Source organism: Platalea leucorodia (genome assembly GCF_965183815.1).
Source record: "Platalea leucorodia genome assembly, chromosome: 9".
Classification (NCBI taxonomy): Eukaryota; Metazoa; Chordata; class Aves; order Pelecaniformes; family Threskiornithidae; genus Platalea; species Platalea leucorodia.
In genome coordinates, this window is record NC_138831.1 from 14299160 (window position 1) to 14369803 (window position 70644).

Sequence of the window (70644 nt, forward strand, 5' to 3'; positions counted from 1 at the left end):
ATGGAGCATGAGCGTGGCCTGCCAAGCCATGCCTGCAGCCCGCGAGCCTTGCACAAGGCCCCTCGCCCAGCATATGGCCCCCAAGAGATGCTCGCCGGGCAGCCAGGGTAGCTCATCCCTGGCGGCAGGCAGGGCAGCGGGCAGGGCAGCGGGCACGCTGCCTCCACCACGAGGCGTTTCCGGGCCAGCGTAACCACAACTGCGTGTAAAGCTCTGAGTCGTCAGCCTCGCAGATTGGGAAAAGATATGAAGGAGCTGGGTGTCGCAAGGGGTGGGCAGCCACAGAGCCGGGCAGGGGGCAGGGAGGCAGGGCAGCTTATGGCACCCCAGTGATCCCGGCTGCCACCCTTGGAGCAAAGCTGCTGGGGATTTTTCTGCATTTATTCCTGTCGTCCCCACGGTGCTCGTCCCCATAGTAACAGAGCAGCCCGGCACTGCGGTGCTCGGTGACATCCCTGGTCCCCAGGCAGGAACTGAGGCCTCCGAGGCCATACCCTGGCACATACCGTACCCCGGCGCATGCCGTACCCCAACACCTCGGTGGATGGCTTTCCTGCACTTCAGAGCACGTCAAGTTTTCAGTCTCTCTGCAGCCCTGGAAAAGCAAACGAGCTGCCAGCCGAGGGGATGGCACAGCCAAGCAGGCATGGAGCTGGCCAGGACCTGGTAGAAGCTTGCCCAGGGCAGAGGGATGGCTGGTGGCAGATGCTCGTCCCCAGTGCCCACAGCAAGTGGTGGCACACTGGGGCTCACTGGTTCACTGGTGTGAACGCCATGCCAGCGGTCAGCCGGGCACCTGCTCCGGCAGAGCAGGCGCTGCCACGCGTGTGATGAGCATGAGCCCCGGCTGCTGAGCACTGGTGAGGCATTAACCACAGAGGGGTTTTCCAGCTGCAGCCGGGCTCCGGCAAACACCTGGGCACTTGAGGTCAGGAGGTATTTGGAACATGAGCTTTTTGAACCGAGGAGTGAGGCAAAGGTGTTTTTTAAGGAGACCGGCAAGACCGAGATCTCCATGCAGATCCTGGAGCCACTCGGAAGATGAGTCAAAGGATTCCTGAAACAATTACAGCTGTGAGGTGCAGCAGCACCGACACATCCACCGTCAGCAGCACTGCCAGGCTCCCTCGGCCAGCTGCTCACGCTTTCTGTTTAATAAGACATATTAGGCAATTTCCCATTAAAAATGTTTATGGGAATATATAAATTCACTTATACAGAACTTGCCTGGCCCTTTGTGCACAGAGTGGTAGTGAGAGTGACTTGAATTGTTATAAATCTATCAAGAAAGCTTGAGATGGAGCCCGCTGCACAGTGAGGGGGTGGATGACTGGGAGCCGCGGTGGGGGCTGAGGTCCTCCAGGCGCCGGGACGGGAGCTGGTGTGGGTGCGTACGCCTGGAAGACCTTGCTTAGTGGGATGTAGCACCCCACTGAGCAGGACAGGGCCATGACGGGACCTGTACCACGTCCCTCAGCGCTCAGCCGCAGGCAGCGTGGGCCGGGTTTTCCCTTGTGTGATTTCCCGATGGCCGCGGGAAGAGCATGCACAGACCCGATCTGGATTAAATCAAAGGAATTTTTTTTTTTTTTCATTTGCTGTCTTACGTGCTGACCACCAAACCACATCCTTCGAGCCTGAGCCCAGCACAGTGAAACAAAAACTAGGCCAGGGTTTTTTGCTCTTTTTTTTTTTCTTTCTTTTCCCTTAGTGCATCAGTTGGGTGCAAAGCTGGCACACGCCCCTCCTCCAGCCCCTCCGCTCCCCACAGAGCCCAGCACATCCTCACGGAATTGCCCCCTCCCAGGGCAGCCCGGCGTTTCCCTCAACCTGATTACCCTGAGCGAACCACTTGCAGCTCCACGTGAAATCTGGGAACTATCCAGATTATGTCCACTGAGCACAGCGTCAGTGGGGAGCAAATATAGAGGAATAATAACTAAAGACATCCTGGCAGATCATGTTGTCAGGACCTAATAAGATGCAACACAGGGATTGTACTTAGCTCTCACCCGACTGCATTAAGCAGGCGAGTGTTTTACAGTCTGACCATAAGATCGGAGCAAACTGGAGGGGACCCATCGGCAAAGAGCCCCCAGTTGCTGGCAGGAGCGGTGGCCGCAGTGTGACACCATTCCCCGGGCAGGACTTGAGAGCAGGGCTTGCATCAGTCGCGATCTGCCTGCATGGGGAAGTTCTCACGTTTAAAGAACAGAGAGCAGCTTTATTGTTTTATTTTGCAAACCAAAACCAGCCGGGAGTTTCTGAAGTGTCTGCCATCGCCGCAGAGAGCTGTTTAGTCATGCCTGGTGTGTATGCATGTGAGACAGAGTGTAGGGGAGGGAGTCTCTAGGACTTTGCAAAGATTAAAGATTTATGCTGACCCTTGAATCTGATCCAAGGCTACTAATCTGCCCTGATCCTATCGTCTGCTCAGGGTGGATCTATTTCACTTTCCTTTATGGTACTCCTGACTCACTCCACTCCCACTCCAGGCCAGCCCAGTGGGAATGGGAAGCACTACCACATATTTGTTTGGGTTTGCATTTAAAGCTCTGGACCTGTAGTGGGTGCAGCTCATAAAGGAAACCAGTGTGGATAAGATATGGGTGAGCTGAATGCTTGGAAACCACTCCCAAACACAAGCTAAAGTGGTTTGAAATCAAGGTGGAGTGATGTACAGAAGGCACAATACTTGGCAGCTACGCCCAACGTGTGAGAAAGGCATTTAAATCCAAGGTGGTAAGGTAGGCAGGGCATCCAACCTGCTTCCGAGGGAGACAGCTCATTGCCTTGCGGGGTCTGTAACGCCAGGTGTAACCTCTCCAGCAGAGAACTGGGTATCGACCCCCTCCATCTGCCCACCCGCCCTCTCTGACTCTGCACTTTGCACCCCTGTGAGACCTCCGCGGGCCTGCGGGAAGCCGTGCCGGGGGTACCGCTCATGCCCTGGCACCGCTCCGCCTGGGAAATGGCTTGCTCGCGTTCCATCACCCTGTACTGAAACGCTCCTGATGGCTGCTGGGGATTTAGTAAGACAAACAAAGTGTAGAGGAAAATACAGACCTGATTTTGTTGAGGGCAGAATAAATCTCCTCTGCCCTTGCAAAAAAAGGTGTGGCAGAAAGAGAAATAGGAGCTTTCCATGCCCCCCTGCCCCCGGCTCTCCTCTGCCTCAGCCACGCGTGTCAGACTTGGTCTGGAGGAAGGCTGGGGATGCCAGAGCCGCTTGGCCTGCATGCCAGCCAGGCTGGGGATGGATAACACCCACCCGGGCACCGCCGGCGGTACTGGAGCCACAGGCAGACAAGCAAATGGTATCAGTCATAGGGACCTGGCCCGTGGCTGAACTGACCAAGAGATGAAGAGTGCGGTGTATCCTATTTCAGATCCCCTGGGACATCCTGTTCTCCTGATAACTGACGATATGTAAATATAGCAAATGCAAAGCGAGGCACTTTCCTACCATGCCTTGCTCAGGCTGCATATAGAAAGGGGCTGAAACCTAGCAACGCAGTTGGAAACACCCATCTGCAACTGTGAAATAGGCATCATGCTTTATTTTTAGTTTAAAATGAAGTTCCTGTTTGTAAGGCCAGACGGGTTACAGGAAAAAAAATGATGAAGCGGGATCATTTACTGCGACTTTTCTTTTCACGTGTCCTTCCTTCCTTCCTCCCTTCCTCCCTCCTGAGAAATAGGATGTAGCGCATCGCTATTCCAGGCTGCAGTACTCGCTCACAAGAACGCTGGTTTCTGCTCCCTCCGAAGAGGCCCATTACGCCTTGTGTAACAAAAGACACCAGTCTCCCAACCACGCCAATTACCCTTGATTTCTAGTTGCTACATGAAGGTGCTTATCTCATGTAAATGAAACGCTGTCTTCACGCTGACTCGCACTTCCTTTCTCTTTCATCAGAGTTTTGGGCTGCCCCTGCCAGGTGGGGGTGAAGGGCAGGTCAGGCAGCGGGACTGGGGATCCCTCCCCATCTGATCAGCCGAATCCCCCTCCTCCCCAGGCAGCTGATCAGACCCAGCAGCGGCGGGGTGGACCGAAAGATTGGGCCAGGTCAGCCAAACGAGCCTTTTTAACTAGCAAAGCCAAGCACTAATTAGTCTGGTGTCTAATTCCTTGATCCAGCACCCAGGCCGTGTATTTCTCCTTCAGGCGGGGGTCACCCAGACACCGCGGAAGGAGAACTGCCGGGATGAGTTTTGGCAGGCGCCCACGCGTTTTTCTCCTTCCCGTGCCCCAGAAGGGAAAGGTAATTGCGAGCTGACAGGAGGGAAACTGCGAGCTGCTGATGGGAATTCCCAGCTGAGGGGTTTCAAGAGCGGTGGGAGCTTTGGTGTATGGATTAGGTTGCTTATATATACTATAGTGTGAAGGAAACAGGCAGTTTTGCTAATTCCCTTGCACTTTAGTTTAATAAAGTAGGATTTGTCTGGTGGGAAAGTGTAACAGTGGGATTTAAGCTGTGCGAGTCTCATGACTGGTGCTTGCCTAGCAGGGTGGGAAGAAGCAATGCATCGTTTGCATTCTGTCTCTTCTGTGCTCCTGTGGTTTTAAACATGATTTCTGAGTGCCCACAGCTTTGGATGAGCTTTATTTGGGATTAAGTTTATTAAAAAAATCTGTATGCAGATACCCGCACTAAATTCTGTAGCCCAGTTTTTCAGAAACCAGAGTGCCCTATGTCTAGGGAGAACCAAGACCGCTCGGTTTTTTAAGTGCCGTATGTCAAGACTCACATAAATTGAAAAAGGATAAAGAGGGGGATGGACAGAAGGAGAAGGGGCAAATTAATATTCTGTTACAGCCTCTGTAGGGAAACGAGATCCTTCTGCTTCTGGTTTTAATGAGAAAAGCCCCAATGGAAATTTTAAATCTGGATCTGCATCAAATCCTCAAAGTTCAGGGAGTTTAGAATGAGGAGTTCGGTCCAGTCCATCATGCATCAGAGCTATCTGCAAAATTCACATCCTAATGTTTTTTTCCAGCAACGAATTTTGCCAAAGATGCATGCTTGGATGTGAGGTATTCTTCTTCTTTTTCATCCCTTTTGCTAATTTAATTCCCAGATCTAAATAAAATTTTTCCATCTCAGAGTTCCATGCGCTGGGATGCATTGTTTGCAGTTATGAAGCCGTTACAGCTTTGTTATGCCCTGTATTGCATGTTGAGTTGTCAGAGGTGTTTGCCTGCCTGCAATAGTAACGACCGAGTGAAGGGGAGGCCTGAAGGTTAGGCACTGGGTTGGTTTATTGCCAAATTGAGTCAAAGCTTTCTGATGTGATAGTGAGCAAATCATTACATTGCTCCTGCACTTTGTTTCCTCAGTATTAAAAGAGGATAAAACCCAACCACTTATTGGGATATGCAGAAATATGCCATTGATGAGGGCCCTGAGCAACTGGGCAGATTTCCTGAGGAGCCTTGAAACAGCAAGGCACAGAAGCCACATGCTGGGCTCTCCCTTATTTTTATTCTTTCTTGTTTTCTTGGTTGTAGAATAAGAGCTAATCAGAGTGATGCTCTCCAGCAGGCTTTTGTGTATGGCATTACAGTAAAATCCTAAATTCCCTTTCCTGCTCATGCATATAAAGCAGGAAGAACTAGGATGGCTGCAGACTATTTCTATTCTCTGATGATTTAGCCAAGGAGAAAATAACCGTATAGCAGGAAGAATGAGCATTTGATAGGAAATAATCTTGCAGCGCAGCTCTCTGACATGATGGCATGTGAGGTGCCCAGCTTCCTGAGACGACTGTGGTCCACAAAATGCCAATGGGGAATGTAACTTCCAGTGGAGACGACAAAGGACAATAAAGACAACCAGAGAACACAGAATCCAATGCAAAAGAGACTGTAGACCGGCTGGGTGCTCCCTTCTGCTCCTCAAAAAGAAATGGTTCCAGCATCAACATATGTAAAGTTTCTCCTGTTCAGTTTAGGACTCCTACTAGGTGCTGAGGCAATGAGTCGAGTATTTGGCTGGTGTAAAACAGTGCAGCTCAACTGACTTGGTTCATGTGAGGATGTTTGTACCTGTAGATGTGTTGCTTCTTCCCCCACTAAGGGCAAAGACATCGCCTGGGACTTGCCCCTCGCACTTGAAGCAAGTCGGACACTCCCTCACCGCAAGGCAAGAGCGCAGGCAGCTTCTCCGTGCTGATGTTGTAGGACCGCAAGCAGAGGGTGATACCTGAGCAAAAACTCACGCTTCCTTGCGCATCGCTTCATAGCAGCCTGCAAGTGAAGCTACAGCTCCCAACACCCGGCATCTGTGCCTGACTCTGGCCGCCCGCTACCTTTGGGCACATCGCTTCTCCCGTCTCTGCCTCAGCTTCCCCGACCATACAACACTTCATGAAGCACTTTGAATTTCACCGATTAAAATGCATTAAATGAGATTGTCTTGTCCTTCTGGCTTGATGGACATTATACAGCCACTGTGGCTGGGAATAAACATCCCTCTCTTTCCCTCATTTCAAAGTGACACCCAGTTCCCAGGATTATCTGCCCCCTTGTCAGTGACAACACTGGGGGAAAAAACCAAAGAGGTTCACGCCATGGAGGCCGGGGCTGACACGTGGACATCTCGTTGCTGTTTGTGTTCGTTTGTCTCTCGTTAACAGCTTATCGCGTGTCAAATCCCTTGCTTTGGATTTATTACGTGCAATAAAAAAGAAGATTTGCTGGACCCCATGGTGCCCATGTGCCCGGGGAGCACTGGGGTGCGGGTGCCGCACTGCCAGGCCGGGGGGCCATGCGGTGCAGGGAGCCCACTCCTGCCTGAGGGTGAGGATGCGGGTGAGGGTGAAGGTGAGGGCATGTTTGAAGGCTTTGGGCGAAGAGGACAGTTTTGGTGAGGTTGCATCCCCCTCTGCTGGAAAAGCCAAGCAAAGACAGAAGAGCACCCGCTGAACAGGGAGAAAAGTGGGGTGAGAATAAGAGGAATTAAATGTGCAAAGAAAGCAAGTGAGCCCTGGGCCCCGGGGTCCGCAGGGGACATCGCCGGCAGCCAGCCCAGTCTGTGACTGGGGTTTCATCCGCTGCCAGGCGTGATGAGAGGGCTCTTGCCGGGAACCAACAGGCCCTCTGTGGAAATGGGGACTGCGTCATCCCACTCCCCGTCATGGGAATGGGCAAGTGGGGCAGGGGCGGCGAAGCTGGCTGCCGGCAAATACACGCAGCCACTGGTCAGCAAGAGGAGAGATGGACGGAAAGGAGCTGGGCACTGGGTGTCCCCCCAGGGGTGACCTGCTCTGGGGTCTGGGACACCACGCTGGGTGACACCATGGGTCAGGCAGGTCCTGAGTACTTGGTGGGCTCTGACAGCAGCCAGAAAATCGGGAGCACAACTAAGCAGAACTGCATGGATAAGGTCGGTGTGTTGCTGCTGGATTCAAAGCTGCTTCATAGCCCAGGTGGTGCTGAGGTGCCAAGGCTGATGGGTACTGAGGTGCAAAACACCTTGATGGGTCTTAAATATGTAAGGAAATCTGAACCATCGGCAGCTAAATTTGTCAGGAAGGGTGCTGCAGAGCTGTCTATGGTTTCTTGCCAAGCAGCTGGTAGGGAGCCCTACTTCAAACCAGAGGCTGGAGAAAATGCCTCCCGTGGCCTGTCCCGGTGGGTCACCTGTTGTCCTCTGTGTCGGGAAGGCAGATGCCAGCGGCTGTCAGGCACAGAGCAGCGTGTCAGCGGCGAAGGCAGCCAGCACTCTGGGGAAACAGGCAGCAGCAAGAGATGTGGCGAGCAGTGGCAGGGAGCGGGGAGGGGGTTTCATTTCTAGGCACGGCTGTATGGAGGCACTTTGGCATACGGGCAGCTCCCCGGGGCCTGGCACCCTGTCCCACCGGGCTGTGAGGGCAGGCAGCTCCCCTACCCTGAGCACCGCTGCTGGAGCTCTGTCTTCCTCTCCGCCAGCCCAGGCGGGCTGGGACGCAGGGCTTGTGGTAGCCCCAAGCATGGCGGGTGACTGTGGCAGCAGCAGGGGCTCGTCACCGTGGCCCCATGTGCACGGTGCCACCATGGCTCTGTGTGCACGGTGCCTGGGTGGGCGGCTCATGGCTCAGCCTAACCGAGGACCTCTACGAGGGTGCTGCTGCGGGCTTCCCCTTGGTGCCGGCTTCCTCTAAATTTGGTAGTACACGTGTCTGCACAGAGCCGGAGGCTCAGGGCTCTCTGCCCTTCTTTCGGAGGCTCACTTGAAGACTGTTTGTGCTTAGACTTTAACACTGGAAGAATGGTTTTGTTTCTCTTTGGATTTTAAATCTAAATTACAGAAAGGGTGAAATGCTGTGACTGAGCTGGCAAAGGCCCTGACTGTGTAATAAATCTGCAAGCATGGGTCTGGCTTTTGCGCAGGGGTCTGTGCAAGTGCCAAGGTCTCTGCTAATAAATCTGACTGGAGGACCAGGAGGAACATTTTTTTTAACTCACTGCTAACAGCAGGCTCTTTTTTAACCATCATCTTTTCCCCTCTCCCTTCTGCTGATTCATGCTCCTGCTGCTTCGCCACAGGGAGACGCCAGCATTCCTGAAGGTCATCACTTGCATGCAGCAGCTCACACTGCAAAGTGTTTGCCAGCATCTACCAAATCAAAATGCTAAACCGACTGCGATCATTTATATTTTCGCTGTCAGTGATGGAAAATCTTACAGCTTGCCAGCCTCGTAGCTGCCACGTTTCCAGTCTGCTAGACTACTAGAAGGTAAAGGAGATGCATGAAAGGTAATGCCTCCCAACAAACCCGACACCGGTCATCTCAGTGGCGCGACAGCCTGCGCATTTTCACCTGGGCTCCCACACAGGCAGTCCTCTTACGAGATTTAGAAAACCTAGGGTCCAAGCATGCACCCCTCTGACATACCAGTCTGTCTCTCAGACAAACACGCAAGACATTGGGAAATTAGACACCTCTGCTCACGTCAGGTTTCACGCAGGAGTCACGCTGCTGCCTGCAGCCCCTGGGGTTCCTGGGGAAGTAGGGCTGTGCTTCCTGCACCGGCACCTCCCTCCCCTTCTGTGTCTCTCCTCCCCAGTGTGTTGGAGACTTTATGCTGTCCTGGGCTACAGGAAAGAGGCAGGACTGAAAGGCATGCTAGCAGCATGCAAACATCTCTAAGAACATAAGAGTTATGTTTTAGCTTTCAAGGCGTGTCTCCCTCTCAATGGTAAAGGAATATTTCCGGTTTAGCTCAAGCAATAAGAGCACAATAGACATGTTTCTTTTTCAGGAGAGCTGTGGGGAAGACACAGTGAAATCCTTCCTTTGCTGCTTCAGGTTCCTTAGTGACTATTTATACTGTGGCAGTACCCAAAAGTCTTGCAAGCCCTGAGTAAAACTAGGGGAAGACACAGCATTACAGGCTGTGTGGTAGAATTAGGAACCATCAATTACTTTAATGTCCATCTCTCTAGAGGTGACTGCTAATCTTATCCTCTCCTTTAAGCATCTGTACCATAAGGATGACATATATCTCATATACGCTACGGTACGCCTCTGTTTCTTTTGCCAGTATTTTCAGCGGGACTTGAAAATGCAGAGCTGGAAACGGACCCCACCTGCCGGTGCTGCGGAGCAAGGCTCCCAGCCAGGGCCAGTCGGTAGCACAAGCCCTCCTCAGCTCCCCGGCTCAGGGAGCTCCTTCCTCCCTCGACAGGGCAGGATGCCTGACCTGGATGGCACCCACGGTTTCTAAGACATCTTACAAATGGCCTGCTCAATCCTTCTTGAAAGAAAATCAACATCAAAGTGAACTGACAGCACAAACAGGGCATGTGCGATCGCCTCCTTAAAGTACGAAACATGAACAAGCAGAAATGCAAAATCTCAGAGCAAGAGTGAAACTATTATTTTGCCATGGTTCTTCGCTCAGCAGCAGGGGAAAGTGCCACACAGCAGGCTTCTGTAACTCATCAAATCAATTAGTTTCTTTGTCTGCATCAGCTAGTGGGAGTAGTCTTTAGCTGAAGACAAATTAAAGAAACGTCCAGTAAGATATTCTATTTTGAGAGGAGCTGTCCTGTTTTCTCATACTAATGACAGACTCAGAAATCTGTGCACAATTTAGCTCATTATTAGAACTAATTGGTGCCAGGCATTCCATCCTCTTTGATACAGCTAACCATGGGTATGAAATTTTCTGAGTAAATGAACCATAAAATGGATTAAGAACTTTCAAAGTGCAGTTCATATCACAGCTTAATTGGAAGGAGTATATTAGTTGGCTTTTTATGGATACAAAGGAAAGCCATGTTCTGGGGTGGAAAAGCACATTCACAGACGCCCTCCCTGCCACTGGGGAGCTGGGAAATGTCTAATTTCGGTGCCATGGACTAGCGCCATTTGATGGCAGGCACCTGCCACAAACGCTCCACAGCATGCCGTGCAGCCCATGCAGCCGAGAAGGAGAGAAACAGGTTTTTTTCTCTGCATGCAGTACTTACTATTCCTCCTGCGTAACGTCCTGCGGAGAGAAACCAATTAGCACAGCTCTCCCAGCAAGGTCAGGGGAGCTGCCAAGCAGATAAAGGGACAGTCAGGGTGGCGTGGATCCTCCTGATGTGGCCGGCATAGCCGATGCCAGACTATCGCACACTAGCGTGCGGCCCCAGTGGTTTTACACCAATCTCATTCTAGTTGCTTTTTTGCACCTGTTCGAAACTGGTCTGTAAGAGTAGATTTGTCCCCCCTTTTCTTACCCATTGGCTCAGAAAAATAATGCAGTGTGATTTAGAAAATTTCCTTCTGGCAGTGATGGAGGAGAACCCTTTGCAGGGTCCCAGACATGGCATGTAGCATTGGGTGGCAGGATCCCAATGACAAACGGCTCACTGCGATGACTCAGGACCCTAAGGTTACCAGGTGAAACAGAAAATCCCCATACATACACACAGACACATACACCTCTTACTGGTCAGTGCTGATTTGGCACCGTATAATACTGATTAAATACTCCCTACTACCTTTTGTGATGTCAATATTTTCCTGAGCAGGCATGGAAAAATCTGAAGCTTTTGTCCTTAGTAGCAGTAACAGAGTTTTTTTTCTTTCATTATCCAAACCTTATGAACTTTTATGTTTCATCTGAGGATACAGCAATATACTATTTCATGGTATTACAGAACTTTGGTAAATTAGGTAATTTGTAATTTAAACAAACGCCAAACAAAATGTGCACCCATTCAAAATACATTTAGAAGGACGCAGTGTATGACTGAGTGAATCCAGTGGTTCTCCTCTTGTGTTGTGCAACCTCTAACCTCTAGAGCATTTCCAGGAAATGTCTAGACACAGAAAGTGATGATCTGATCCTGTTTTTATGTGCTCCCTTCTTCTGATACGGCCATCTGCATACTGGTCCTCCTCAGATGCCAGAAACATCCCGCAAGCCACGGCATCAGTAATTGCGTTGCTGTAAGTGCTCTGCACTGCCGCACTAATGAGTGCAAAAATTCCCAGGGTGCTTCTGCAGACGGCTGACGGTGGAAATGGGAAGCAGAGTCAAAATCTAAAGGCCTGAGAAACCCTGTGTGGAACAGTCAACAGAATTATGTACCCAGCTTAGTGCTCAGTGCTGCCTTTCTGATCATAGTGAAAGACGTTTTGGAGCATTCCATAATTTGAGGTGAATGCCAAGAACATACTATTAACTTGATGTAATGAGTTTTATCATTCCTTTGAGTTTAGACACACTTACACAGCTTTTGTTATGCTACATGTTATAGTAGGATTTAATTGGGAGAAATATTCCTGGTGTTGAAACATGGACATATGAGACCCTGAAATACTCTGCGACTTCACCAGGCTTGAGAGAACAGACACAGCATCCCCATTTGCTGGCTCTGGAAGTAGCTGATAGTAAATCACAAGTCTGTTGCCTGAAAACACGCCACAAATGAGAAGAGATTTCCTCTGTGCAGAATTTGCAGCCTGTGTAGAAAGCGTCTGTGATATCTTTGCAATACAGGGAGTGGGGGCATCATGCTGTTGTTTTCAGCGATGAAAGCGCTCAGTACCTCTCGCACTATTTTGTTCTAGTGGGTGAATTAGCAAATTGGATTTGCTCCCAGGAGTAAAATACTCATTTATCATTTCATGGAAAACATGACTGCTGTATAAGATGTGCTGTTGCCTGTTCCACATCTGTTTGCAGTGAGCTACAATGTGTACTTCAGGGAGCTTTTATTTCTGAAATAATGATGGACATACATACAAAAGCAACTGACCACGCAGAGCAGCTCTTAGCTGGCTCTTGTAATCTGAGTGCCTTGGCATAGCTTCTACCTTCCGTGAAATCCTGAACGCATACAAGTGCAAACCACAGTCAGAAAGGGACTTCTGGAGATATTATTCTCCTGTGCAATTGTGTAAGAAAAAATCACTAAAGAATATTTCGGGCTGCCAGGTCCTCAGACGAGAAATGAAATATAAACAACAACCCGTTATTTTGCCTCCTGCAGCAAGCTGATGAGTGCCCTGCACTCCAGTGCGAGCTCAGGGTGCTCAGTGTCTTTTCAGAGGAGACCTGTGTTGATAACGATGATTAGTGATGACTGCACTGGAATATGCCAATATGTTTCTTGTTTTATCTGTCCTCTTATGTATGTCCTTGCTAAAATCCACATTTGTGATGTGCAAGTATCACGGCTGCATTTACCTCATTAATGCTGGCAATGCAGGAGTGCAAACCACAGGAATGCCGGCAAAGGCAAGCGGAGGCAAGCCGCACAGGAACCGCATCTCTGCGACGGACTGATTCTACCTTGAAATACGGTTGGTCTCAGCTATTAATGTGTTCTTCTCGCGTGTTTGGGGCGAACTGTCATCTTGAGGCGCTAGAGGGGAGAGCGGAGCCGCGCTGCTGCAGGGGAGCTCCAGGAGGGCAGTGTGTTCAGCGCTCGGCTGCCCGAAATTCATCAGTTGCATGCCACTGCTCTGTCTTCATCCAGTAGAAAGACTGTCTGCCAGTTGCATTCATTATAGCATAGCCTGCCCGTGTTTAAAAGCAGTTCCTATATGTGATTTTTGTTAGCCAGGGACTAGGCTAGATAAGCTGTAGCATTCATCTGAAAAAAAGGAAAAGGCCTCAGCTTCTGGTGGCACTGGGTGCTGTATTTGTGGCTCTTTGCAAATATGAGCAATGCCAAAAAATGCCAAAATTCCCAGGTATTGATTGTACTGCTTCCTTGTGTGCTTTTCTGCACTATCGAGCTGCTTGGCCGCTCTCTCTTCATTATTCAGCCTCCATAAAACTCCTTAACCTGCTTCCCCTGCTCCCCTCAGAGCCGGGCTGTCCATAACCAGGTAGCTCGGCCAGGGGCGAGGGGCGAATGGAGCCCAGCCTGTGCTGGTCCTTCCTCTCCCAGTGCAGTGGTGGGGAGGACTGGCCTCTCGCCTGCGTTGGGTGAGCCCTTCGGGGTTACAGAGGCTGCAGGCTTGGGGCTGGGGTCCCCAACAGCCATAGAGTCAGTGAGTGTCTGGAGGCAGAAGGTTTCCAGCTTTGCCAGGGCTGCTGTGCACTTCAGCTCTCGCTAGGGAGGAAAGCCGTCCTCCGCCTGATCATGGTGCCCTGAAAAATGCTGCAGAATTAATGAAGCACAGCAAGCTAATAAAGCATGGCAGAGAGCCTTAACTCTGTTTCCTCTCTCCATACAACACTGGGCAGCGGCTTAGGTCCTTAGTAAATATTTTGAAAACCACTGCAGACAAGTGCAAAACAGTAGCTGTTTTCCAACCTACTGACAACCAACAAATCCTGTTTAATATCCATTAATATCTCTTAATGGAGATGATTCATTTGAATCATGAAAGTTTTTCTGCAACATCATATGAAATCCTGAGGAAAAACACTGTACTTCAGGTGAAGAGAAATATTCTTATTCCTTGGGCATCTTGTAGACTCCTCATGATTTTTTTTTCAGCTACATCTTCATTTGCTCAGCTCATGTCCCTCCTGCCTTGGCCTCGCCCTGCAAAAGTCACCATTTAACTACCCGGAGAGCTGGCGGTACATGATTCGTGAACGATACAAACACTGAGATCCTCGGCGGTGTCTCTCTGGAGGACATGTGTTTAGAGAAGGTATGGAATGTATTATGTAAACGAAGATGTCTAGAGTGTGTAAATCTGTATCACCCCAATCACCTTTCCTTTAAAAAAACATACGGACGTGTGCATTGGTTTGCTTTCTCATTCTGCACTTCCTCGGAGTTGGGGGATTTCTGATCTCCACCTGCTATTGGCTTTACTGTACAGAACCAGGCTTAACTCGGCCGGGAATGAAAATAACCAGGTACAGTTACCTGACAAGCACAGCAGCAAGGCCCACAGTAAATCACCTGAAAAAGTCCATGCAAAACGCGTGGATTCCTGGCAAAAACTTCTAGAGAATGGCCAGTTACGTGAGAATCACTGAGAATAACAGGGTCATGTGGGCTGACTCTTAGTTTTTGGAAGTGTTACGAGCACACACAAGGTTTTATGAGATATTTCACCTGCTTAAAAAATACTCTGCATTTGTCACGTGAAAACATTATGGTTAATATTTCTTAATTCCTCGTCCTCTGCAAGCCCGGGATTTGCCTGCAGGCCGGCTCCCAGCTCGGCGGTTCTGGGGACAAAACAGAAGCTCTCACGTGGCCGACGTGAGAACACGAACAAACTCGACGATGCACCAGGAAAAGCCCCCACAATCGATGTCCTTTATAACTGGAGCTCCAACCCGCCAGGCGGTCTTGGTGGGGTCCTGCTTTCCACCCTGCTGGGCGGCAAGGCAGCCAGGGGGGCTCTGAAGGCCTCAGGAGGCGGCTGGGCCACTTTGGTGGGGATGGATGGAGGCGGTGGCCGGGGACGGGTCAGGGGGTGCGGGCTGGGAGCGCAGCACGGCTGCCAGGGGACCAGCGGCAGCGAGAGCGGCGGGCCGCGCAGCCGGGGCGCCCAACGCGGGCCGGGCCCCGGGCCCGGGCAGCCCCGGGGGCCGGACACGGCGGCCCGGCCCCGCCCAAGATGGCGGCGCGGAGGGGGCGTGCGCAGACACCCCCCTCCCCCCGCCCAGGGCGGCGGGGCTGGGGGCTCGCGGCAGAGGCCCCGCCCCACGGGGCGCGGCCCCGCCTCCGCCCCGCCCCCCCGCCTCCGCCGGTCCTCCCCGGGCGCGGCGCGGGCGGCTGCCGGCAGGGGGCGGTGCGGGGCGGCGCCGGGCGCTGGCGGCGGCGCGGCCTCTCTTGGTGTGCCGCGCGCGCCGTGCCGAGGCGTCATATGACCGCGGCGCGGGGGCGAGCCGGGCCGTGTGGGAGCGCGCGGGTGTCCGACAGCCGCCGGAGCAGCCCCGGCCCGAGCCCGACCGTGCCCCGGCCCGCCCGCCGCCGCCGCCGCCATGCTGGCGCTGCTCTCCCGGCTGCTGGACTGGTTCCGCTCGCTCTTCTGGAAGGAGGAGATGGAGCTCACCCTGGTGGGGCTGCAGTACTCGGGCAAGACCACCTTCGTCAACGTCATCGCGGTGAGCGGGCCGCGCCGGGCCGGGGGCAGGCCGCGCCGGGGGGCGGCCGGGCCTGGCGGGGCCCTGGCGGGGCCCTGGCGGCCGCAGCGGCCGCGCGGTGCCGGGGGAGCGCCGCGGCCTGCGCAGGCCCCGCGGGAGGGGGCTGGCGCCGAGGCAGCGGGCGGGCCGGGCCGGGAGCGGCCTGGTGTCCGGCCGCGCTCGCAGCAGCCCGGGGCTGGCGCCGGCCTAGGCTCCCCCTCTTCCACGGTCGTGTCTCGCACGCGTGGTAGGTTGAACTGAGCTGCTGAGCTGAAGCCGTTCCGCTGGGCTGCCTGGGACGGGCAGCAGGCATGCCGGCCCTTGCTGGGTGGGCTGCTAGGGGAGGCGGCAGAGCCGGCCGTGCAGAGCCTGGAGGGCGTGCTGTGCCTCCATAAACCTTTGTGTGCTGACGGGACCCGCAAAGAGACCGATGGCCGTATCAGAGCAGAGCTCCACGGCGTGCTCTGAAGGCTTGCTTCACTCAGCATATTAGTATGCCTGGGCTCACGCTAGCATAATGTGAGGAGTGTCTTCAGCTACCTTCTCCCATTTGACTCTTTTTCTGGGGTCCTCAGTAAATGATTTAAATGTTTCCCACTCGCGGTTCTTCTCTCAGATTTTTGCTTATCCCAATTGCTGAAACCTGTATGAAATAATCTACTTTCTCTTAAGGTATGCGCTAAGAAGTACAACTTCCAAGCCTAACAGCAGCAGACTGCTGAACTTGGGCCTGCTTATCTGATGATCTGCCTGGAGCAGATGAAGGAAGGGTGTGGGAACCCTCCTACATGAAGCTTTTCCATTGTTGAACAAGATAAAGAGTGGCTTGCTTAAACGGCTTATTTGATTTCATCAGTATCTTGTTCTGCAGATGCATATGACAGAAACCATTCAAAGAGACAAGCTGGAATTTGGAAGTCCTTGTAGGGAGACTGAAATGGGAAACTGGGGTACCTTTTGGTTTTGCAAGGAGCATGACTGACTTGACTCCAGTACACCTAGAATGAGAAAGGTGATGTCTTCAACCTCAGACTGAGCAGACCTTCAGATTTTTTTTTTTGAGGCTGTTTCCTTAATATTACTGACTACTGTTATGAACGTATTTATTTGTCAGTTGAATGAGTTACTGGATGGGAAGAGGACTCTCATTCTCTTGCAGTTATACGTAATCCTTGTTACGCTGACTAGTTGTTCAACCGTAACCAAGCTCTTGTGTAATTGAGGACGTTAGCACTCAGTGAGCTTCATAATAATCATGTGAAATGGGTCCGCTCTCATAAAAGGTAACTCTCTTTCTACCTAGTTATGTTAGGTGGAAGTTGCTGGACTAAACCAAGAATGCCAGAAACCTTTTCTTTCTCACACAGTAGTGGCTGCCACTACCTCTGGGCTTGGACTTCTAAAAATGGAACTCTGAAATTGTTGAACAACCTCAGCCTATGGCCGTTGAGCTGACATTGATTGATGTGTTCTTGCAACTTTGAGCACTGAGATTACTCTGCAGGATTTTTGTCTTCTGGAGTCCTGGGTGGTGATGGCACGTGACAAATTACTACTTTGCTGTTCTGTCTGCATAGTACCAGCAGTGCATCTCCTTTGGGGAGTTATCTGTGAAACCGTGCTGCAGACACGTGGAGTAGTACAGAATGGTTGTAGTTGCATGTCAGTTTAGTCCATCTACGTTGTCTCAAATGGTAAAAGTACTCCTAAGTAAAGCTGGTATCTGTATCCAGCACGCTTTGCTAGGGGTTGAATCTTAAAAGGTTTCAACTGCATGTTAGGATTACACCCAGAAATTTATCTGAGTAAGTGTTGTTCGAATAGCCTTGCAAAACCAAGTGAAATAAGGAAGTTGTTATGCGTAATGACACAGCCTGTTTTAGCTGTTTTAGGTTTGGAAGTAGCAAGTCACATTTCTGAAGTTTTTAATTAGGGAATCTAGTGACTCTTTACAAAAAACAAAGTGAGGGGACTTGCTCAGGTTTTTATTATTGGTTTTAAAAAAATAATAGCATGAGCTTCATTTATCAGCACAATATTACTTCTCACAGAAGGAGTAGTGTTGTCCATGGCATGAAGAGCTAACTTTTTGTTAGTTGCTTCATTGACTGACTTTAATTCAGAGTATGCATTTGGAAATGAGTGCCGGAAAAGAATAACTGCTCTCTGCAGGCCAGTTAATGGTTTGGGTGGATGTAGCTGTCAAGCATTGGGATTCCATAAAACTAAAATGAAAGGAATGACACAGCAAGATGCTAGTCCTATAGAATAGCTCTAAAAGCTGGATTACATACCAGGAACTTGGTATGGCTTATAAGGTTGCATTCTGTCTGACAAAGGGCTGTTACCAGTCTCTTGACAACAGTGAGTTTAACCTAATATAAATCTCTAATGTAATCTATGCCAATCAAATCAGGCATATGCAACTAGAGGAAAAACTCAAGCTAATTACACAGAAGGCTTGATACAATGCCTGACTGCCACTGAAGTGGAAGGGCCATGAAAGGCAGACAATCCAGTTCTAGAATAATCTTTTTCTAGGTTGCTAGCTCGTTTGGACCATATTTATTCCTCCAGTATAAACAAGCATTTAAGTTTGTAATCGGACCAGACTTAGTTTGACTAGAAGGTTTAAAAACCAACCTTAGCAGAGAAATCTAGTTATAGCTGGATACAACTAATGCAGCTTCTGCTTTGCTAAGGCTCCGTATTAGTCACTGTCTCTAATTAGATATTAAGCATGTTTTCCGTGTGCGTGAGTAAACTTGCTCACAAGGGAGGATATAATTTCTTCCTGGTCCTGATTTCCATAATGTCGATGGCCTATGGCTCTTGTTCAGAGAAACTGCATGTCATCCTGATATCGCATCTTTAATTGTTAGCTTCTTATCTGAGGGCTTGAAGTGCCCATTATTTAGTGGAGTCTGCAGTATCTTCTGTCGTCTGCATCTCTGCAGCTAGTGTCTGTGAACAGGCTTTCATCAGGCTTGCTGTCAAAGCTGCGAGTCCCAGCCACGATGGTGTGGGGAGGTACGATGGTGTGGGGAGGTACGATGGTGTGGGGAGGTACGATGGTGTGGGGAGGTACGATGGTGTGGGGAGGTACGATGGTGTGGGGAGGTACGATGGTGTGGGGAGGTACGATGGTGTGGGGAGGTACGATGGTGTGGGGAGGTACGATGGTGTGGGGAGGTACGATGGTGTGGGGAGGTACGATGGTGTGGGGAGGTACGATGGTGTGGGGAGGTACGATGGTGTGGGGAGGTACGATGGTGTGGGGAGGTACGATGGTGTGGGGAGGTACGATGGTGTGGGGAGGTACGATGGTGTGGGGAGGTACGATGGTGTGGGGAGGTACGATGGTGTGGGGAGGTACGATGGGTGACCAAGTTCCACAGCCATGTGATGCAACTGAAACGTGACTCAAGTAAACTGACTCTGCTTCCAGGCTGCGGGCAGTGCATGCTGGTGAATAATGGGGCGCTTGTTCAGTTTCAAAAAAGTACTTCATGGAAGAGTGGTGTTTCCTACTGTGGAGTCTTGCTTGAAGCCTGGTAGATTGATCCTTGATCCAGGTGTTTGTCAGTGGAACACTGAAGCTCGATAGCCTGATTGTCAGCAGGCAGGAGAGGAGAACTGCAGGGGTGGGAGGGAGTCAGGCTTTCCTGATAATGGCTGTCAGGTTTAAGAGCTAAACTCAACCTGTTCTGTTTGTGGTGATAAGATCACTTTTTAGGATTTGTGTCAAAGCCTGACTTAGCGTGGTTTGGTTTTTAACTTTGGAATATCTGATAAGCCTTTGAATGAGGCCTTGGTTTTGAGAGGCAATTTTTGAAGTGCCTCTCAACAAAAGATTCCTTTGGCCAGTTGGGAGCTGTGACTTCCTTCTGTCCTCATGACTATTATAAGTAATGTTGACTTAAAGAAGCCACACCAGAGAAGTGCAGAAAAAGATTGCTGTAAAGAGCTTTGCTGCTGCTTTAGTGCCTTCTGAAACACCCAGGTAGGTCATAAATAGTGTATGTTGTCCCTTCATACACATAGTAGTTAAGAGAGAAGGTTGATACATTTTTAAGTGAAGTATTTCTTAATTGCAGAAGTCTCTTGAAATGGGTTGCCTCACTTCATTAGGTAATAAAGCTAATACAAGGTGACTCATACTCCAGTTAATACCCTTTCTTTGACGTTTGCTTGCTGTACCCCAGATGGTCTGAAACAGGTGACTGAAATTGGAATCTACTTTTTCCATTGTGGTCTTAAGTTCCTGTATAGCACTCTTTAGCAATGGAAGAGCTTTACGTGGTAACACCTGGAGAAAGATGCTTTCATGACTATCAGGGGCATGAAATGTCCTAAGCTCTTACATGACTGACTTCTAGAAAGAAATGTGCCTTTTCGGGTCTTGTTTCACTGCTGTGTGGTAGTTACATGATAAGCTGTCCATGCGCTTTTAAATATTCCATTGAAGTCAGGGTTGGGGAAATAAAAATGCATTTTCTTGTGAGGTTAAGCTATTTTGCTTTCTGCAGCAATCATTCATAGAAGTGCTGTTGTAAAGCCTTTCAAGGGACAGTTAGATCACAAGGATTGAAGCTTCTAAACTAGAGTTCAAGCTTCTGAATGTGATCACAACAAGTAGCTGAAAGACTGAAGTATTTCAAGAAGGAAGCTAGACTACAGAAGCTAGAGTTGCTTTGTCCATATGGGATGCACTTGGTGATTGAGGCTATGAATGTTGCAGAGGAAGCTTAGTGTAGGGGTAACTTTATATAATGCTAAAATGACTTTGCCTTTTTTTTTTTTTCCCCAAAGAAGAGATTTTCGAGATGCAGCTTTTTTCTTAGTGTGAAAAGAAAGAAATTTAGTGATGAACAGCAGGGCTTAAGGTAGTATGCTAGTTCAGGTGGATTGGGAGTGTCCTGGCTGGAATCCATATTCCAATGATGGTGCCTCCTAGTCGGCTAAGCTTGTTTGTGATCTCTTCTAGATGGATGAAAAGTATTATGAGTAAAGATAAAAAACTTTGTTGTGTATTAACAAAGCCTATATGAAGAAATTTGTCCTATAACAGTAATGAATCATGTTAGCTTTATGAGATGCAAGCTAAAAGCTGCCCTGACCTTTTCTGTTGATATAACGAATCTCATTGTGCAGGCTGCGGAATCAAAATTTTGTAGCTGTGAATTGGTGGTTGAGGACAATGTGGATGGGCCATTGTAAGCAGCATGCTTTCCAGTGCCAGCAGGAGAGACCTACTGCTCTAGCTGGAAAGACAGAAGAGGGAACACTTGTTCTGCTGCTGCAGTTTGAGTTCTGCCTTTAATGGTTCCTTTAATGTATTGAAATGAATTTTTAAGAAAGAGAGAGGAAGCAGGAATTCCAGTCTTACGCTCAATTACTTGATCAAGCTGCTTAGGGCTTGGTGCTGACAGTCTGGTACACATAACTCCCTGCAGTCTTCTGGCCTGTAGCTTATGGCTACGGAGAGGTAGATGGAGAGTTGTTTGGCTTGGTTCTTTTTGATTTTCAAAACAACTGGAAATGCTGTGTTTAGTAAGCAGCTTGTTTCGGTATTAACTAAGTATTAAAAAAGACTAAACTTGCATCCTTTGTATGCTTCTGGAATGTTAGGTGATGGTAAGTTAAACGCTTGTCCGAAGTCTTCTCATCCTACCCTTCTGGGAAATGAACTGTACCTGTAACTGGCATGCTGCTGGCTCATTCCTGAGGCAGGAATTGGAATCATCAGGAATTCCCGCCCACTTCTGTGGGCGCCGGCTGGCAAAGCTGCCCCTGGCCTGTTGGTGGGCTGAGGGAGAGGGCGAGACCCGGAGAGGCAGCCTGCCAGGGTCACAGGTAAAAAGCAGCGCTTGTGGATGTGATGTGGCTGTGCCTTGGCACGCATGGCGGTGTTTCAGAGCACACACCAAAGCTAGCGTTAGCTGGCGTGTAACAGGTGGGCCAGACTTGGATCTAGTAGTGAGATGGAGAGTGCACTTTAAGTGCTACAGTCTGTGCAAGAGTTAGTGCTAATACTGGGTACGAGGTGACCTGAACCCAAACTGGCTCATGCAGGTAGGTGTTGGCCCTGTACTCCTGCATTACTGGAATATAGTGCAGGGACTCAGTCCAGTCTGGAAGCAGTTTTGCTCCTCTGAATAATCCTTATCACGTTGGATATGCTAGTACTCAGGCAGGTAAATGGGTTCATGTTGCCCTATGATACAATCTTATGTCTCTCACTTGCCAGCTTGTTACAATAACTGGTGGAGTGGCAAGCGTCATGTAGGGCTGGTCTGGTGTTGCCTGCTTAGCTAGCTAGTAATCCCCTTCACCTTAAAGTGCTTTAGGTCTAGTATTGGGGGTGACTCAGTGATTTTGAATATAAGACCTGTTGGACTGAGAAGGCTTTAACTGGGCAGTTCCACACTAAGTCCCAACAACATATGGAAGCTCAAAGTTTTTGTTTTCCTGCACCAGGGCCCAGTTAATAGGGGGATGACGGGAGTCAGTTGTGGTCAGCCATTATCTGTAACATACCAAACATGAAGTCATGATACAGTATCCAGATGTGTGACGAACCTATACTAGGGGGCATTTCTGTACAACTCATCTTGATCACTGCAACAGTGACTGGTACTGTCCTCCATTAAACAGAGGTTAAACTTGAATGCTAATCATCAACTACATTAATATGAACTCTGTGGAACTTCAATGCCTGTGTTGTGCCTGACTTTAGGAATTGGATGGCATTAAACTTCTAGTATATCATGTGCTTAGGTTCTCCAGGAGCTTGGAGTATTAAAAAGGGAGCATCTCTTAAACCAGGAGGCTTAAAGACTAGTCCTGCAGGTTCTTTCTGCATGTGATCTCTGAAGTTTGGTCTGTTTAGTCTCCCTCTTTCTTATCTTTCACATAGAGGCACGAGTTAACTTTGTTTTGTGACCTTCAGCAAGCGGTTTGTATTAATGCTGTATGGTCTGTATGACCTCAGAGCTAATGGCTTAATTCATAATCACTTCTAGTACACAAAGCTGATCTTCCAGGAGGCCTGGATGAGGTACAGTGTCTGCCTCTTGGAATATTCACAGGTGCTGAAAACAGATGTTATCGCTATATTTGTAAGCAACTACTCTTGCTGTCCTTGATGAGTGTTTGAGCAATGCTACTGTGTATGACAACAGCTAAGCACTTTCAGATTGGGAATTGAAAATATTTTTGTGCTTATCAAACTTGTTTTAAAGTTGATGCCTATTTTGGAAGGAGAAAGCATTGTATTGTGAACACACAGTGATAGGGCTGAGTAATCTGCTTGGGGGGGGGCAGAGGGAAGTCTGATTGAAACAGAGCTGCCTACTAATAAAAGCATGTTCTTCTTGTTCTGCTGTGCAAGTAGCTTTTGCATATGAATACTCTAAGATGCAGCTGAATTCCTGGCTTTTTTCCTCTGTAGAGGTAGTAAACAAAAGCCCTCTAAATTTTGGGTTTAGAGAACTATTTCTGGGCCAAGACAGTTGGCTACAATAGCAGAACCTATCAAAGATCACTGCCTGCTAGCAAAATCCATTACAATCATTTTAACCATTTTTTGATCTGTCTTAAAAGATAAGGTGACTGCCAGTAGCTTTCTTTAGGTACACTGACTGCACAGAGTGACACCTACACTTAAATCAGAGTAAGGTCTTTCAAATGAAGATTTAAGTTGATCAATATGCTCAAAACCTGCAGACAGGTGTGCTCCTCAAAGCTATAAAGTGCCCACCTCACCTCAGAATCCACAGCCTCCAGACTGCCTAGAAAGGGCGTGCTTGTGTTTTGGAGGCAGCTCAGTGAAGGCACCTGCTACCTGTTCCTTCTGTTTCTGACAGTTCAAAAAGTGTGTCAGGTAGTGCTGGCTTGTCTCACCTACAAAGCAGAGTACAGAAAGCTGAAACTCAAGTTGTAACTGAGCGACTCCGTAGTGTAGTTTTTAAGCAAGTCAGAACGAGTTTTTATGCCACCTGGATGTGTAGCGCGTGGGTAGAGAGTGCTTGGAAAGTAGTATAAGGTGCAGCAGCTTTTCTGAAGGTTCTGTAAAAGCTTCCTTGTGGTGGATCACAGTAATTTCTTCAACATTACATTAAACATGTGGCAAATGAGGTGCTGCTCCAATCTGAAGGAGTCTGTATCCTAAAAGACCGGTGAGAGAGCATGAACTATGGATGGGAACAGCTCTCGAGTGAAGAATATGGAAGTACGTGAGTGGGAGTAGCTGACGGCATAGGGGGTAATATGAAGTGGCACAAAGTGGTGGAGGTTCAGGGAGTGCTTGGAAGACGTTTGCTTAGTAGATGTGGGTGCAGGGTGTGACCGTAGAGGCAGGAATGCAGTGGCTATTGAGCAACCATGGCAAGCTGACCCTTCAAAGGCAAGACTGGGAGTGCATGCTTTATGAACTGAACTAAACTGCATCATACATGGAAAGCATGGTTAACCATCTGCTGCTGAGCTACACATAATCAATCTGGCTGAAATGGACAGCTCGTACACTGGGCTTTCAGGGCAGGAATGGGAAGCTAATAAACAGGGACTCGGGTTGTGCGCTTACCTTGCTAAGTTAGCAGAAAGGTTAGTTTCTGAAACAGTGCTGCACGAGATTGATACATGCTCTTCTGTGTAGCTTAAACAGTTGAAACTTCTTTCAAATGAGAATGCAGAACACCTGCCTAATGAGGTTTAAGCTGTCCATTTTTCAGGTCATCACTGTTTTTACTGTTGCATTCCTTGGATTCAAGGAGTTAGTTATTTTTTTACTCCTTTTAAGACTGTTAGTCTGTATAGCCATGCATCTGGAAAGCAGATCTTAAATGTGAAAAATCAGCACCTGTTCAGGGGACTTCTGGCTTCAAATCCAAGCTCTGGATGTATTTCTGTTTTGGAGGTCAACAGCAAGATCAGTGTGCCCTTTAACTGAAGGACTTGGCAAAATAAGCCCAAATGAGACTGCTATCATCTCTATGCTTTCAGTTGACTTCTAATGTTCATCAGCATTATAGTGGAGTCTGTATTGTGTGAAGCTTGCAGATCTGGTTTGCTAGTGGAAGATCACAGGTTTTTTTTGTCAGGTGAGGTAGGGGGAACAAGCTGAAGAAAGTGTGGGCTTCTAGGCATAGAAGTGAGTGACAAAGCATTGGTATTACAAGCTGATCATCATCTGGTTGCAGACTCTGAACAGCATGTCCTCAAAGCATGCCCAGTCAGACTTAGTTACTACTTGAAGCTTGTGAGCAGTTGGGCCCTAACTCTATAGGGTGATGTGATGTCTGCTTCATAGATCCTAAAGGGCTTTTAACCTGGGCTGTCTTCTCTGTGCAACATCAGGGGAGAGAAGCAGACTTCTGCTGCTACGATACTGAACCCTAATTAAACAACTGGATACATTTGAGTCAACCTTTTTTTCCCAAATCTGGTTGACTGTCTGGTTCTGTTACAGACAGTGGATGTAGTGAGATACATAATGACCACTGTGGCTGAGATTCATCTTCTGCCAAATAGTGAAGGGAGCATGGGAGAAATCTGTACTACAGTTGATAACATTTGTTATGGCTCCTGGGTTAGCTACAGGAGATAGCTGTGAACTTGGCTTTCAAGCTCTTACAGATAAAAGTGTAACAGATAGTAAAACATCTGCCACTAGAGAACCTCTTTAATACAACACTGTTTTGCAGCAGTTATGTCAGAGCTTAAAGCAATGCTGAATTTCTGGTGAAAATGGGCTCAAATACTTTCTAGTTGCATTTCGATTGCCTCTTCTGCTGCTGAAGAAGTTGGACGCTGTAGCCTAGCAGGAAGCAGACCTGTCAGGTCCTTCCACTTTCCAGCCTTTTAAAAGTCCTCAGGGAGTTAACCCATACCTGTGGGTTGGAGGCTTACTCCACAAGAGTGATTTATTACTGTAAATGTTGTCCATAGAGTAGCTTGCATCAGAGGAAAATCTTCTGGATATTTCTAGCTTCCAGGTAACTGGGAGATCCTGATGTACAGAACTTGGCTCCAGCAGAAGTAGGTGAATGGCTCTTTTCCTATACTTGCCCTGGCTGTCCATCTGTTAAGTTATGCAAAGCACTTCTCCCCAAGTAACTTTGCTCCCCTGACTGCCTCAAGGCTTGAAAAATTAAAGTGCTTGTAAGAAATTACTTGACTGACTTCACGCGAGCTTCTATACACGTGAATATAATATCTACAACTTCTTGGCTATAAAGCCTTCAGTTGGAAGGCAAATGGTTAGAAAAAGCTTATGATATTTTACTGTGTAAACTAGCTGCATCAGATAAGCACTAAATTTAACTTTCTTTTTTTCTAGTCGGGTCAATTCAGTGAAGATATGATTCCTACTGTGGGCTTCAACATGAGAAAAGTTACGAAGGGTAATGTTACAATAAAGGTATGTTACCATTGTTGACTGTCTTTTTAAACCTATGCAAGGTTGTCTTCAGCTTCTAGTTTAGAATTTGTTTGCTGTGTTTTGCTTCCACCATTGGGACAAATATAGGAAACTGAAGAGGCTCAGCTAAATCTTTCAAATAGCTTAAGAATACACTTCTGTTTATTTATGGGGTTTCTTAAATGAGAATCTGTGTGTGATTTCCAGGTTCATGGACTAGTTAAAGGAATGTTGTGATAATGCTGTCTGGCTTTAATCCGAGTTAATTTTCACATGTTGCTTAAGGGAAGGCTTACATCAAAAGCAAAGTTTTAAGTCAATATATCTTATTTTATTTTCTTGTATACCACAGTGTTTAAACTTAGTACACAGGTGTGTTCTTGCATCTGGTGTAAGATGCCCTAGTTTACATCTTCTGCTGTTGGGCCTGCAAGCTTTGAGCAGCCGTGCAAGGGATTATTTCTGTTCTAATATGTGAGAGGTCCTGCAGCAGGCCTAAAGAGAAAGGAAAAACTGTGTTTTGATTTCTTATCTTTGCGTGACATGTTTAAACATAGTGCAAGGCTAAATTATCTTTTTCCCCTTGCCTTAAGATTTGGGATATAGGAGGGCAACCACGATTCCGAAGCATGTGGGAGCGATATTGCAGAGGAGTTAATGCTATCGTGTAAGTGTTGTCTTCCTTCAGCTAGTACTTAGCTTCAGATTTGCTTCTCTTCTGGTGTAGCCTTTCTAACAGTGCATGCTTGACTCGGTAGTACTCGTTTTAATTTTGAAACTGTACTGCAACCACATTGACCTTTTTTTAACCTTAAGTTCAGGGCTCAAGATAGGTTATTTTGCTATCAGTGTCTGATTTGAAGTACTAACTACTTCCTGTCTGAACTGGGTGGCAGTGCTGTCTAACTGAAAGAATCTCTTATCTACTCTGATCTTAGAGAATTTTTTTTAAACGAACCAAATTCTTTGCTCAGAAGACCTAGCTTTGTTTAAAGCCTTGTTGAATGTGCTCAAAACTGACAGTGTAAAGGAAACAGTGCTGTTTCTGAAGTAGTTCAGGCTGACTAACCTAACCTTAAATTCTCTTTAAAGCTACATGGTAGATGCTGCAGATCGTGAAAAAATAGAAGCCTCTCGAAATGAGCTGCACAATCTTCTAGATAAGCCACAGTTACAAGGAATCCCTGTAAGTAATATTGCCTTACGCAGTATTAAACTTGCCTGAGGAACGTGCATAACTTCAGCAACTCTGAAGTCTGGCTTGAACTTGTAAGTCAAGTGTAATGCCTAACTTTACTGGTTAGTATAAGCAAGAACAATACCTGCCCCTAGTGCCTTAAATCAAATTCTTGACCTCGGTCAATCTTTCAGTGATCTTATTCTTGTTCAGTGCCCACAAAAAAAAAAAATACAGTTGGAACAGTAGTTTAGAGTATTCCACAGTATGAGTTCGTGCTGTCTTCTAGCGTCTACTATAGTACAGGTTAACCAGACTGTAGTACAGAAGTATAGAGCAAGTTTGGGGAATCTCAGCTGAAAGTCTGTTGGGGTTGTTCTCAGTTTTATCAGCTGATGTGTTTTCATGCTTGCTTTTTGCACATAACATTTTATTTGTACCTCCTCTTTCCCTGTGACTAGGTCAGTCTTCCTTGTTGATCTGGTTTAATAGTGAATGTCTCATTTCATTAAATTTAATAGCCTAGTGCAGCCTGCTTGTCAGACTCCCCTGAAGTTTGTTGTTTGTGGGTTGGGTTTTTTTTTGTGGTGTTGGTTGGTGGGAGGTTTTTTTTGCTTTTATTTTTTTAAAAGCAAGGCTGCAACTGTTCCCTTCTGCTCTGGATTTCAGGTTCTAGTACTTGGAAATAAGAGAGACCTTCCTAATGCTTTGGATGAGAAACAGCTAATTGAAAAGATGTAAGTCTAACGCTTCCTAAGAAAGGCTACTTTAACTCAATAAATAAATTTATGTACATAGGTTTGTTAGATCAAGAAGTTTGTGTGTGTAAGTAGAAAACACAGCAACAGGAGATAGCTGAAACATTGTACAGAAATAAGTTATGTGAAGAAGGGGAACAGTTTAGATTCTCAGTATAAGAGTCCTTGTTATAAGTGAAGTGTATGTTGAAATGTTCTCTCTTTCATAGGAACCTTGCTGCTATTCAGGACAGAGAAATCTGCTGCTACTCAATTTCTTGCAAAGAGAAAGATAATATAGGTAACTATTAACCTAAAATGCTAAGCATTATGAAGAGCTGTCAGAGGATGGATTGGGGGATTGTAACTTCTTAAACACCAGCTTCCAGGCTTCAGGAAACTGGTAACAAATCAAAGAACGATGTGTAAGTGCACTGGTTAAATTCTGTATAACTCCTGATGGCAGTGAGGAAGCTTGACTGATATTAAAGTTGTAGGGGCTGTAGTTAGGAAAACATATGTCAGTCTCCTGTGAAATCTGCCTTTCTTTAGTTAGTTTGCAGCAAATAGCTGAGTAGTCTTACTATTAGCTTGGCCTAAATGATTTTATACTTCTGTCAGGTACTCTCAACTCTGCCTCACTTTGTGAGGCTAGCAAGTACTTGCAGCAAGTTTTTCCTCAACAGTCGTTCCCTTGAAATAATCATCTTCCCTTGCTGTCTTATCAAAGCAGTTCATGTTGTGGCCTATGCTAGTCACTGCTCTGTGCAGCCAAACAGTAATTTTTTCTGGTGCTGACATAAATTGCTTTAGAATTTGTGGAGCTCAAAGGCAGAAACCATGGTACTGTGTCATACCAAGTACTTGACACTAGTATTGTAAGTAAACTGAGTAATCTCAACTGAATGAAAACACAATACTTAACACTTGCCATCCTTCTCCTGATACTGCCTTGTGGCTGCCATGAGATTAATGCTGGTTCATTGGTGGGCTAACATGAGTTTACTGATGAGGGAAACTTCAGGCTGGTTGTCACAGGAACAAGCTGTAGAGGATACCAGAACTGCTTTATATTAAGGACTCAACTTCTTTCCAGGAAAAATGAACAGCCTGTGGAACTCTTCTGGCTTCTTATTCAAGAAGCTCCTGTCACCTTACCTTCAGTTAGAGATTCAAACATGGTGGATAGGAGAGGCAGATACTCCCTTCTATCATATCTCCCACACAAGGCTCACAGCACAGCATTACTGATGCTGTAGGGAAGGTGCTGCTGGAAGCATTGGGCTGGTATGATGCTAGTGCATTTTACTTCCTTAGGAGACCCTCTTTCAGGCATGGAGGACCTTGATGCCTTGTACTGTAGGGCTAAACTAACTTTGTTCTCATCAGGTGAGGAGAGGCAGACTGGCTAAATAGAGCAATGCTATTTAAAACTAATTATGTGAGCCATACCACAGTATCAGACTAAGGGATGTCTTTTTCCTAGAGGTGTAGTTGACTGAGGAACCAGGATGTCTGGGGCAGTTCCTTTAAATATTACTTAAAGGATGCTGGGCAGTTATAGGACTAAAGCACAGACAGCAAGCATTCCAAAAAATCATTCTGTTGATCTGTCTTGTTCCATCCTCTAGAGAAGGGCTGGATATTCCTGTCATGTATTTGAGGACACTGGCATACCAAAGCAATGCCAGTTATACAAATACAGGTAGACACTTGAATGTGGAACTTCTCTTCTCTCTCTCTTTAGATATCACGCTTCAGTGGCTTATTCAGCATTCAAAATCTAGAAGAAGCTGAAGTCTTCCTGGAATCTCCAGTACCAGTTGGCCATAATCTTGGTTGTCCACTTCCCTCCATAATGAGATATTACCCAAAAATCCTGTATCAAGAATCTGCCTTTTCACGGTTCATTTCTCATGTGCACTGCTGAAGACTTGTATTCCTATTCTGTCACAAAACAACTAGAGTTGTCATGATAAAGTCAGCACAAATATTTATTTTACAACCATCTATGGTGGGAGGGTTGTGGGGGGGCTTTTTAAAAAAAAAAAATCTCTCTACCATGTTAACTATGATGGTACACTCTGTTCTGGTTTTTCAGGGCCAGGTTTTTATATGATTTTCAGCAAGTGTTTTATTTCTAGTGTTTAGTGGCTTGAAGATGCTGATGCTTGACAGCATTAAGATTCTGTAAGATGCCACATACAGTAGTTAGAAAACATTTAAGCGTGAGTTGTGGGATACTGATTTATCTCACAAATGCATGTGATGTGTGTATGTAAGCAGAGAAATGGAAACTGTTTGCAGAGGGGAGCACAAGGCATAGATCAGCATCACTAATCTACAGCTGAGATCTTACCCTGTCACTTGAAAAAGAAAACTCTCATGATGAATTAGGAAAGAGTCAACTGTTTAAAATAATTTTGTTGCTTCTGTTTAACATCTGGGGGGGGGATGGGAATGGACTGTTCTGTCAAGCTTTCAAAAATTGGAGTATTCCAGCATGAAAACAAATTGCTAGGAACATCAGACTTTGTTCAAATACATTTTTCTATCTACAGATACTAGTGGTCTCTATCTGAAACCAGAACACACATTCTGAGCAGCTGCATGACACTTAAATTACTGATGTTTTTGTATAGAGTCAGTCGTTGACCTTTAGCACAATATCTGTGTAATTGTCTAGTGTCTCTCCTGCTCATGAAATGGCTGGGCACAGTTTCACCTGGTGCTATGGAATATCTAGGCTATTGTGACAACTCTAGACCTGCCTGCTTTCTTGATGTAACCATGTGCAAAGTCTGTAAGTTGCAAGATGAAATGTTCTACTGTGTCAAAGCACAAGAGAGCCAATGAATTGATCCTGTTTCTTGACTAGCTCCTACAGTATAGGGAAGTATGTATAAACTAAAGATTGTAATGTTTTTGTAGCTTTACTTTCTCAATGACTTCAGTATATTTAAAGGGACAGACTTGTTAAGACTGGTTTGTTCATACAGTAATGTCAGTGTGGCTTACTAGTGTATGCAAATACATGGTACACCTGCTTGTGTTGCCTCACACTGTGTGTGATTCTTCCCTTCAGTGTAGTTTGCATTACGTCAGAGTCTTTGGTTGGAAACACTGTTTAGTCCATATCAGTTATGACAAGCCAGTTTTAATTTAGACTGCCATGGCCTTACTGTTTTGTACCAACTATCGCACTGTTGCACAGACACTACATGCTGCCTGCATCCAGTCTGAACTTGCATTTTAACTTTTTGTCCCCTTTCAGTTCTCTGAAGCATGATTTCAATTAATTCATACTCTGGTGCTGTAGAGGAGAGGGTGTATTAACTTGCTACTGTAGTCCCTAGTTCACCAGGAACTGTTACAGTTACTTTTATTTAGCAAACTTGCTTGTGCCTAAAATAAGGAAACTAAACTAGAACGTGTGAATCTTTGTGAGGGACCAGGTCACTGTTTAGTTAACTGGCCTATAGCTAAACTTGATGTGTTTGGTGTTTATATACTTCACTGCTTTCAGCATTTATGGCATCCAAACACTACCAATTGTTAACCTGTGCATTACTCTCTGCATGTGAAAAACTTATACAATTACTGAACTTTGTAAATACGTGAATTTTTTTTATTTAGGTGGATGCATATGTTGGTTTACTGCTCTTCAGCTTTATTCAATAAACTTATGTTTTGAGGGTTGTATTGACACTTAACTGACTGACTTGAGTTGATGTGGCTTAACTCATGGAAATACATTATGGGATGTCTGTCTCCTTTCCCACAAGATTACAGTGAGCTGCTTTATGTTCTGTGGTTCAACTGTTCAAGTGAAATGCTTATAAAACTACCTTTCAGGCCTGGGACTCTCTCAGCTTACATGAGCAAGCTTAGCTAGTCAGTCTTGGCAGACTTCAGAGCTTTTTTTATGCTTATGAAAAAGCACTGGTCAGCTGAAAGGTCTTAAGTAGGGGCAGCCTTATGGAGCTCTGTTTTCAGGAGAAAAATGCATGTGTCTACAAGCTTGTTTCTTGTTGTCAAGCCTAGAGTAAAACCTTTGCTTTTCTAGCACAAGTGTCAGATCTAGCAGTGCCTGATCATTCACTGCCAGTTAAAGCATAAAGATTCTTATCTGCTTGGAAAGTGAGGCTTTTGTTGACTGAGGTCTTGAACAAAATCTTACACTGACTGTTCTTCCCAAATGCTTTGCTGCATTCATTTCTCTTGGGTCACTGATTAACTTATAGGACCGTATGTCAACATCTTCCAAGTAATGGTAACAAATTGGATGTCTTCTGTTCATGGCCTGCCTCCATGTAAGCTTTCAAACTTACTGAGCTGTAACAGGTTAGTTTTTAGGCCTGAGTACTGGTCAGTTAGCATCCTTCACATGTAACTCCGCTGGTGGGAAGGACTAATGAACTGTTGAGTAAAAGATCATGTGTGTATTTCTTCAGTTGATGGGGTTTCCTGCATGCAGAACAAGCTACCTGGAGTTAACATTGAAAGCAAAATGCCTCTAGATGCAAAAATCTGAAAACAGTATTACTGCTGTAAGATTTGTCACCTTGCTTGGTCTGATACCAGTACTAATCACTGAAATCAGCTGTGGTGGGAACTTGACCAACAGCTGTTTGCTTGATGCGGTATTTAAGTAATAGTTTCTATTTCTAAATGTAAATAGCAAGGAGAGCTACACTGTCCACCTATGATGTGCGTACTCTAAAAAGTACATTTTTATTCACAAAATGACTCCACTTAGGTTTTCACAGCTATTCTTCCAGATGCCTTTAGTTACTCACATGGCAGAAATGTAGACCTTGAAGAGACTATGTGAATCCAGTGCAGAGGATTACACTTTTTCTGTTTGAGGGCTTGATTAACTTTCCAACTACCTTCGTTTTGAAACGGAAGAGAAGGGTAGTTAAGGCTTTCCAGAGAAGCGAGGCTGTTCTCAGCACCTTTCAGCCTTGGACTGAAAAAACCACTCACTCATCTGGCACGGTTAAGTCCAAGGTTAAACCTTTTCTGTTCTAATAAAGGTGTGGAGCCCAAGATAGGCATTAGCAGTGTTGTCTGCTGAACTTGGATGCTATAGCTGTGTCCTGCTGCTAGAAATCTATTGGGCCAGTCTAATCGCTCATGGTGATTACTTGTCTCGGGCTCTGTAGTGAGCCTGGACAGTAAAAAGAGACTGATTAAATTTCCCATTCTCTTAATGAAAGTTGCTTTTGGGGATGCATTTTAGTAACATAAATTATTGTACTTAAACATCAATAGCTGTAGTCCTGAAACTCTCTTCTGATGTATCTGCAGTAGGCCTTGACTATTAGCATATTAAGAAAACTGGGTCTTGTGAAAAGGCAATTACTGAGCCAGAGAGAACTCTGAATGAATATGCATGCAAGTTGGACACCAGTCATACCTTTATGACCTCATGATGTGTTGGTATTGTATGGCATCCTGATAATTTAAAATAGCTGTCAACTCTAAATACTTGCTGTTGGTTTTGTTCAGTACAAGTGATCACTCTTACTGATCATAGAGCAGCACTGGGCTGTGTGACAGTTTTCCTTGGAGTGTTAATGTCCTGTCAATGTTAGTGTGGATGGTGGTTTCTTTAAGTGCAATTACAGAGCAGTGTGATTCTCATCATCGCCCCGAGTACAGCTGCGTGTCTTAGCAGTTGCACAGAGCAATTTCTGTCATACCACTTGGCAACATGAAAAATGCACAAATGTGGAGCTGTTTCATGATCTGTGGAACTAATAATCTAGTTTCTTATCGATTTGTGTTATCTCTTTGCATCTTTATGGAAACAGGTTGGAAAGGTGGTCCTTTTTGGATGCTGACATGTAAAACTGCATAATCTTCACTTTCTGGTAGAAGAAAGGAGGCCAAAGAAAATGCCTTAAACAGTCTCTCTGGTTAAATTAATATAGGAATGTTGTGCAGGGATCTATAATAACTTGAAGTATGACTTAGCTGGATTATCAAGCTTTTAACTTTTCTAAGGTTTAATTTTATAGTTACTGTGGCTGTGCAATGGCATGTCATGATTTGCTTTGTGCGTGTTTACTGAATGTGAAAGAAATGTGCTTCCTCCCGGTAGCATGCCCCAGCACTGCTCCCTGCTGGCTTGCTTTTGCACTGACCCTGACTGGAGAGAGCTGTGTGAATTCTAAATAGGGGGGTGTAAATCAGGTTATTTAAGCTACCTTGCTAAGAGTCGTGCATTGCCAATGACACGAACAGCAAAGCAATGAATCGTGTTAAAGGAGAAGTAATGTGTGAATGCCTGAGACTAGTACGCGCTTCAGGACTTTTATTCCCAAAATATGAGTGTAGAATGACTTGTCTCACTAAATCATTAGCCTTCAATAAGTAGTCTATTGCTTTAGGACTACAGATGCTGAACGTTAAAGTATGCCTTGGTGAAACATCAGGGAATTTCTTTTACATGTCACTTAAATGACAAACACGGAATGGCAGTCAAAGGGGCTATGCACATACTCTTTTAAAGGAGAAGTAAAATATTTGATGTTTTTATTTCCATCACAGTGGAAGGTGGGTAAGTAGACCTTTGTGCCAGGATTAGTGCCTTTTAATTATGACATTACAGGTTTTATTCTGTTAAAGGCAACATCTATCATTGTGATCATTTTGAAGTGCTTCAATAAAGTGTTGTTGAAAACCATTCTTTTGCATATTCATCTGTAGTAGTACAGCTGCTTTTATTATTGTTAGAAATATATAAGAAGCCCTCATTACCAAATTGTGGGAAGCATTGTTACACTCAAGCTAACCTAAACACATCTATGCTAAAATTTAATTCTTTAGATTATCTGTGAGAAGAGCAAACAGGTTGACTCCTTGAAGCACTCTTCTAACAATGAAGAGAGTAGGTGGTACTGCTTCCATGTAGGCAGGTACATTCAAGAAATCTTTCCTGGCCTAATTAGGAAACTTCACCTTTTAAACACTGTCATAAAACGGTGATCTTGAGTATATGAATGAGGCTAATTCTAAATGAATTCTAAATGTCATATTTTTGTTTAAAAACAAATTGGTAGTTGAATGCTGTTGCCTGGTTGATGCTTGGTCAGTGTGAGCTGTGTGTTAGGAGAGTGGTTTCTGTGGAAACTGGTAGGAGCGTTAACTACATACCTTCATCTTGAGAGAATGACTGTAAGCCTTGTGCTCGGTGGGGGACAATGTTCCATGAAACTCTGTTTCTCATTACGGCTTTGGTTTAGATGCTGAAAGCATTTTGTTGGTCTCATTTGTGTTTCTCTCTGAAAAGACCTGTCAGGGAGAAGTTCATAAACCATGTTATTCAACAAACAAAGCAAGTAAGTCAGTAGAGAAAGAAAAAGCTTTTATGTGTGAAATTTAAAGCTAAATTTGGTTCTCATGAGTCTCAGAGTCAAGTAAACTGATAAGTTGCTTCTGTATAATTGTGTTAACTTGGGGTGTGGAAAGATATTTCAGTCTTTTTTTTTTTTTTTAGTCAGAATTTTCATCATTTTTTAGATCAATAAATTAATCTCCTTGGTGTGAATAATATTTCTGGTGCATAAGGGGGAAAAACATTAAAAAGATGCATGAATTCCACAGACTGAGGAAAGGAAGTGAAAGAGCAACCTCAGGCTGCTATGTTTGAACAGGCTGGAGGATTTTAACAGGAGTTAGCATACAGAAGTCTTGATGGACTGTTGGATTGGGATTTTTTTTTTTTTTTAGATTTATTTGTTCTACTGTTTCTGTTGCAATGACTGGAGAACAAAGAGCAAGATCTGACTTCTGAAATAGAAAGTATAAAATACAGGCTGAAGACAAATCATTAATGTCTGGTTGTCTGTCTATGCGTGATAACAGTCTTCAAATATTTTTTTCCCCTGTGTAGGGATTCTTCATATTATTTCCCTCAAATTGCTTTGTAACAAATAATGCACTTTCTTGCTAAAAGGATGCAATGCTAGAGTGAACACCAGTCCTCAGTTCAGCAATAAAGCACTCGCGCTTACAGCCACGGTTACTAGTGATGCTGTTAAGGTTTCTGGGGTAGCTGAGAGATGCGTGTCTCCTCTTTATTTCCCCCAGCTGTAGTTTCTTTCACCAGTACTGTCTGACTCTATTTTCACTTTCATATCTACAATTTGCAAGTGGCTTTTGTCAGTTTTTACTATTTATGCTGCTTTCTGGAAACTCCAGCTGCCTCGGAGCTTGTTCTTTGCTCTCTTCCAGTGCCACACCAAGCGCTGGTTTCGCCGTGTGCTCGGCGCTGCTGTCACCGCCCCCGTCGCTCCGTTTCCCATCTGGCGGCCCCAGCCCTGCGGCCGTCGGTTCCGCCGCTCTCACGGCACGGCCTGCTCCCAGCTGCTGCCCTCCCCTCGCAGGGCGGGTCGCGCCCCAGCCGTGTCGCGTTGCTGCGGGTCACGGCGAGGCTCTCCGGGTGCCGGCTGCGGGGTGAGCGGGCCTGGGCCGTGCCAGCAGCGGGAGGAACGGATGGCAAACTTCACCGGCGTGGGGGGGGGGTGGCGTTGGGGAAAACTCTCGTTTCCCCTTCTTCGCCCCATCCCTGAGGGCGGCGAGGCGCGCGCCGGGCAGCGCTGCCCCGCCTCCCCCGAGGGCGCCCGGTGAGCCGCGGGTGCCAGGCCCGGCCCGTAGGCCCGGCCCGGGCCTGACCCCTTCGCCTGGCCCCGCCCCCGGGCAGTGCCACGACAGCCGCGGGCGGCCGCCCCGCCCCGGCCCTTTAAGGCTCGGCGGCGCTCGGCCCTTGAGTGACGTCGCTGCGCGCCCTATGACCGAAGGCTGGTCCCGCCTCCGCCTCGGCTCGGCCAATAGGAGCAGGGCGGGGCGGGCCCTGTGCCGGCCGCCGGCCGCGTTTCCCTTCCGCTGTTAAAGGGGACGCCTCGCGCCGGGGCGGCGGAGCGGGGGGGGGGGAGCGGGCGGCCCCTTTAAACTATGCGCGCGGCGCACGGGCGACCATGCAATGGCGGTCGCTGGTGCTGGGGCTGCTGCTGCTGAGGCTGGGGCTGCAGGCGCTGCTGGCGCTGCTGCCCGCGCTGGCGCCCGGCCTCTGCCTGCGCCGCCGCTTCCCCTTCCCCTTCCCGCCGCCGCCCGCCGTCCTCGGCCCGCCCGGCGCCGCCGCCGGCCCCGGCTCCTCGCACTGGGGCTCGCTGCTGCGGGGGGGCGGCGGCGGCGGCGGGGCGGCGGGGGGCGACGAGTACGAGCGGCGGTACAGCGGAGCCTTCCCGCCGCAGCTGCGGGCCCGGCTGCGCGACGCCGCCCGCGGAATGTTCGTCTTCGGCTACGATAGCTACATGCAGCACGCCTTCCCGCGGGACGAGCTCGACCCCCTCCACTGCCGCGGCCGCGGCCCCGACCGCCAGGACCCGTGAGTCGCCGGGCCGGGGGGGGCGGTGGGCCCGGGCCCGGGCGCGGGCGCGGCGGGGCCTGACGCTCGGCTCTTCTCTTCCAGCACCAACCTCAACATCAACGACGTCCTGGGAAACTACTCGCTGACGCTGATCGACGCGCTGGACACGCTGGCGGTGAGTCCGCGGGGGGAGGCGGCTGGGGCGCTCCCGGAACCTGCCCCGGCCCTCAGGTGCTCGCCACACCTGGGCCGAGCGCCGCGATGAGTGGGCCTGCAGGGACGGCGTCGGTCCGTCCGGCTGCGGTCGCCGCGCTTGGCTGTGCGGGAGGGCGCGGGGCTGCTGCGTCGGCCCTCGGCCTCGGTCGGGGGGAAGTTCAGGAGATCCGGGTCGGCAGCTGGAATGAGCAAACCGAACTTTGCAGTGAGCTTAAAGGTTCATTAACGCAGCTGGGGTGCGTTGCCAAAGAGCAGTTCTTCTGCTAATTAAACTCTGACGGTAGTGCCTTAGCAGGATACAGACATAAAGGTCTGAAAGGCTGAAGTCTGTCGACGAGAGGCTCTGAGAGACGAGAATCCCCAGATGCTCTTGAACGTGCACGAGTGTCGCTTGCTCCGTTCTGTTACTCCGGCTGTTAGCAGTGAAATGGGCGCCCGGTGCAGTTCACAGGGTGGTTTATTCCCCACCCTGGTGTGGGAAACTGGGAGTCGAAGCTTGCTTTCGGGCACAGAGCTTCATTTAGAAGGGCTGGGAAGCTGCAGGTCTCAGTTGTGGGATGGTTGGATTGAGGTGGGAGCATGGTCATGAGCTGTCGCCTCGACAGCAGGCAGCATGCTGGAGCGGACTTTGAAGGAAAGAGTTAAAGGGGAAAATGAGGAGATAGTACAGCGTTCATTCATTCAATGTTCTCTTGAAGATGGGTATTGCTAGGTTCACCTCCCCTGGTATTGAACAACACTGATGTTGTCCCTTGCTCTGAGGTTGAACTGAAAACCACAGTAAATCTGATATCTTGAATCAGCTCCATATTTAAAAAAAAAAAAAAGAAAAGCTAGTGGAGCTGAAGAAGAGGGGTACTTGGTAGAGAAACTTGGTGAGAAGTTGAAGGAAGACAGCAACAGAAAGTTTCAAACTGGAAGGAGTTACTCCACAGTGTTTTCCAAGGACCAGTGCTGTTTAGTCTTTGCGTGTTAATGTTATTAATGCAAAAAGTCCTGATGTGTCATGCAGAGTTGCTGATAGAAGTAGAGATCAATTCTTAATGTGAAGAGCAGGTGAGATGACATCGTGAGGAACCAATTAAAATTGCAATGAACTTCAGCAATACGAAGTAGAATGTCTAAGAGTTTGTAAGTGAGAGGTTATTAAATCTTCTGAGGAGAAGGTGGTGCTGGGTGTATACTAGCTAACAGCTGGATCACGAGCTAGCAGCGTTACACATGCAGGGAAGGATAAGAGTATTTGGAGATGCATCAGCAGAGATTTCCAGAAGAGAGGAAATTTTGGAGGTCTTCCCCAAGGCTCAGGTGAGATCTCTTTCAGGATATCACCATCACTCTGGTGTTCAGGAAGGGTGGATTTGAATGGGGACATGCATGGGTTGCTGAGAGATATGTCAGGAGGAGAGTTCATCTTACTCAAGATGACTGTAAGAGCTCTGATTCTTTTGCTTGGCACAGAGGGCCTGACCGACACATAAATCTGTATGAAGAGTGGTGAAAGGAAGGAGGGGAAAAAGCTGTAAAGCTACTTCTCGCCTGCTAAAATAGACCATCATGTGCATTTCTGATAAAATTTGAAGATAATGTGAGAAGCAACTCAGTTTTACGTTAGTAGTACCAGTAGTATGGTATCATGGAGAAGAGCCCCTTTGTTGAACTCCTTATGCATAATTAGAGACCCTCTTAGGTTTTTTTAGTCTCATTTTGCAGCTGGAGCAGATTCTTGGCCTTGTGGAGTGTCAGGGCCCACCGATGCACTGGTGCGTTTCTCTCCTCTTGTGCAGAAGGTGGCGTGTGCAAGGACTGTACGTGCGTTTCGGGTTATAAAATACTTCCCATTGCTACAGTGGAATTGCAGCTCTGTGGTGAGGAGGTCTCAGCTGTTTAACTCAACGTGGCAATAATAAACAGAACTGAAAGCAGGAAGTGAGGAAAACATTGGTCTTAACTGAAACAGCAGTTAGGGAGCCGTGCTGTGTGGCTGATGGTGTGGTGGCTAAACAGTTGCCTTCCCATCCTCATTTGCCAGTAGCTCAGTGTCCTATCCACACCTTTTGGGGCAATATAAAACTTTTTTTTTTTTCTCAAATATAAAACTTCTGGTTCCTAGAGTCTCATGTGTTTCAGAGACTTCTGCATGGCAAAGGCCTGTTTTGCTCTTCATCTGCTCAGATCAAGCACGTGAATGCTTTCCCACTAGGTGTGGGTAATGGAAAGAGCAGGCTGGCTGGCACATGGTGCTTTGATGGTTAAAGAGCTGGGTAGGTTCCCTATACACCCAGCCTTACCATGAACCTATGCAAGCAGGAACCTGTGTTTTCCTTCCACGTTCCTGCTTCCTTGAAGCTGGGGCTGAATTTACATCTATCTCTGGATATAGTGGAAATCAGTTGCTAAGGTATACCTATAGAAAACTGGCACGAGGGAACTCCTGGTCATGGCATGCGGTGTTGAGTCAGCAGCCTGAAAGGTTGGACTCCCCTGGTCAAATAAATGTCAAATCAGACTTCGTTGTTCTGCAAGTTGTGTTATCTTTTAAGCTAAACTTAACTCTTAAACTGATAGTTTAAGCAGTTAAAACTCTTAAGATCTAGCACACTGAGTGTTTTTAGACTCCTGCTCTAAGAAATCACCCACAAGGCTGATGTTGCGGGTGGAAGAGTACATGAATGCATAGGTTAGTAAAACGGACAAAAATGTATCTTTGTGGTTTTCTCTGTTTTAACATACTTTTTAAAAAATGCACTTTTACGTGTCAGTAGGATGGGTAACTTTCTGGAAAGTCTGTTTAGCAGGAGCTTGAAGTACTCTGTTCTGTATGTAGTTACCATGACTGTTAGTCTAAAATGTGAACTTTCCATTCTCTTCCCCAACCCTCTTCTGAAGCAACGGTTAGACAAAATAGCTTTGTTTTTATGTAAAAGGTAATGGGAAACTCCTCAGAATTCCAGAAAGCAGTGAAGTTGGTGATTGACACAGTTTCATTTGATAAAGACTCAACAGTCCAAGTTTTTGAGGCAACAATCAGGTACGTCGCTCTAAGTTTCTGTCTTTAAAACAGTAACCAGGTTAAAGACTTGGTGTGCACATATGGGAGAACCAAAGTAAAATCATTGATAAGTCTTTGGTAGGCTTTATTCCATAGTTGTTCCTTGAGTAAGTTGTTTTTTTAACCTTTTATGAAAATACTGCTTCCTTTCATAATTAAAATAATTGTAATGAGTCACGTATGACTTGAAGCAGTGATACAATGGTAGTCTCAACTGTATTTGGCTTGCAGACTACTACTTTTTTATTGTTGCTTTTGCAGCGGAGACTCAGATCTGTGCACAACAAACAACCCTGCTGGCAGGTTTTCCCTGTTTTGGTTTTCTTCCGTAGACCTTCTGTTTGCTTTCGCTTTCATTTTAGATGAAAAACAGGCCTGTTTGTCTTGGAGATGAGTTTAAGATACTGTCTGATTTTAAACAGCTTCATTTTCTGAATGTCTTAAACAGTGTTTATTCAATTGCTGCTTAACTTGGCTAGGCTTTCTTTTTTCTGAATACTAAATTCATATAACAACCTTACTGCCATTTGCAGGGGCAAGGTCTTCGCTCATAAATAGACTTGGTATGTTGTAAGGAGCTACTGGGTTAGCTAAATTTTTCATAACCAGATTTTGGAATTACTGTGGGTGAGAAGCAACATGACTTCTAGATGTTTTCACTGCTGGTGGGGAAAAAAGCAGATCTCTTTCTGTAGCACCTGTAAGGTGTACACAGTAATAATTCTGTTAAACGTGATACTGGTAAGGATTTAGCTGAAGAACTAGGTTCAGATCAGATTTAAAAACTGAAATCTTTTCTTTTTCCCATAGGGTTTTGGGAAGCCTGCTTTCTGCCCACATAATAATTACAGACACCAAACAGCCTTTTGGTGATATGACCATTAAGGATTATGACAATGAACTGTTGCATATGGCTCATGACCTAGCAGTGAGACTACTTCCGGCCTTTGAGAACACCAAAACTGGAATTCCATATCCTCGGGTAAGTGAGGGCATCAGCACAGTGGGGAAATAATCTAAAAGTAGTAACTCACCTGTCCTGCAACTCAAATTCTGTGCCTTGTGTGTGCCTTTGTATGTGCACTTGGGGTATTGAACCTGCTCTGAGTCACATTAAAATGGTATGGGGGGAAACTGTGCTAAGTTATGGTGACATGGATGGTATATAAGTTGCTCCTTATGTCTAGTAAATGTTTTCTTTAGGCGTTTTTTTCACTCTGTATATATTGTTCCGTACGGGTCAGTAGTCATTTGTTTCCATGCTGTTTGGCTGGAACGTACTCTGCCCTGTGCTTTCTTCCTATATATCACGCAGCAACAAACAATGCTGTCATTAAGAAGGTTAACAAGAAATGCTGTAAAGGCAAATAGCCTAGGAAAGAGACTTTATTGGTGACTTGGTACTAAGATAATTGTGATAAAATAAAGCTAATCTAAAATATTTGTCATACCGGGTTGGAATTTATCATTTTCTTGAATACTGCTTAGTGAGTACTCAAGAATACTGGGATATTCCTGAATACTGCATCCTCTTGTTTTAAGCAGATGTGGTTTGCAAGGAGAAGGATGTCAGTTCTAGTGGAACAACTCTAAACTGTAAAACTAATTAGCACTTGCCTGATTACTTTTAATTTCTGGGGACAGCAGCACTGCCTTTCCTCCAGTCCTGTCAGGCTGTAGAAACGTGAACTTTCACTTCTGTTCGGAGTCTGGTAAAACAGTTGAGGGTGGTGTAACTTCTCAGCATTTTGTTCTGTGGAGAAGTTGTGGAGCATTCACTGAGGAAACTCTTGGTTTCAAGAACACTAAATGAGGGGAAGCAGTACTTGCATCACCCTTGGAAGAACCTGAATGTTAGTAGAAATGATGAAAAAGTGGACTGAAATTTGGAAGGATTAGCAAGTATAAGAGTAGCAAAATTAGGATTGCCCACCTTAAGCATGATGTTATAAAGTTGAAAGATGAATTTCAGGAATTCTTCAGGAAAGCTTTTTGACCAAGCAGCGATATGCTGGCTTCCTAACTATATACACATTGCATGCTACGTATTGCAAGAAATAATAAAAAGGCTTTTTAATAAATATAAGGCTGAAGATGAGAGCACAGCTGTATGAGGTGCAGCCTGCCTTCTTGCTGTTAGCACCCTCTCTACCTGCTTCACAGGTCAATCTGAAGAAGGGGGTACCTCCAGACAGCAATAATGAAACTTGTACTGCAGGAGCCGGTTCCTTGCTGGTGGAGTTTGGTATCCTTAGCAGGCTGCTTGGCGATTCCACGTTTGAATGGGTGGCCAGGAGAGCTGTCAAAGCACTCTGGAGTCTCAGGAACAATAACACTGGACTGCTAGGTAATCTCCTCTGAGGTGATGCTATATTGACTGGCTGCATGTTTTAACCTACCTCAGTCTCCTGTAGCAGAATGCCATCATGCTACAGGTTTCTTTCATGTATTGTAAACTTTGTTGATCTGCTTCCTCTGTAGCTCTTAAGTCATGCTCTCCTGGTGTACTCATGGTTTCTCTTGACCAAATGGCACTAAGTAATTTTGTAAGAAAAATAGAGTATCTGAATGACTTCTTAGGGCACAGGTTTCCAAAGACAAATTTTTCATGAAACTGGGAAATGAAACTGAAGTTCTTGCATTTGTATCCCCATTAATATAATTTAGATTGGCAGATAACTAAAAGTGCTTAAAACAACAGCATGTGTGTGCTAGTGCCTTGGATGAATGCAGTGTAACGCTTTATTTTGGTAGTAATTTTTGATCATTCCTCCTTAAGACTTTCTGAAGATGTAATATTTCTAAGTTCTGGTTCTTGATTATTTTTCTCTGATGTACTTGGCAACTCTAGAGTAAACTTTTTGTCTGTTCTGAAAGGAAATGTTGTGAATATTCAAACTGGTCATTGGGTTGGAAAGCAAAGTGGATTGGGAGCAGGGTCGGATTCATTCTATGAATACCTTCTGAAGTCTTACATCCTCTTTGGAGAAAAGGAAGACTTGGATATGTTCAATGATGCTTATCGGAACATTCAGAACCACTTAAGAAGAGGGTATGTTATTGCATATGAGTATCAATTCCTTAAGCAATGAGTACTCCTGCAAGATATGAGAGATTGTACAGTGTTTTGTGTCGTGCTCTGGAAAATCTGTGTTCTCTTTTTTTCTTTAAGAACCAAAATCTTATTTCTCTGGTAGTCACCAGGAAATAAATTTTAACGTTCCCTTCGCTCTTTAGTCAACTGATCTGTATAGCATTATTGGGGCAAAGAAGCTAAATTGGTTACCGTCCAAGTTAGTAAATGTTAGGTTGAGAGAAGGCTGTAGAACTGCAAAGGAAATGTATTAAATTGGCTGGTTTAGTACTTCTTAAGGCCTGATCTTACCTAGCATGACTTTTTAGTAGAGATCCTGCCAACATAACTTTAGGATATGATGTACATACCTTTATGAGTTAATTTTTCTGAGAGCATGACTGATGTTTTGGTTCTTTTCAAAATGGCTTTGAGTCTAGCACAACAAATGTGTGGCACGTTCTCTTTGCTGGTGGCAGTGCTGTGAAATGAAACGTGCATTGTGTTCTTCTAAAATAGTGAATATTTGCACATGCTTATTGTTACTTGGCAGTCGAGAAGCTTGCAATGAAGGTGAAGGTGACCCTCCTTTGTACGTTAATGTGAACATGTTCACAGGACAGCTGATGAACACGTGGATTGACTCTTTGCAAGCCTTTTTTCCTGGACTACAGGTAAACTTTCATTCTGTTAAAGAAGGAACAACACAGTAGAGGGGTGTCAGAAAAGCTCATTCTAATCCTAGGCTGTCAATGAGTCTAAACATATCTTCTGAGATGAGCTTTAACCTGTGGGTTTACGCCTGGCCACTCTGATACGAGAGTCTTAGGGTGGTTCAGCTTCTGCATCAGCATAACAATAGTGGAAGGCCTGGCCTGCTCTCTACTAGATTTGAGATACTTCTAACTTTCCTCATTTAACCTCAGCATTTGTATATCATGCTGTGAGGCTGAGCTTTTAGTGTGAAGGAATTAATATGTTAGCGCTTTTTTTTGAGTAGGGGTATTTTTTTGTCTCTCCTTATCAGGGGAGTATTTTATTATATGGCGTGTCCTTATACAGAGCAGAAAGCAATTTGCTGGCTTGCAGTACTAAGTGTGCATGTTTATGGCTGTTGTTATGCCTAGGTATTGATAGGAGATGTGGAAGATGCTATTTGTCTCCATGCTTTTTATTATGCCATATGGAAAAGATACGGAGCTCTCCCAGAAAGATACAACTGGCAATTGCAAGCACCGGATGTTCCCTTTTATCCACTGAGGCCAGAGTTAGTGGAATCCACATATCTTCTTTATCAGGTACGTGACTTTTCTGAGCTTACAGCTCATGTTTTGGCAAAAATGGTTTTTTTCAGAAAGTCACTTTTTCTACCCCTAGCCTCTGCCCTGCTACAATTTGATACCTCTGGATATGCTTGTTCTTATACAGAGGCCTCTGTTCAGGCAGTAGATTGTTATACAATGTAGTTGCTATGTTGTTCTCTTGAAAAATAGCCTTTTTTATGAGACAGACAAAAACGAGACTAAAAAACCTTTTAAAAAATAACTGGCAGATTTTTACAAGGTAGAGACTTGTGACTTCTTCACAGAAATTGTTGAAGTAAATGTAATAGCTTTCCTTGCTGAATTGTCTAGGCACAGTCTCCAGCTGGCAGAAGATACAGTAAACTAAAATAACTTTCTGGCTGCAAGAAAGCTATCAGAGAGTTTGAATTTACTACAAGTTTTATTAGGATTTGCACTAAAGCAAATGTGAGAAGCTTGCACAGAGTAATCTAAGTCATGTTGCTATAAAGATAAGTTTACTGTAATACACAAGAATCTGATACTACTAGGCCTTTGTTGTAAGTGTTATTTTTACAAGATTTCAAAATTGCTGACTCTAACTCTTGTCTGTCTTCCTTATTTAGGCCACAAAGAACCCATTTTACCTTCATGTGGGAATGGATATTCTGCAGAGTTTGGAAAAATATACAAAAGCAAAGTCAGTCTTCAATGTTCTTTGTCTTCTCTCACTGCTATATACGTATATTTTATTGTGTAAATATTTAGAATCCAGTCTGCCAAATGTAGGTAAACAAGAAAACCTAACCCTCCGTGAAAGCCACAAGTGATGATATATATATTGAACAATTATTTCTTTCTCATCTGAAAATGAAATTATAGTCCAGTGACAACTTTATGCCTTCAGAATTTTATAACTACCTTTCAAAATGCATTTTTCATGATCAGTTGCTAAAACCTGGTAAAATCAGTAGGTTTTCTTTTTTCTATGGATCCTACAAGAATATATCTAACCTCATGGGCCCATGGTGTTTCACTGAACTGGAGGGATGGCCTCTAAGATAGATGCTGTTGCATATCAGCTTTCATCTCAAGACTTCTTGCAAGACTCAGAGGAAAGATAGCAAATTTTTATTCAACTGTTGGTATTTACTGATTGTGTAGACAAGCCTGTACTAACCATAGGAGAGTATAAAACAGTGCCATTCTGCAGTTAAGTGGGATTCAGATGCTGTGTAGGGCGTTGACTGAAAGAATTACAAGTGCACTGTGTGACAGCTTGCAGCTTCGTCATTTGTCAAGTGTTGGTGGGAGGGAAGAGTAGGTAGCTCGGGAAGAAACCTTTGCATGAGACCAGGCTTCCAGACCTGGGTTTCTCATGTGCTCAGTATGGGGGAATCCCCTGTTTTGTGCAGGGTGCCTTGAAGGGTATCTTACTGCTTTGAGAGACTCTTAATAAATCTGGGCAATGGAATAGATGAGCCACAGGGTCAGTGATTACAGTGTCATCAGAATACCAGAAGCCAGTAATCAGTGCTTACTTGTAAAAGAGACTTGTTTCATTTTAACTTCACCCCTAGTGACAATTGGAATGGTCTGAAGTTAAGGAATATCTAGGGAGCACTTTGAGATCAGAATGCGTGGGAACTAAACCCAAGCTAATCTTAAATCTTGCAGGTGTGGCTATGCCACATTACACCACGTTGTAGAGAAGACAAAGGAAGATCGAATGGAGAGCTTTTTTCTCAGTGAAACATGTAAATATTTGTACCTGGTATGTATATGTTCTTCATTTCAAAGATACTCTCTTGCATGCGCTGGGCGCAAACGTGGCACAGCGAGAAGGCAGGATGTTGTTAATTAGAAACTGCTGTGCTCTGGGGAAGAAGGGGTTTAGCTATTGGAGTGTATCGGAGAATGCGCAGCTCTTCTTTCTTTGACCCTACCCTAATCTCGGAGGTTTGGGCAGCTGCTGGCTGGAGAGCTGGCAGCTCTTTTTGGGGCGAGCTGGAAAGGAGAGGAAGCAAGACTGAAGGAAGCTACTGCTCAGATCTGAGCTAAATTACTGCTTGTAGCCATTTTGCCTGCCTCACAGCAGCCTCCGATTTCTCCCCATCAGGCTTTGGCAGTCACAGGAGAAAGCATTTCAGCCAACACTGCTTAAGCTACTGTTCTCAATCTCCTTTAGTGTAGAAAAACAAATAAATCTGTGACTGAATGGAAATAGTGGATGCCAGCCTAGAAATGCCTGCGTAGTGCAGCTTAGAAAAATAAGGGCATTTTAAGTTGTGTGAGAAGTTTTTCTTTTGCTCTCCCCTGTTAACTGTTAAAATAAATCTCTTGCATTAAAACTATTTATTTCCATTTGCTCTAACAGTAGTTACCCATTTAGCACTAAAAGGTATGCTTTTTGTGTGATACTTCAAATGCATGAGTGTGTGCGTTTTAACTTACCGTTGATGGGACATGAAGAATGTTGCACACATACTATAGCTGTCTCTTCCATCTCTTGTTTAGTTGTTTGATGAAGAGAATCCACTGCATAAATCTGGAAATAAGTATATGTTTACTACTGAGGGACATATTGTGTCTGTGGATGAACGTTTTCGTAACTCACTGTGGCAAGACATCCTCCCTGCAGAAGAGGACAGCGCAGAAAAAATTAAGCCTAATGAATTAAAGGCAGTCAACTTCAGTTCTAACGTAAGGAATACACAGAGTCTTCATGGTTGTGTTGCTGGAGAAGGGATGTATGTTGAACTGGATTAGGCAGTAGAAAAAAGAGCCATTTGGAAGTGTTACTTTAGGGCTCTGCAGTGTTTCCTTTATAAATGTCAAGTATCTGAGAAGCTCCCTTGTGAAAAACACTTTCAGTAGTGGAATAAATGGACTGGGATAATGTGAGAGTGATTATGTTGAAGGTGAAGCCTGTCCCCTTTGAAGTATTTTGCAGCAATTAGTTTGTTCTTTCTTAATTTATTTGCAATTATGTTTCCCTTCCCCTTTTCTTTGCCCTTAAAATCTTCCAGTGTTGCTGTGATGGGGGAAGAGAAAAGCAGAGGGTCATTTAAACAGAGCTTTTTTTGCCCTGAGAATGGTTTTGAGGCATGTAAAGGTGACCTTTGTTAGCTAGGCATCAACTGAATACAGAGCTATGGATCCAGTGCCCATCACCAACCAAAATAGATATGTTTTTAATACAGAACAATTTTTTAAAATCTCTGCTAGTAGGTTCTAGCATGGTTCCTTTCCTGCTCCCCCCAGTCCTGCAGAAAAAGAGCATTATTTTAAAAAACATTCACAGTTGTCATAGTGAAGGAAGTCTCAGTTGAATAACAAGCTGCAGTAGTTTGGCATGTATTTGGAAGCTTGCAGCCTGCACTAGGGAAACACTTGCTGCTCATTTATGTGGTTTGTGCTGTAAGTTTACAAAGAGTGAGGGAGAGTCGGGACCAAAAGTGCTATTGGGTACAATTTTCTGCACTGAGAGGAAATCTGTGGTTACTGATGCTGAAACGCCTGCTAGATTACAGAGGGTATGGGACTGCCTGTTTTTGTATTTGAGTTCTTAAAAATATTCTCATTTTGTTAACAGTGTAACAGAGTTCCTGATGAGAGGAGATACTTACTGCCATTGAAGAGTAACTACATGAGACAGATTGATCGAATGGTGGGCTTGATCTGAATGGTTCTTCAGAGTAACTTTTATTGTATGTCAGGAGGAGCATGGGATTTGGCTGTAGACATTCCTCTCCTCTTCAGCTACACACCTGCATATGCTGAGTCACTTGGGTATCCCCCATGCTTGTTAGTTTTCAATTATGGACATGAAGGGAGATCAAGTTCTCTTACGAGTTCTGTCTTCTGAACTGTGGTAACTCCATGTGCCACCTGAATAGAGATTTCTTGTTTTAAGACTTCCTATGAAAAACGTTGTTGCAAATGAAGGCTGACTGTACTTCAAAAAAAAAAAAAAGAAAATTGGCATGTGCCACTTAGCTACCTCTTCGTAGCTGTATTACAAATGTCCCTTTAGAAAAGGGTCTAGTATTTAATTTGAAATCATCTTGGGATTGGGGAAGGAATGGGACAGTGCAATTTCTTACACCAAGTTTAATCATTGAATTATTCTGGCTAGCAATACACAACCTTAAGTACTACTCAGGTAGGAACCCACTGGTAATGGGTTTTGCTCAAACAAAAACGCTCTATCTAGAATAGTATCTTACAAAGATAACTCCTGATCATATAAGAAGCTATCAGTATAGTCATGATGTCCCTCATATACACAGTTGTATAGAACTGCACAGTCACAAGAGCCTGTGGCTACAGAAACCAGTAATAAAACAAATCAGGTGCCTTTTTTTCTAAGGGAATGGGGGGGAGGGAAGGGGAAATTGCAAAGCCACTCAGCTGTCCAAGCAGCTAACTTTATATAGCTTAGCTGAGCAGAATTTCCAAAAGTTTCGTTGTTTGCCACGTATCTAGTGCCTTTTCAGGAGAGATGCTGCTAAGAACTGGTATAACAGTACATGAAGAACAAACTATTTCACATTCCTGACAGCATTAATATGTTAGTGCCTTAAGTTTTCTTCACTAGCAGGAAAAACTGAGCTTGCTTGGGAAGGTGGATAAAGTATTTCTGATTAGCTAGTTACAAAATACAGTGGATTCCAAAGTAACTTATATATGAGATGAATTCTCCCCCCCCCCCCCTTTTTTTTTTTTTTTTAAAGATACTGGAAGAATATCAACTGCTGTGCCCAGCCCAAAGAATACTTGTGGGCTGGATTTATTCTTGGTCCCAGTTTAGTTAGGGGCTGGCTCTGCGTCACCCTGGGGATTGAGTTAGTGAGAGGACTGAGCCTGCGGTATGCTGACTTCCCTCTGCCACAAGACAGTTTGGTACGTGCCATCATAACAGGGTTGTGGCTGCAGCAGCTATTGATGCTGACCATAGTGCTATACTGTACCTGTAAACTGTGCCTTTTGGTTCCAGTGAGGAATGGTGAAAAAATGGTGTTGTTTCACCCCACCATCTTGAAATACAGCTCAGATATGTTTGAGGAATAACTGTCTATGAACTTTCAGGAAGAAAGCAGTTAAAGTCAGGCAGGGCTATTGAGGGATGAAAACAAACTGAGGCCAAAACAACTTACTTTAAATATAACAGTTGGGTTTTTTTCAGTGACTCCCTGTTGCTTACATGCTTTTTACTTTTGACTACAGTTAAAGTAGTTGAATGTTACTGTTGGGTTCATTATTTTTAAATTAAGGCTTAAATATAAGGTCAAACTTAATCTGCTGTATTTTCACCTTCTTATAACAACATCGGTTTTCATAAACCATATGTTGCAACTCAAAACATTTCTAATAAATATGAAGTTAGTGCTGAAGAGGTTATTGTTTGAATCTTTTAGTATACAGATGCATCTCAGGGACTTCGTTGTAGAATCTTCTATTCCATGATAGTTGGATCTTGTATTCAGGCAAAAAAAAAAAAAAAATAATGATCCTGTCTTCTTAGTCTTATTGTGTGTGTTTTAAGGGGGGAGAGGGCTGGAGGGGGGAGAGGGAAATATGTTAAGATTTCCCAAAGCATTGCAATAGAATTGGTTGCCTTGATATTTGAGGCAGCTGGCAATTCCAACCCCTGTAGAATTGGCTTTGCAAACCTATTACTGGAATGTCTTAGTTGCCTATTTCAAAGCAAAACGTAAATTCAAGGTGTTATGATCCAAAGAGGTATTGGGAGAGGTTCAAGGTATAGCTTCTTAACCAGTAAGCGTTGCCTGGGCATGCAGGTATGGTTCAGTTTGTAAACATGTAAAGAACTGCAGGACGATAAAGGGATTGCTTTCTGCTGACTGAGGGAGGCAGAAAGCAAAAATGTCTGGGCTTTCTGAAATGCTGCTACTGGGCCAGATCTTCTGATTGTAGCTCTGAAATGAGAAGTGCTTGGTAGTGTGGAAGCCAGACGCAGCATTCCACAACTGGCCATTTAAAATCGGGGCGTAGCAGGTGCCAGGATGGACATTGCCCTAGGTGTGTTGGTGGCTGCTTCTGGTAATGATTTTTCCCGACTTGCAGTTTAGCTCTCTGAACATGCATTATATACCTTGCACTTGCCTCTCAGTGTTTGTGCCTTCTGAAGCACCTGTACCCTGATAAGGCTTCCAGCCAAGTGTTATACACAGAAATCTGTTTCAGAGTTTTCCTCGGAGAATTACACAACTATAATGAAGTTGCACAACTGTTCTGCCACTGTGCTTTTCCCTCTCATATATTGCCAGAAATAGAGTGAGAGGTAGCTGTACAATGGGAACGGTATGAGCGGGTATTGCAGCCTTTCAGCCCTTAGTGACTCGGACCGTTAGTTACAGTGCCAAATAGTATGTGGTTAGCTTCTCATTAGAAACTGCATTGAAATTGTTGCCAAGGTGATCTGACAGTCATCTTTCCATAGGAACAGTTTTTGTCTGCAAGGAGACTGGTGGCAACTACGTGGTAAAAGGCTTTGTATTCTTTAAGGAGCCAATTTTTCTTCCTCTTTGTTTTAAAAACGCTTTGATACATTTTTACTTTGTAATGACAGGGCATATGTTATGCACTAAAATTAAAACTTTTGTATAAATCAATGACACCAAAATGAAATTGATAACACTGCTGGAATAACTTGCTGAAACAGACTTTTGTATTTCTTGGTATAATGTGCAATATAAATTTTTCCTAATTAAAAATGCAATGTATGCTTAATTGTTGTTTTTCCATGAAGTATTTAATTGGGGATGGGGAAACTTTTAAGAGGACCAAATGCTCTGTCATGAAATGTCCTAAATTTTCAAAACTGAGCTTAAATTTTATGAATCTGAATTAAAAAATGGTGTATTTGACCACTTTTATGTGTGTTTTTCTTATAGCGTAGTTCTTATAAGGCCATCTGAAGCTTGCAGGTGATCTCCCAAATGCAGTGAAAAGATGTGTTCGAGTGTGCATACCTGATCTTTGCCATTCACCAGACAGGAAAACTTCAGCAGTTGAGGGTGACCTGGGAGTAAGGGTGAATAAAGGAAAACATATTTGAAGTCTGTGTTCAAGCAGATTTGTGGCTCTCATTCAAGTTCTCCGTGACTTGGCCCATCTGAAGAGCTCAAGACCTCTTATTTCAGTAACAAAAGTCCCCAATCAGTTCTCTAGTTCTGTTGTAGGTGTCTACAGCAGTCGTGTTGTGTGTGGAGAATGTAAGTCTGACTCTGTGCCCCAAAGACAGTAGACTGGGAATTGACTTTTTATGAGCCAGCCTTAGTCATGAACTGTCTCTGCTAAGAGCATTGCTGTCTATTACAGCAAATACCATGTTACTCCACTTTCTTAGAGGCTTGGCATACTGCTGGGTATTTTGGGGAGGAAGGAAAAGACTGCCTCAACCAGAACTTACCAGTTCTTTGTCTCCAAGAATAACGTAGCTCTGTCTTTGCCTTAGACCTGGTTAGCTCAGGAACGCATAATTGAGGTGTGCAAGAAATAGCTTTTATTTTCCCTGGGGGAAATGAGACTTCTCAACCATATCCTTGCAATAGCACACAAAGTAAGTTAATGTTTTGGAGAAGGGATTACTCTCTGGTGAGGGCTTTCTTGTCAGGTTCATCTGCCTTGGTTACTAGATATGAGATGCCTTCTTATGTATGCTGGATTTTCATCTAATTAGAACAAGGGATGGTTGATTACTGCAGGAAAAAGCAAAAAACCTCCCCACCTCCAAAACAAAAAGCTTCTTTCTTCTCCCCCATCCCTCTTTCATTGTCCCTGGATAATGATTCGAGGAGCAGCCTGTGCTGAAATCTGTGATTTGACGTGGAATGAAGAAATGAAGTGTGGTAGCATCAAGCAGTTGACCTCGTGAGCAGGTAGCTGAGTCTAAGTACGGACCTACTTGCTGGTGTTTCCTAATACCACTTTCTCCAAGTTGGTCCATGAAGAGCCTAGTGCAGGTGGGAATTCTGCACCGAGAACCTTACTGGGCTCTTTTCAGTCTATGGATAACTGTACCCTGGGAAATAGCTCATGCTGTTTATTTAAACACAGAGGAATGTGGAAACAAGCTATCTGACCATCACTTTAATATTTTTTTCTTTTTTTTGTTTTCCTGGATTTGTTTTCTCTTTGATTGACAGTATCTCTTCTGTTCTTTTCTGTTTCATAGTCCTGACTCAAAGGCTGTTGAAGCTGACAGGGCACTTTCTGTTGTCTGTCTTGATCAAACTCCAGGTTATGAGGAAAAGTCTATTGAACATGATGTTCAATGTTTGTAATGTTTTTAAAGTTCCTCTGAATTTTCAGATGATGAGATTTTTGCCCATCTAATGCTACTTTTGCTGGACTCAGACTTCCAAGTTTCAATTCTGAAGTAAGCGTAAGTGGGCTGAAATCCTGATTTTGGGGAAAGAACCAGGGCTCTAATGTTCACTGTGGTTGCACATTTACTAGTGGTGTCGCTGCCCTGAGCTACTATTTGCTCCCTTTCCTTATCTTGTCTTGCTTCCTTATCTGCTGTCAGGCGGTTGGTCAATGTGTTACAGCTCTGAAGTGGGACTGAGTGTTTTGGTTGCAGTTTCTCTTAAGTCCACATTTAAGAAAATATCTCAGAAAAGCCACTCTTCCCATTCTCGGTTTGCTGGCAGATTTGAGTACAGTAAGATTTTATGTGATAAAAGATCTACAGTCTGAAAGTGTGTGTGTGAGAACTCATTTTTTTAGGGTGTAATGCATCAGGCTAACCTAGCATTACGGCTAAAAAGAAGTGACTTCTGGTAGCTGTGGACAAAGGTCTTTTGCTTGGGCTCCTGTGCGTTTGGTGGCAATGCTGTAGGTCTGATCTGCTTCCACCAGAGACCACTCTTGTGCCACTGTTTGAAGATTTCTGTCTGTTGTATAGCAGCAAGACAACAGTAATATCTTGAAGGTGGAGTGTTGGAAAAATGTAGTTTTATAGCTTTGTGGAGCACTGCTTCTCCTTTAGGGGGAGCTGAAAAGTGTTAAGGAAAGATGAGCGTGAAAGGCAAAGACGTGTGGTGCTGCCAGCAGCCTGTCCCAGCCGCACCGCTCCCTCGCTGTGCTTCTCCCCGCGGGTGCGGAAAAATCATCTCCTCTAGTTCCTAGAAACATGTACCTTTGTCCTTGCTTGAAACTTAGAGAGAAATTTTGTTTCACTGACCACCACTCGTATCGTTTATTCATCTAAAAGAGATCAGCAAGTGTTCGGTGAAAGCTGCTTTGTACTCCTTCTGCCTTATTTGTCCCCCACTTAACTTATACTGATCAGAAGGCCATTTGATTGGAAAGATTATATTGAAAAGCATCTTCCCCCTGCCCCCCAAGATAATGCAGTTTCTGTTGCCATAAATTTTGCATGGCTACAGAAGATGACAGCTTGGGAGAGCTGCTCTAGCCTCATTAGCACAACTTGACATTCCAGTGACGAGGGTTGGTTGCTCCCGTTTTCCAGGAGGAGCCAGCAGGTTTGATTCTTAACATAGTAACTCTAGGAAGTTCTGTAAAGCCATTTTTTGTTTAGGTAGTGCTAATAAGGGTGAAAAAGGTACCTGTACGTCCCAACCTGTAACTGGTGAAGATGCACCGACCTCCTGCGAGCTGTGCAAGTCACAGGCAGGAACGCTACCGATGGCACTGGGCGACGGACTGGGTTAGGAGCTGCTGCGGTGGCTGGGTGAACTGGGAGAACAGCCACATTCCATGCTTTTTGATCAGGTGCGGATTTACTGGGTTGGGGAAGGAGCTGGAGGAGGTTTAGACCTTTCCCGCTCCTTGTCCATCTCTCTCCCTCCCCAGAGAGGCAGCTCCACACGGCTCAGCCTGGCCTTGCAGCGTAAATCGGTCTGAAGTCTCTGCCCATGCTGCAACGTCAGTGTAAGCATTCATCGAGTGTATATTTAAATTCAAATTATTTCACCCACTGTTTCAAATGAAAAATATGTATAAAGAAGCTTCCTGAGTGTGCTGTGGCTTGGCACCATATTCCAGTGTCCACGAGGAGCAATGAGTGTGGCTGGGAGCGCCCCAGCAACCTCCCCTGCCCTTGGGGAGAGCAGAGATCGTACTGACGGCTTCCTTGGCAAACCTCTCCTTGGAGGACATTATTGCACATTTTTAGAGGCAGATTACAAAATGCAGCAGCATTTGCACACTCAAGGCAGGTGTTCTAAAAATGTGAAAAACCAGGTTAGAAAAATGAAAAAAAAAAAAAAAAGAGAAAATAAAAATATTTTACTTTATTAATATTTTTGAATAATTGAAATTACTTGCCCTGTAAGGCCCAGAGGCTTTTGCAATAATGGCAATCTGCATACTATTAATTTTTTATAATGTTCATTTGGTGGAATAAGTAATTCGTAACATTAATAGCTCTTGAAAAGTACCATGAATCAATTATCTTCATCATGTAACAGTAGTGCTAGCAATCTGGCATTATATGGTTTTGTCAAGGAGCTGCGTTTTGTTAACTTCAGATGAAATACAAAACTCTGTTTTGAAAAAATATTGCTTTTTCTTCTTTTACAGAGGAGATTGATTTTTAAAGCAGCCTTCAGGAGGAAAAATTAACTCTAAAAGGAGTTTTTAAATAAGCATTTTTAACAGAACAAATATCCCCTTGCTCTTGGATGCTGCTTAATGAAAAAACAAATTATGCGGTAGCTACAGATTTTTTTTTTTCTTTTTTTTGCAAATGATTACTCCTCCTTTCCTTTTGCTTCCATACCCGCAGCTGAGTGCAGCACTGATACACCACAGCAGAGCCTGGATCTGCATTTTATGCACATCAGCGGGCTTTTTGCCATTTTAATGTGCTGTCATTAAGCAGTATGGTACTTTGCGGAGTGTAGTAAGAATAATTAATCCATAATTCAGTGAAAAAAAAATCAGATCCAACAGAGCTGGGGTTGTTGGGGTTTTTTCTAGCCTTTTTTTCCTTTTTTTTTTTAAATTCTTTTTTTCCCCTCTCTTTTTCCCCACTATATAAGCCCCATTCAGTACATTTTACACCCAATTGCACAATGATTGGAGACTGACAGTCTGAAGTCCTTTGCTGCCTGCCAGGGCAGAGCAGGTTGCATGATGTTATGCGAAGCTGCAATAAGAGCTAGTGACACTTTGATGGCAGTTTTATGCTCACTGGGTCACTGAGGTTGGGCGGCTGCTCTCCTGGATAGCGAGAGATGCAGGTGCTGGCTGGTGGGCTGAGGCACGCTGGAAATGAGAGGCTTTGGTATTGCCGCCTGTGGAGCAGGGCATGTGGCAGTGCCCCCGTCCTGTCCGCCGTGGCTCAGCTGGGAAAGCTCTGGACATTTCTTGGGCTGCGTGGGAGCGATGCACTGATTGCTGCTTGCTGCTGCAGCAGCCACCAGCCAGAGCCAGTGGGCACTGACCTGCAAAAAACCCAGAGAGAAGCTCCTTAAGGATACTGGAATTGATGCTTTTCATTTAAAATGGGTGAAATTCCTGAAAATAGTTAAATTATGGCATGGATGCAATTGTGCCTTGGAGTAGGTGGAAGGTTCTCTCTGCTGCTTCTATTACAGCTTGGCTTTCAGCTTCATCGTCTTTGTCTGTGGGGGAGCTGGAAGGGCAGCCTTCCCAAAACCTCTCCTCAGATCTTGGTAGCTGCCAAACCCATGTGAAGCTCAAACAATAGCAGCGTCCCAGTCTTCAGCTAGAAGAAACCTTGAATAATACCTGTTCGGTATGACCCTTCGTACCTGTGATCACCTGGTGGGAGCAGGACACGGGGCACCTTGATCAAACACTGGCAGACTGGGGGCTGGAAACGCTCTGTTTGTGCTCAACCTGTCGATGTGAAAAATTCCTGTTCATTAGAAAATTTGGGTGAGTGCATGTCCCTTTTCTTTGTCTTATGCTCCTGAGAGGATATTGCAAATGAAGATTTAAAATCCAGCGTGTGCAGCTGGGAGGTCCGGTGGGGCCATGCTTCCCTGTGCAAATCCATGGTATCAGTTAGGTCAGTTCTTTGCACGGGTGCTTTGCACCTTCCTCCTTCTCTTTGAGGTTGCACAGGTTGCCCAGAAAGGCTGTGGAGTCTCTGTTCATGGGGATGCTCAGAAGCATCTGGGCATGGTCCTGGGCAACCAGCTCTGGGTGGCCGTGCTTGAGCAGGGGTTTGGACCAGGCGACCCCCAGAGGTGCCACCAGCCTCAGCCAGCCTGGGATCTTCATGGTGACCACGGAGGCTGTGGTGAGTGGTGCTGGCTGCACAGGAGGGGTCTGATCTGAACCTGATGTTCTCCTCTGACATTGGGGCAGCCCCAGGCACTGCAGCAGGACTGAATCCTTCAAAACCAGCTTTAATTGCAAACATCGGCGTAATCGGTGTAATGGGTGTTGTGGCTCTGCAGCTGCTGTAAAGCAGCTCCTAACGGGGGATGCTTTGATAAGGTTAATGACTCCTCAGCTCCTGAAATGGCTCTCATCTTAAAACATCCTGAAATCTCAGCATCTGGTGCTGGCTGAAAATGTGCGATAAGGAGAAAGAAAGGAGGTCTGATGTTAATTTTGAGATTCATTGAAGTTTGGGCAGTTCATGTACGAATGGAGATCACAGTGGGGTCCTCTGTGTTTCAGTACAGTCTTGATTTATCCATGGCTGCCTTCATCCTGGGAATGCATTTGCACTGAGACAGAACACACAGGGGCAAAGCAAGGATGCGACCGTGGAAAGGGGTTTAAGGTGATACATTTAAAACTTCAGAAGTGAAAACGCTATTAAAAATGTATTATTCATAATGTGAAAAATGTGGCCTTTCACTTCTGTTGACACACAATTATTAGGGTTGGAGGATTACTGAACCTGAATTTGTTTTGCTACTGACACCGCACAAATGAGCCCCAGAACTTTTTGAACCAAGGAAGCGATTTAGTGATCAGTACGAAGGTAAAGAAAAACATAGGCCTTGTCTGATAGCGTGCACTGGGGCTAAAAATATACAGTAGCAATTTCGTGGGTGACCTGTGCTGTAATGTGATCCTGATGATCCCAAACTGAGTGCACATTTATATTTTGATTGCCTGCCTGTTAGCAAAACAAGCAAATGGCTTTTGTAGGGCAGATCTGTTGGGATGCAAAGGGGAACTGGACAAGATGTGACGGTGCTCTGCAGGAGCCATCGCAGCTGTTTGTGTGTGTGCAGGTTTGTGCTTCTTTGCTGACAACAAAAGCCCTGGAGACTCTAAAAACAGTAAAACTCCATAGTTTGGTTTTTTTCAGCTGAGCTGGCCATGTTCATCCGCTGTGGGTGATGCTAGACCTTTGTGCAATGGCAGGGGTGTGATGTCACACGCATGTCACCGCCCACGTCGTGCGTCCTGCTTGCTGGCAGAGCTGCAGCTTTGCCTTCTCCTCCCAGCTCCCCCCAAACCATGTTTTGGGGAAGAAAAATGTGCTCAGCCCATCCTTTTTCTTTTTCAGTGGTCTCTAGCTTAGCACCGGAAAGATTTCTCTTCAGCGAGTGAGGAATGTTTCAGTTTGGTGATTAATTAGTATTGCTATTAATACAAGATGCGATTCCATTACATTAATCTATCTTATTGGTCAGGCTTTAATTAATTAGGTAATAAAAGCGACCCTAAAAAAAAAAAATCTTGAATGCTGGTTAATGAAACCCATGGATCTACTTATTAAGAATTAAAACCTTTCTCCTTTTAATATTTTTCTGCATTATTAAACCCTGCTCAGTTTCTTTGTATGGTTTGTCCTATCAATAATGAGAGTCTTATTTCTGAATTGCTTTGTGTGAGCCAAGAAATCTAATATTATCTAATTAGGGAGAACTCTTCCTGCATAATAAATGCAGGAGCAGCAAAATCAATTTGTTCCAGGCATTTTGTATTACTGTTAAAAAAATCTAGTCTGATACACTGTACACCAGTTTTCATAGAAAAAAAAAAAAATCCTTCTCTGTGGATGAAGAGCTGGTCCCGTCCCTAGGTCCAGGCAGCCTGGGCAGCCCGGCTTGGAGTGGCTGGGGGCTCTGGTGGGAGCAACACCTGCCTCCATCCCAAAGGTACTGTACAAAAAAGTTATAGTTTTGAAGAATTTGCACAGTCTGAATGCATCCATCCCCTCCCTGGCCCAATATTTTCTGGTGCGTAATTATTTTGGTCCCTGCAGGTTTTGAGCAGGTTAGTGCTGGATGGCGTGGTGCTGCCGTCTGTGTTACAGGGTTGGATGCAATAAAACAAGTCTCTGCTTTGTTTTCCAGTGTGTTGCCTTAGCCTTTTCTTCCTCCTGCCTAGGGCCAGGGATTTCACTGGGATTTGCTGCAATAAATGTTCAGTGAATTCATTGCAGGAGCAGTTTTGAGGCTTTAATACTGAAAGAATGCAGAGGATCTCTTTTTATGTATTTCACCCTCTTGTGTCAAAACATTTATGGTTGTAGCTCGAAAGCGTGGAGGGCTTTTGGAGACGAGCTCAGCAGCTGCCAGGGCAGCTCGGCACATGGGGAGGGCAGCTGCTGCCACCAGAGCCGGCCCGGGGACCGACCGCTGCACACTGGCTCCCGGCTGAAACCAGGAGCCTGTTTGCCCTGGGGACAGACGGGGACAGAGGGGACAGGGCAGGCAAGTGCTGCAGCAGACTCCTGAGGTTAAGCCTGTGGTTTGGCTGACTTCTGATGCAACAGCTTGTGACTGAATTAGTTTTGAGGAAAGGAGGAGACTAATCTCTGTTTAAAAGATAATTAAAAAGATGCAAGTGGATGCAACCTGGGGAAAAAAAAAAAAAGATAAATGCAAACAATAAAAAGGAGAGAAAACTAGGAGACGTACGTAGTGTTCCAGCCCCAGGAGAAGTCAAAAACAGTTCTAATGGCAATCCATAGTGAAACAGTGACATTAATCATTGCGTGAGATGCAGGATCCCTCCTCGTCCTGTGGCTTCTGCCAATGGTCACCAGCGAGTGACAGCAGGGCTGGTACAAACCAAAAGCGGTGCAGGCATAGGCAGATGTTTCAAACCTTGGAGCTCAGGTAGGGGTGCTTTGAGAGGGGGGTACTGCATAATTTATCACTGCTTTTTCAAGAGGGATATTACTTTTCTAAGCAAGAACAAGAGAAGATTTATTTTCCTATAGTGCTACAGTTTGTCATATGGTAGGCTGAGGAAAATAATCTTGATGGCACTGTGCATAAAGTTTTACAGACTGCGTCCCCCTTTGCTGTCAGCGGGTGTTTTTGCTATTGACTTTACTCAGTCCTGGGCTTGGCTGTGTAAAGGGAAAATATTGTAGGAAATAAAAAAATAATAATCAAGTCATTAGGCAGCTTGACATTTATTTCTGAGTAATTATATTTGGTGATAGCCTTCTTAGTTTTAAAGTAAAGGTAAATGACTGTAAAATAGCAATTAAACCCCTCAACATTGTATAAATTATTGTCATTGTGTCGCCAGTTATCACAGAACCTCAAAATAAAAGGTGGTATTGCTGGGTAAGCTTCTCTGTAGTATAAAAAATGCTATAGTAATGCTGAAATGCTACAGCTCTTAGATTGTTATCATCACAAAACCAACGGTTTTTGCTAAGAAACCCAGATTCATTAAGAAAGGGATAAAAAACCATATAAATAACATGCACATTTAAGGTTTCTGAAAGCTGTAATTTGCCAGGTGGTTGCACTGAGGGAAAGGTCCTTCCATCATTTCATCTCCTCTGATACTACTTATTCCAGACTGGGTAGTTGCTGCCTGTTGTCACTGCTTGGGAGAATGAAGTGTTGGTGCCTTCACCTCACAGACGTCTGTAAATGTAAAGAATTTCTGACATGATGAAGGAATTTTTCTTTGCTGTTTCTACTCTTGATGACACCGCTGCAGTGATGTCAACTGCTGAACATCACTTTTAGCTTGTGAATCTCGTGCAACAGGTGTCTGCAAACTTAGGGCATGTGGAAACGCTCCCAAGTCGCTTGGTCTGTTGTGTATCTGCAGTCGGACCCCAAAGGCAGAGCACAGAGGGGCTTTGGTCAGAAGGGCAGGAGCGCAGTGCTCCCCAGAACCCTTTATCATTAGCAACTTCCTCAGGTGCGTCGGGAAGGCGATGAGAGTGCAAAGCAGCGTAAATGCAGAATTGCACCGCAGGGACAGGAAAATGCAGGTTTTGTCACTTGGAAATGGGGGAATGGATTGAGCCAAAGCCCTGAAGAAAAATGTCATACCTGTAGAGATACTGCGTTAGCTTTTGTAATGTAGCAATAGCAGGCACAGTAAATTAGCAGTACCCTCAAATTAAAATTTCCTATTCGGGAAGTGTGAGGCTTGTGCTGCTTTTCTGAAAAACCTATCATGAAGCAATTACCTGGTGATAAAGCTGTGGGGTTTTAATCAATACTGGAGGTTGTGTATACTTGCCTTTTTAATTTAGAGGTTATGATTTTTAAACGCTATTCTAAACCTTGCTATTAAATTAAGGACTACTTTGAGGTCTGTGCCATGAGGTTGTCTTACTGATACTTGTCTTGGTCAAAAAGAAAAGGTTGTTTTTTATTTCCAGTTACTGTTATTGAACAGAAGGAAGAATTGAGAGCCCCTGCAGAAACCTGGGTCCCTCTGGGAGACTGGGTGGCCTCTTGCTCCTCCGGCAGCTTTAGCAGCCCTTGGTCACTGGAAAGAGGTTTAATTCCCAGCTCTGCAGCCACTTTTCCTTCCCGAATCGCACCAGTTATTACACACTTAATTTTGATTCTTGGGCCTTTTATCATTTGCATTCTAAATATCAACTACAGCTTAAAAGCAGGAGTGGTTTATTTTCTTGGGAGGTAAGTGAAGAGGCTTTAGGGATAAACTTATGCCTCTTTACGCATAAAAGCGCTTCTGTTGCTTTTACCATCCTGGTACTGAAGGGGAAATGCTGGTTTCAGAGGAGGTCTGCTAGTCTTGGTACTAGTGGGCATGCCACAATGAAGGGAATTTGGAGAAAATGTCAGTGTGACCCATTACATTTCACTCAAACCTTGAAAAAAGAACATAAAACCTGATGACTAGGAATTTGTTTCAGTTGCAGTGAATATTATATACAAACAGATGACAATGGCCTTCGGAGTAAATACTTGACAGCAATTTAATTTTAAATCTGTTTATGTGAAATCCTTTTTGAACAGAGAGACAAACTGTAATCCTTCGCAGTGCAATGCTCTGACTCCTGTTGAACCACAGTCGCATTGTTATTTCTGTTTGCCTGGTAGCAAGGCTTTGGGGTCTGATCTTATTTTCTTTGGCTACGAGCAGCATTAACCTGTGCCTGTTTTATAGCTTCCCTGTTGCAACTTCCAGGCTATTGTAGCAGCAAGCTTGCCACTATAATTACAATGTGTAATTTATCTTTGGTTCTCAGATTCTCCAGCGTAATTTCCTGGAGGGATAACTCAAATGATAATGAATGCATGGTTATGAAAGTTGCATTGCCTTGTAATAACAGTAAAAATGAAAGGTAAATGAAACAAAAACATATTAGGGCACATTATACTGAAGCAGAGCAGTATTCATCTCCGGTTTGGCTGCAGTTTGGGGTGAGCTCCTGCTGTGGAAACACGTGTGCCCTGGTCTGGAGCAGCCAGGTCAGAGGAGGGATCCCCCCCCAAAGCCTTGGCTCCTGCAGCTGCGGGGCTCAGTAACTGACCCAATCAGGACCTGTTGGGACCTGAGGAGGAAGAGGTAATCCTGGGGTTGGAACTCAATATGGGTGGTATGTGGGGGGTATATTTATGTAAAATGATGTTTTATCAGTAAGGCAGCAATTGATAAGGCTACTCTAACCCTGGATTCTTGCAGTTTGTGCAAATCCTGGTTTGTGAGAATCATACGGTTGAACTCAACGAACGTAATCCTAATTAGCTTCACTGCAAGCCCTGAGTGGTTTCTGTTCAGAGCTTCTGAACGCGGATTTATGAAAGCTTTGAAAAATGAAAATTGCATAAAAGAAAAGAAGGGCGAAAAAGGGAAAGATAGAAGGGGGAGAGAAGGGGTGAAAAGGAGCTTCAGTGGTTTTCCCTGCAGAGGCTGCCCCTGCGGCAGTGCTGCTGCTGGGTGTCCCAGGGCAGTACTGTGCAGTGCCCTGCCGTCACCCTGCTGTCACCCACCGCCCCAGCGTGTCCGCAGAGGGCAGTGCCCCAGCACACGGGCTGGAGTCGCCTTGGCCCCGAGCAGGGCACAGGCTGCAGCTCGGACCGATCATCTGGGAGGCTCCTGTTTCTCAAAGGAGTTAGATATGCTGCTTCTTACATTAAATGGTGCATACAGCCATTTTTATAAACGTATGCATTGCCATGCAGAGGTAGCTGTTCAGAAAACGTGGTGCCATATAAGCCCGTAAACCCACGTGTAGGGAGCAGCTTTCCGTGCTATAGCCAGAGCATCACATTGCCCTGTGCAGCGTGATCCCTGGAAGGGAAGGGACCTGAACTCCTAGGTGTGATTTCAAAGCAAATAATAACTTTTGCTTTCAAAATAAAGATGAAAGGCATTAGCCTTGCTGGTGTGCTCTGTGTGCAGGACACGATGCAGTGCTGTGTTCCGCTCAAAGGTGTGAGCTTGATTGCTTGCTGCTGTTGCAGTAGGGCTGCAGCGCTTTGGCTGGTGTGGGCCGTGCGTGGTGCTCGTGGGGAGGTCGTGGGAGCCCTGCAGCGTGCTGCAGACCCCAGCAGAGCAGGTGCTGTGAGATGACACAAATGGTCTGATATATTTAATTCAGAAGATATTGAAAGGATACCTTCCTTTTGCCTAAAGGAACAGTGAATGTTGCATAGTATTGACTTTAAAAGTTTTTTTTAATTGAATGTAAATAAATATCTGATATTATTTTTTGTTTTGTTCTTCTGGTTTTGTCCTGGTCATGCATAAAACCCCAAAACAGGGCTGAGACCATAATGAGCAATATACCCTAATGTTCTCTTCCATTCAAGACTGTGAAGAAATGTGGCAATCACATGAAAGATGGTATTTCTGCCCTGCTATTCCCCTATCTCTGTGCATAGATTTAATCCCAGAACTACTGAAAGAAAAACTCCTGAACTGTCAGTTGTGTTTCCTGCAAGTTGAAGGTATTAAGAAATCCTCGGATTATAGGTCAGCACAAAGCTGGACTTGTGATGTGGGATGTCTCCATGTGAACAGCAGTAAAACAAAGTTGCTCCCACCAGGGCCTCGGCAATATTTCCTGATAGAAATCAGTGCAATTAACTTATACACCGCCATAGCTTCATGTCTGAAAGATAAGATCTACAGTGCTGTAAATCACAGTGGAAATTTCACACTGTGCTTCCCAAGCAGAGTGTGTGCAGTATATAACTGTCATTTCCTCATTTAACTATCATTAAAATTAAGTGCTGGCTGAAATCGGTGGTATGTGAAGGGAGACCTTGTCATTAAGATTGAACTGGAACCTCGGTGCTTTATACAAATTAATTGAGCTGAGAGCCCTCAAAGGAAACAAAGACATAATTAACAACTTCTGTATCTATTCTAATAGCTTAGAAAGAAAAGTAAAATGCGATGCTTTTTAAACATAGCAGAGACCAGCAGCATTGCTCTGCAAAGTTTCCTTGCTGTCCTTGCCCTTCCTTTGCTCTCTGCCTTACTGGGAATAGTCAAGGCTCGGTGCTGGCAGGCCAATGAAGGGTTAAAATGAAAGCACTTTGTTTTCATCTGCCACTCTGGGCTGTATTTAATGTGAAGGTCATGCTTCAGTTACCAGGCTTGTACAGAGCACTGTAGGCTGGGCAGCAGTGGAGGTCCAAGCCCCAGAGTAATGTTTTCAAGTGCTGCCGCCAGGGTGTTGGTCTGTCTGCAGGGACTCATTAATGACAAGTGGAGTATTCCTCTTTAAGTGACATCTTCATATTTCAGATATTGAAGAATTGAGTCCAATCAGACCTTAAATGCTGTCCTCCAGCCCCAGCAGAGTCCCCTGTCACCACCAGGTGAAAATATCCTCTGTGAAGGAAAATTCAGAGACTTTGTGGTGCAAAATTACAGCACAAGCTTTAGAAAAAGGGGAATAAAAGCCTGAGATGATAGGATATATTTTTTTAAGTTAGGGCTTTGCACAAAGGCCTTCGATATCGGCAAAAACAGTCCCTGTGTGTTTTGTAGGTCTTGGGTCCACAAGGCCATCTCCCTGGCGCTGGTGCACGGAGTGTTTGTAGGTGGAGAGGTGTCTGCTCTGCCTGGGGCACCAGAGCCTCAAGCTCGTTACAGGATCTTCATTAATTTTAGTAATATCTCATGTGTATTTAATTTCCTTAACTTCTGAAAACATCAATGGGCTTAACAACTTTTCTCACTGCTTGGTCGCAAGTCAGGACCAGGGACACAGAAGGTCAGAAGTCATCTTCTGAGAGCCACCATGCTCTGCCCTGCTTCACCAGCATCACTGGAAAATCAGCAAGTGCTGTGTTGTAAGGTCATATCTATTGAAAGTTGTCTTCTGCTTGGCAAAATCTCTTTCTCTTGATGACTTATATGGCAAAGAAAACAACCTTGACTTCGATGTTTTCAAATGTGCTGTTAAAGAATGGGGTATATTTCTGACTGTATCCTGGCCCTGCTGAGTGATACTGGTGTAAATCACTTCATCTCTCTGAGCCTGGCTCTTCATTGCTTTTCTAGCTTATTTACTCTGTAAAACCAGAGTTAAAATGCTGTTTTGCCTATTAGGACAGATGGGAACAGAAGGTACAGGAAAGCTTTTTGAAGAAATAACAAATTTGGAGAAAGCCAAGGAGGTACAAAATCATTCGCAAGATCTAATTATTCCAGGGAATGAAAAAACAGGCTTCTTGAACTTGCCTTCTCAGGGTTATATTAATATGAAGCATTTAATCATTAGGGAGATGAAATTAGTTCACCTAGATTGATCTCTAAGCTGAACTGGAAAGTTGGACAAAATAATCATTTCATAAACTTCCTTAGAATAATAATTTTCCTGAACAATTATGCTGAAGGACATCAGCTAGTAACCTTGTAGGGCTCTGATATCCGCTTATGCTGCATCTGAGAAGAAAGATGAAAAAGCATAGCTGTTGTTTTTTAGAAACAAGAGGGGGAACATTTTGTCTCCGATGCACATGTGCACAGCTGTGGATGCGGAGGTGGGTCTCAGACCTCATGGGAAGGTCTCCGAGATCTTCAATGTTTCTGGTTTTTTTTTGTTTGTTTGTTTGTTTGTTGTTTTTTTTTTTAAATGGAAAGGTTAGGTTTGTGAATATTTAAGGAAAATGTCTTTCTCCTCCCAATTTTTAATTTCCAGGAAGGAATTGTGGTTTTAGCAGCTCCTGTTCAGTTTTCAGTTCTAGGTCTAGACAGGTAAAACTGTCAGAATTTGTCTGAAGGGTGGAAAAACCAGAGTAATAATTGAAGAAAAATGTTGCAAGTTGTTACAATGATATCCTAAAAACCAGAGGGAATGCGATTACCAACCAATCATCAGAGGGTCTTTGCAGGTGGTCAGGACCTACACTTCTAGCTTCTCTTATCTTCAAGGGACTTTGCTGTTAGTAAAACACCGGGGAGATGTTCCTCAGCAGTAAGGGTTTGAGGCTGCAGGTGAAATGTGCTCTGATTTACTTATGGGGTGTGAGGGTATTGCACAAGTTTAAATGTAAGGCCTTGACCTCAGCCATCGGGCTGGACTAGATGCAGTGAATTCTCATTTTTATAAACCCTTTTCAGGTCAGAGGATGAAAAGATGTGGTATAACTGCAAATCATCACCGTTGCTTATTCTTATCCATGTGATATAGGAATACATGGCTGGGGTCTCTTTTCCCACACCTAAAGTTTACAGAATATTGGTCTGAGCATGGCAGGATTTCAGTGAACGATTTGCATTTCTCTGGCTTTAGTGTTTGAAATTAGAAGCAGTATTGTCTGCGAGCCAAATCTGGTGGCTGTGAACCAGGGTGCAGAGCCTTGCTGGCAAGGAAACAGCATAATTCAGGATTTACCTAATCTGCATGCACTGTGGATTGGTAGAGGTCTTCCAGTTTGAACTGGGAGCCAACCAGTTTGACAGTTGTCCATCAGGGGCACAACCATTTGGCTGCCTCTCTTATTTTAGTTAAGTGGTTTTCAAACTTTTCAAATGGGGAGAAGACCTTCTGTTTGTCATGAAAGTTTAGTATAAGAAAAAAGTTTATAACCTAAAAATTGACTGTAGGAGAATCCAAACCAGTGCCTGAAAGTACCAGAACCTGTCATTACCTGTATGTCCTTTCAGTAGTGAAGATCAGCTGTGTAATCTGCAGCAACAGCTTAAAAATGTATCCCAAGTGATATTCTGGAATAGTTGTATTGCCAGAATTAGCAAAGGACCAGGGCAACATGGTACAGTTTTATTGCCTGCAGAAAGGCCAGGCACTGGTGTCTGGAGGAGACAGCCCCAGCGAGTGTTTCGGGGGATGTACTTGTAGTAGAGCTTTCTGGAGAAAACAAAAAAAAGTCTGTAGCTGGCTATTGCCAGATGACTCAGAATAATGACAGTGTTAGCAGTAAACAAACAGTTTTAATTTATACAGGTGACATTTAAAATGCAAATCAGACCTTAAGATAATTGCTGGAAATAAGGAAGCCTCTGTTGGTTTAGGGAATATTTCCAGTTTCTATGGAAATTATTTATAATGCAGTGAGATCAATGAAGAAGCTCATGTCTTAGAAGACTTGGCTAGAGTCACACCTCTGTGGAGTCAAAAGACTTGTTTGAAGTGAATGCATAGGGACAGGAGCTTGCGGTCAAGGTAATACGCTGGGAATAAAGTATTCAAATCTGTTGAAAAAGATAATTTTTCTGTTGACATAGCAAATGCAGATGGGCCAAAATTAAATGATGTTACTGCAGATGTGTGCGCCTAACTCTGCTCCGTGAATGAAGTTGAAGCTGCACATCTGCTTTCAAATTTAGGGATTATTTTTAATTTTTGTATGTCTTTTACACATGCTATTGTAGGAGAGAGGACTAAAGACTAAAACTGCATTTTGTTGACCATTACTGGAGGTTACGGTGTGGTGAGCTACTCAGTGGGTCCGCTGCTTGTTTTTGCAGGATCCATGAAATGTGGCTTAAGGAAAAAACACTTTTTTGGGGGTTTGCATGCAGTCAATAAGAAATTATGCTGGGGGAGGACTGTGGGGCTCCACCGAGCAGACCCAGGTCCCGGCTGCAGTTCTCCAGCACTAACATGACACAGATGGTTGTAAAGCTGCCTGCTGGGGGGGACTTTTCCAGCGGTTGCACTGAGCCCTGTGTTTCTCCTTGCTCATGTCGGCAGGAGGGGGCCGGAGGGGAGCACCGCGACGGGTGCTGCTTGCTCTGGTGACCTTGCGTTTTGTTTCCCGGAGCGATCTGTCTTCCCTCTTCTGAATCCTGGTTGTGTAAAAGAAAGCCGGACTCACCTAGGCTGATGCTGGTTCACATTTTAATGCGGTTTGTATTGTTTAATGGGCTTTTGAGTGCTCTGCATTGACCTCCTCCAAAGCAGTTATTTCCTCCTTGCGGTAGGTGAATGCTACCAGAGAGTGTCCTCTTGGGGACCTCAGCATCTTTATCTGATTTATAACAGATTTCTCCACTCTTTACAACCACCAATCTTGTTTTCTGCTTTGATTTCATCTTCCTCTACTGAAGCTGGACTTCTAGCTAGAGGCTTTGGGGATTTTTTGATGGTAATTGTCTGAGTGTTTTTTTTTTTTTTTTTTGGATCAGCCTCCCGCGAACGCTTTGATTTACTTGATATTCGTCCTTCTTTGTACCTTGCTTCCAGGTTTATTATTCCAGGTTTCAGCACACCATGCCATTTACCCAGTTAGCTATAAGATACAATCTCGTTTCCATCTGAATGGTTTCTCATTAGTTCATGTGGGTGGGAATGTGTAATACGCACGACTGTGTGTGCTTCTACCACTGTGTGTATAAAAATGTATCTTTTGGCTAGAGCAAATGAATAAAAATGCAATTCTGAGTAGAAAAAGGACAGCTTACGCAATTTTTGCTTGCAGTTTGCATATGTGTTCAATGCATTTGTAAAGTGTAAGGTGTGACTGGCAGGCAGTGAGTGTGCATGGCAGAGAGGGAGCCATCTGTGCTCACCCACCCCCTCCCCCCCAGTTATATGGGTATATTTGGGGGGATGAATAGTCAGCAGGTGACAGGGATTAGCTCTGTTGGCTTCCACGAAGTGGTGCTGATTGATGCCAGCCTTGGGTCTTGCTCCTCCTGCTAAACTCATGCTCCCAGCTGCTTGCTCCTGTGCTACTGGATTGACTCTGTCCCTGGTCCACCAGGTGGCAATGCCATGGACATAAAGATGATGTGAGGCCATGTCTGCCTCCCAAAGAGGGTGTTGTGCTGGGTGAGCCCAGCTGCAGGGGGAAGATGAAACAAGTTTCTCTTTCACGTTGCCTGAGCTGGCGTTTCCACCGGCGTCTTGGTGCTGCAGCTGCATCGCCCGTGACAGCACACTGCCCCGTGCTCTGCCAGTGGGGCTGTGGGATGCTGGTACCTTAAATTAAGCCTTTATGGCTGTATTTTCAGTTAAAAAAATATTCCTTTCCTAGGTGCTCTTGTATAAGGAAAGATGAACCGGTCCTTTTACCCCATTATTGTACTTGTATTCTTGTCTGTAGCCACTTAAACAACCAGTTCCCTGCCCCCCCCCCCCCCCCCCCCCGGCTGTCACCCTCCTGTAGCTTTTCCCACCTGGAAGATTCATCTCAGCTCCCACCTGAGGCTCTGCCTGACCTTATAACTTCCCACACAGCTCATTCATCTACCCCAGCGCTCCTATTGCCATGAGAACGGGCGTATGAAGTTATTTGCATGTCTGGGGCCAGACTCCTTGCAAAGGTGTAAATTGATGCAATTCAGTAGATTTAATTTGGCTGCCTACCAGTGTGAGCTTGGAATCTGTCATATGCAAGAGGTTGCTAATATATTATTCATTTTAATGTTATCTCTTAATTCTTTATTCTTTGAATCACCTATACCGAAAATACAGTGACAAGCAGTTATGTCTTCTCTATCTTTAATTGGGCCTTCTTATGAGGTTTAAATACGTTTTCATATTCAGGTTAATAACTTGCAGTTGCTCTTCACATTAATGTTTTTATGAAATGATCAATTGTTTTTGCAGGTTAGAGAACTCAGCAAATCCATAAGCTATTTATAATAAAAGCTGTAACCACTTGACAGCTGTTACAAACTATTTAAAATGAATGCTATTCACATTTGCCTATGTTTAGAACAGCTCTAAATTCTTAACCACTTATACATAATGTATAAAAAGCAGTGTAATAAGCATATCAATGTCTTCATCCACCTTTCACGGCAACCTGTGCTGAGGGCTGTGGACAAAGGTGAAGCTGCCTGCAAGAAATGCTCTCCTGCCCCTCGCTGCCAGTGACGGTGGTGGCCGGTGTCCTCATCACTGATGTGGAATGACGCAGTGGCTACAGATACTCCTTGGCAGCCTCAGGATTGGCACGACACACGTCTTGTCTTTGCTTCAATGCCGAAGGCAAGATAGGACTTGGCGACAATGCTGAGTGTTTTCCTGCAGTTGGGACTCTTAAAGGAGACTTGTGCTGATCTCCAAACCCCCATTGAAAGAGATTTTGAGCAGAAGCAGCCTCTTGTCAAAATGAGCATTAAAACCAGCCGGTGTGTTGCTTTCTTGCCATACAGGGAAACTGGGGGTGGGT

At 45.0% G+C, this 70644-nt stretch overlaps 2 protein-coding genes across 2 annotated transcripts; both read left to right on the forward strand.

Moving 5' to 3' along the window:
* Positions 1 to 15309: 15309 nt before the first annotated feature.
* On the forward strand, positions 15310 to 35498 carry ARL8B (ARF like GTPase 8B). Its single transcript, XM_082322523.1, has 7 exons — positions 15310 to 15511; positions 25872 to 25952; positions 26546 to 26619; positions 27045 to 27138; positions 27799 to 27866; positions 28097 to 28167; positions 29614 to 35498. Exons 1-7 carry the CDS (start codon positions 15389 to 15391, stop codon positions 29661 to 29663), a joined length of 561 nt encoding a protein of 186 aa, XP_082178649.1. The 5' UTR covers positions 15310 to 15388; the 3' UTR covers positions 29664 to 35498.
* Positions 35499 to 36574: 1076 nt separating this feature from the next.
* Positions 36575 to 49395, forward strand: EDEM1 (ER degradation enhancing alpha-mannosidase like protein 1). The gene is made up of 12 exons (XM_082321825.1): positions 36575 to 37263; positions 37348 to 37420; positions 40389 to 40492; positions 41324 to 41495; positions 42677 to 42860; positions 43391 to 43565; positions 44140 to 44260; positions 44714 to 44884; positions 45496 to 45569; positions 46547 to 46643; positions 47387 to 47572; positions 48465 to 49395. Exons 1-12 carry the CDS (start codon positions 36854 to 36856, stop codon positions 48552 to 48554), a joined length of 1857 nt encoding a protein of 618 aa, XP_082177951.1. The 5' UTR covers positions 36575 to 36853; the 3' UTR covers positions 48555 to 49395.
* Positions 49396 to 70644: the final 21249 nt, after the last annotated feature.

Bases quoted from the DNA above. Each gene is read 5' to 3' on its own strand.
- EDEM1 (XM_082321825.1), top strand. From the start codon at position 36,854: ATGCAATGGCGGTCGCTGGTGCTGGGGCTGCTGCTGCTGAGGCTGGGG. The intron at 37,264-37,347 runs GTGAGTCGCCGG...CTTCTCTTCCAG, and splicing joins GGCCCCGACCGCCAGGACCC to CACCAACCTCAACATCAACG. The intron at 46,644-47,386 runs GTATGTATATGT...TCTCTTGTTTAG, and splicing joins CATGTAAATATTTGTACCTG to TTGTTTGATGAAGAGAATCC.
- ARL8B (XM_082322523.1), top strand. From the start codon at position 15,389: ATGCTGGCGCTGCTCTCCCGGCTGCTGGACTGGTTCCGCTCGCTCTTC. The intron at 25,953-26,545 runs GTATGTTACCAT...CCTTGCCTTAAG, and splicing joins AGGGTAATGTTACAATAAAG to ATTTGGGATATAGGAGGGCA. The intron at 26,620-27,044 runs GTAAGTGTTGTC...TTCTCTTTAAAG, and splicing joins AGAGGAGTTAATGCTATCGT to CTACATGGTAGATGCTGCAG.